Below are 61,420 nucleotides of genomic sequence, written 5' to 3'. Positions count from 1 at the left end.
TATGCAATATATACAATTATGTTTGTAATGCATTCATTTGTCACGACGCAAATACAACTGCAAGGTATATTGATTTATTTGAATAAACTTCTTAATTTGCATATATGTTGTTATTTAATATTTATTTATAATACATTAGCTGTGTTGTTCTGCTTTACGGAGCCCATAGACAACTATATATACATCTACAATAACGCATGCGCCATTTAGCACAGGGCCTATCTTGAATACCAACACATCACATTCTGGGCCCAGTTTTTCAAAAGTAATCCACTAGGATTTTGGATAACGGATTGGATCAAATCTTGAAAATGTGTTTTTCAAAAGAAAAAACGGATCACATAATCGGATTAGATCACGTAATCCAATCTTGGTTTTGATCCGGATCAAACCTTTAGTTTGGGTTTTTCTGAACTTTTTTGTAGGATTTGGATCACTTTGATCCAAAATATCTGGATTAAACTGATCCCATCAGAAGGGTGGATTCAGTGTGGATTTCATGCCTAAAATGTAATGAAAACTTAAAAAATGTATCAAATAATAGGCCTACTATATTTGGATCATGCAGTATCTTACAAGATATCCTATTAATTCATAAGGTTTTAATTGTATTTGTTCATCCGTCAGGCTACAGTGATTAAACCTATTCAACCTTTCAGTATAGGCCTAAAGCAAAGTAGAAAGAGTTTGGCCTCATAAAATAATTATCCAAACCAAAAACAATACATTTTATTCTGTCACTAATTGATATATATATATATATATATATATATATATTCATCACAATCGAAAATATTTTTGTTTTTAGAATATTTATTAGTGATGCATGTAAGGATTACAGAATAACCAAAAAAATGCAAAGAATGGCAATCACTGATTTTTGAAATCCAATACAAAACCAAATCAGAAATAGTGTCTAACTATTGTGTCCCTTGTTGCACGTCCTGTTTGCTCGTTCTGGCAGAGGAACAACTGACTCTGACCAAACTGCAGCAAACCAAGGCCAGACTTGAGATACGCCTCCTAAAGGCTACTCTCAGACAAGCTGGTCTCTCCACATCAGATGAGGAAGTCTGAAATTATTGTGGAGTATTTGACATTAAGTCTTTTTTTTTATATATCTATACTTGATGCTTGTTATAAATATCCTCAATGTACAGTGTTTGTGTTGTAGGTCTCAGATGAGCGGACTGCAGAAAGAGGATGGGGTGGGGTTTTTCTTGTTTTTAGTTTTTTTTTTAAATGTGTGTGTTTTCATTTTAAATAAAAATAAACTTATATTGACCCCACATTGGCTATTCCACTTGTTGCTCTTTACATATCTATAGTTCTACATTGTGATATCCTATCCTCTTTGAGCACTGGTTATCCAGCACTGGTTATCCAGATTTGGTGATCCTGAAAAGTTCCTGTCCGGATCAGATTGATCCAATTCGATGTTGCTTTAAAAAACTGGCTCCAAAAGTAAGATGGATTACGTGATCAAGGATCGCAAAAAAAGGATTACTAAATCCGGATCAATTTTATCCGGATTAAACCTTTTGAAAAACCGGGCCCTGGATATCCACCTTTTTCGCAATGCGCGAGATTACCCATTATGCCTTGCGAATGCGCTTAGAGCAGTGTCCACATTATCATAATCTAACGGGAAGATTTCGATTCCCACACCAGATATAAATAAACCTGATCGATCACATCGCGTTGGATCTTTTATAAAATAATGCAGTATTGCATTAAGTTGCAGTAAGTTCAACTGTGAAAATTCCAAACCTTACATGAGAAAAAAACTTTTAGCTAATCCCACAACCCCAATACTGTTTATTGCGGCATTGTAGTCAGCTTGGCATTATATTTTAAAACAGACCATACAGACTACACAACAGAATATTGATAGTATACAGAGTTATGTCATTAAAAAACATCAAGGAATGTAATCTCAAAATAGTATTATTCATGGAATAGTTATGCATGATAGAATACATAAGTGTGCATAGTTTAAACTATTATTTACTTGAACCTTTCATTGTGATTTTCCTGCCATTAGGGGGCAGTGTGGCTCAGCCGCATGACGTCAACAAATGCCGGTCCTTCTCTCGCCTCTGAGAGCTTTCAAGTGCACAGGTTAGTTTTGCAACGGGTTTATAGCGAAAGTAGTAGCAAAAGTCAAGGCGGGAAGATTTGAAACTGCAGTGACAGGTTTGCGTTCAACACCATTGACCACAGCACACTACATAGACTCAAAAATGATGTCGGTATTAAGGAAATAGCTTTGGAATGGCTTAGATCTTATTTATGTGACAGTTTTCAATATGTAGCAATAAACAATGAGGTGTCACACAAATCGCAAGTCCAGTACGGTGTACCACAGTGCTCAGTCTTAGGGCCTATGCTCTTCGCATTATACATGCTACCTCTAGGAGATATAATAAAGGGACAAGGAGTAAGCATTCACTGTTATGCTGATGAAAAATCTTGGCGTTTTATTCAATAGTACTCTGTTATTTGAGAACCAGGTCGCCAAAACCTGTAAAATTGCGTTTTTCCATCTTAAAAATATATCTAAACTACGTCATATGCTGTCACCATCAGATGCAGAGAAGTTAATTCATGCATTTATGACATCAAGACTAGATTACTGTAATGCTCTATTAGGTGGTTGCCTTGCAGGCCTATTACAAGAACTCCTACTGGTCCAAAATACGGCAGCTTGAGTTCTTACACGTACAAAAAAGTATGAGCATATTAGCCCGGTTCTGACAACCATGCACTGGTAACCTATAAAGCATCGCATTAGCTTATGCCTATAAAGCCCTGTATGGTTTAGCCCCTCACTACTTGAGTGAACTTCTTTTGTATTACAGTCCTTCACGTGCACTATGCTCTCATGCGTCAGGTCAGATGGTTATACCTAGAGTCTCAAAATCAAGTGCAGACGGCAGATCCTTTTCCTATTTAGCGCCTAAACTTTGGAATTGTCTTCCCCGTACTGTCCAGGAGGCAGACACACTCTGTCAGTTTAAATCTAGACTAAAGACGCATCTTTTTAATCTTGCATACACTACACCATCATAATATATATATTCAGAAGATTTAGGCTGCACTAGTTAGATCAACCAGAACCAGGAACACTTCCAATAACAACTGATGCATTTGTTGCATCAAAGAGTGCAGAACAGTTCTCTACTCTCAGCCAGCCTTGTCTCATTGTTCCAAGGTTACTAGAGCGTGCAGGACACATTCCAAGGTTACCAGAGCGGGCAGGGGGCAATCCATACCCAGACCTGACAAATGCTGTGATGATAGAGCTGGACATAGGACGTGGCGACGCTACAAAACTTCAGCCGCTATTAAATTATTAATGATAATCTTAAATCTAACTTTTTTTATTTTGACTTGTTGTTAGCTAATGTCAATAATTTATGCATACCTAAGTCACTTGCACTATTTTAGTCTAAATTATTATCTGTTCATATCCACCTGTACATTAATGCTCATAGTATATAGTCATCTGTATATATTGTTCATAGTTACTGTCATATTTTCATAGAACACACCTACTGCAAAATATTTTTATAGTCCATGCCCACTGTATTATATTTTTCATATTGTATTCTGTATTTATTCTAACTGTATATCCTGCACTTGCTAACTGCACTTCTGGTTAGACCTAAACTACGTTTCGTTACACTGTACTTGTATATGTGTAATGACAATAAAGTTGAATCTAATCTAATCTAATCTTGTGCAAGCACTGTCGAGCTTGTGCAGAGGCTGCAGCTTTTGCCAGAGGGGAACTGGAATCCCCTTGTCATGATTCTGCCGCATCATGTCATGTTTCTCTTGGTTTTGTGGCAGGATCATGACAGAACCTCACGTTTAATGTGGAGAGAGGCAATTATTGTTGTTATGGCCTTCCATACTATCTCTCCGGTCTCGTATCTGTTCCCATCCTCTCGTTACCTCGTTATTGATTAATGCCCTACACCTTTTCCCCTCTTGATTTGTGCTCTTATTTCATGTCTTCTGTCTTGTGCTGGTGCATTGTGGTTGTTGGGTGAGTTCCTGTGTTGTGTTAGTTTAGTCATATGTAGTTTTGTTGTTCATGTTTAAAGTTTATTTTAGTCTTGTTTAAGTGTAGTAAGTCTTAGTCCTGTCATGTTATTATAGTCCCATGTTTTGTTCTGCTACCCGCTCGTGGGTTTTGTTTTGTATTTATTTATTGAAAGATCTGTTAACCCCTTACCCGCTATAACAAACAAGGAACCTGGAAATATACATACAGGACCCTGAACGAGGGTACTTGAAACACTAAGTACAGGGCAAGAAACATGTACAACGAACGAGCACAAGACAATAGACAAGAGGGCATTAAATAGGGAAACTTACAAAGGAGATAACGATGGGCAGGTGTGGGAAATGAGACACAGGTGGAAAGCAATACTAGGAACAAGAGGGGAGGGGCCAATGACGAGACTGGAGAGAACGCATATTAAGTCCTGATTGACAATAACATGCTTCTCTCCACAAAAAACACGTGGGTCTGTCATGATTCTGCCCCAGACCAGAAAATGAAGACAAGGGAAGGCAGAATCATGACAGAGCCCCCCCTTAATGAACGCCCCCTGGGAGCAGACAAACAAGACAAGACTGACTGGGAAACAGACAACATCCAACAAAACATGGTATGCAAAATCAGGGGCAGACAATAAAACACATGGGTCCATGGGGGGGAAGTCCAAAGAGGTTGGGACAAGGGGGAAGAGTCTTAGACCAGGGTGGTGCTCGGGAGCGCGAAGTCCCAGGCGACTTCGGGGACAACCTGGGGGGAACTGCTGACTGGACAGTTGGCCTGACAAGAATGGGGACCGGCTGGAAGGACGGCTGAGTCACCGGCTGGACAGGACTGGACGCCTGCGGCTGGCAGGACTGGACACTTGACTGGATGCCTGTGGCTGGGCAGGACTGGACGCCGGTTGCTGCATGGGACTGGTCACGGGGCTGGACATAGGATTGGACATAGGACAGGAAACGGTACTGGACACAGCACTGGACATGGCACTGGACATGGGCAAAATGCCGGCTGCGTCACTGGACCTTTAAGCTCGTACGGATGTGACTGAACCAATCAGGAGAAGGCACCTTCAGAGGGAAAGTTAATTATCTTTGTCTTCCAGCATTTGTTTTGCATGTGGAATCTGATTGGATGTTCAGTAAGAAAACTTCTAAGAGTTTAATAAATGTAATATGAAAAGAGTTACCAAAACACAACAAACATTAACATTAAAGAAATGGGGTTGGATGGAAGTTGTGTCTGCTGCGGCGATACTGGCTTCATGTAGCATAGTGTGTGCCGATCTAACCAATATAGATATTATGCCTCAAAGCGACGATGTCACCGATCACTATCTTATAACAGGTACATTGCGCACAGCAGGAATCAGCCGTTTAACTCGCTATTGTTGTGGAAAATTGATCTTGTACACTGTTAGAAGTTTCCTGTAGAATTTACAGTAAATTACTGGCAGCAGTTTGCCAGTAATTTACTGTAAATTATACTTACAGTAAGAATACTGTATTAATGTTTACAGTAATAATTACCTTGCTGTAAAGTTATTCACAGTATTATTTAATTTGCTGTAAAGGTATTTACTGTAGAGTATTTTCTTACTGTAAAACCTAAAAAACATTTTTGGTAAAACTACACATTTTAAAAGACTGTATTTACTGTAACGTGTTTCAGTAAATAAAAATAAACAATGACAGAAAGTCACTTTTTAAAACTTTATTACTCAATTGCAACAGTTCTTTCCACAAACTTTTTTCTCTGTTTTCAAACATTTATACATAACAGTGTCGACAGAGTATTTTAAATAAATTCATAAACAATTTTAGTCTTAAAACCAATCTTCAAAACATACAAGTAAAAAAGACTCTCCTGAGTTTGCTTAACCGCAACTGTTGTTTCAAACCTGCTCTGAAAACTGCATTTGTACACAAACACAATAGAGATTTAAAATCAATTCATGACCAAATTCAGTCATAAGATCAATCTTCAAAAATTACATTTACGAATATGTTTATGAATTGATAAAAAACTGTTATAAGATCAATATAACCAATATAAGTGTTCTTCCTTTGCACCATCTTCTCACTTCGTTTGCTGACTTGGAACTTAGAGGAGCACTTGCTGTTGTTGGGGTTGATCCTCACAATTAACCTTTACATAAAACAAAACGGGTTCATTATCAGAACATGTTCATTTTTATCTATCCAGACAACCAAAGCATTTTAGCAGCAAATGCAGAAAGATGCTATGGATTGTGAGTTTAGCTGACACGAATGTACATCCTTCAACACTGCATCTATAATTGACATCATGTTATTCAGATCTGTTCGGTTTTTTTGCGGGCCGTCTATGTTTGCGGTACATGTGCGACTGAAGTGCAGAGGCGCTTTGAAACGTGCATGGGCATTCAGGAACTGCACACGAGAACTTAGTTCGCCATGTTTTTGTGCCGTTTCACATGATTATTAAACGTGTATAATGTCTCCTCAGAGATGCCACAGTGTTTACACACGAACATTGCGGGTTTTACGTAAATGTAAGAATTACATGAAGTAATCATTTAACAGCAAGCAATTATATGATTTACAGAACACAACTTCAAACCAAACCCACAATACTTCGCTTTATCAAACAATAGCTCGGTTTGACAGACAAACACTCACCTGCTCACAACTCGGTCAACCCCAAGAGACAGAGACCGGTTTATGTTTGTTCTTCAAGGTTTACATTTTCTACGGCAGAGTTTACTTTTCTTCAGTCCACAAACGAGTTTTCGCCTCAAAGCTCTCTACCTATCTGCGAGCTCGTCAAACTACATTATAAGCATGAGGTAATTTCACGACATGAAGTGACGCCCACTTTTTTAAATTAAATAACTAAACCCATAATATCAAATATGTTCATAAAACAGGAACATCTGTTGGTACCTTTGAACCTGTCAGATTCTTGCATCTGCTTTTGGTTGGTTTGCTTCTTTCTTCAGGCGGACACCCATGCCTTTCTGTGATTGGTCAAATTTCGCGCTCAAATACATTTACTGTATTTTACTGTACTTCAATGCCTCAAAGAAGATTGTTCCCACAATGCATCAGTAGCGTACAGTAACATTCTGTAAAACTGTTCTACAGTAAAATACTGTTCATATTACAGTTAAATACTGTGTTATTTACAGAAATCGCTAACAGTGTAGTTTCAAAAAATTGCTCAAACAAGAAGGTCCAGGTGTCAAAAAGTAAACTTTATTTGCGCATGCCAAACAAAGTGAGATCTTCCCAAAGCATCTCAAGTTACAGTGTTTTCAAGCCCATATTTATAGTGAAACTGATGCAACTGTCTTCCGTTACACCAATCGGGTAAATTCCTGTTATCTCTTATTTTTAATAACCAATAACCCTGCTTCTGCGAGGATTTCATAGACAAATATCTCATGTGCCCATATTTGGACACTTTTCCGGGGTCCGACTAAACATGATTTATCATTGGCTTTTATTAAAAATTAGCTCATGTTTGAGCACCCTAGTGAACTCATGTTCAGCTGGCGTCCTTGACTACATGCGATAAGGCTTCCTTGCTGCATGGGATAAGTTAAATTTAATTAAATTTGTCCACAAACGTATGTGTGGTGTATGTGCAGGTGTTCAAGTTTTCAAAAAGTGTGGATCATGCGTCTTTAGACAACCCTGAATTTTTAAAATGCTGTGCTCTGCTGTGCTCTTAAACCATAAGAATGAGCATATAATTAGTGTGAATAAAACAGTGCTGTGCTCTTATACATATAAAGTGTAAGTATTTATGTTTGATAAATGTAAATGAATGATACTTGATTATGGCTAAGTAAACTGATCATAGCCCTTAAATCATTGCATAATCAACTGCATAGTCTTAGTCATTTTTCTTTGGTTAAATGTGGTTTCTGATTATATTACTAACACTCCCACATATTCTAATGTGCCTATGAATACTTCTTAATACTAAAACAGGTAGATTATAACTGTGGTATATAATACTGCACTTTGCATGTGAAATAATGCACTTTGTATGTGAAAGCATCATCAAATCATCTCAAAACAACCCAGAAATTACACAATAAGATTTAACCGCAAATACACAGGCGGCGCTCCATGCAAAGAGTCTATTGAAAAGTGTTCTCTGGCTTTTTAATGTGTTGCTGTGGATGAATCATCTCCTCAGGGACTGGAACTAAACATGGAGCAATATTATGAGAGAATGTGTTTTTTTGAGTGTGGCCAAGAGACTATTTTAGATTAACCAAAAACAACAGCATTGTTTTTATGTCCCTTACTGCTATTTTGTAAAATAGTTGTCAAATGTGATAGCCTATCATTACACTCAGTAGATGTAAGCGGAACAAGCTTCTTACGTGTTTTAATTCATTTCTTCAGAAAAATTATTTATGCTATGTGCACTCGCTTGTGATTTCCACAAGATGGAGTGGAAAGGACTTTCCGAGAAGTGGTTTTTTATTTTATTTTATTTTATTTTTTAAATCCTTTATAATAATTAATGATAAACAACAGAAAAGCTAAATTAACATTCAATCTCCACAATCTGTAGTAAATTGTACATCATAAAATTCTACATATATTACAAACAACTGAAAACAAAAAGAAGATATATCTATAAGAACTTTCCGAGAAGTGTGACCTCCTTTCTTATCTCCGTGACACGCATTACCTTATCTATTTCCACGATCACGTTTATCTCATGACGATCTCATGTAGGCTTAACCTTTTAACTATATTGTTCATAATGATGTAGATTTAGACAGCCCATTCTTAATGCGTGTAATAAAAAATTGCTATCAAGGTAATAAACTTTATTCTAGAGAAATGTTTCTGTTACACGGAGATAATGATGCTGGTCGTTCTTGAGAGATCTGTATCAGCTGAGCAATGAAGTCTTGCTTTATGTAATTTGATTTTGCACCGTTGAGGTTTAACAATACGGGGATTCGTATAGTATGAATTGCTATTTAGAAGAACGCGCATACTTTAGATTAAAAAAGAGAAAATAGAAAAGAATATCCACTCTGAAAACAATTTGCAGTAATTACATGGCAAAGAATTGACACGGGAGCGAAATGTTTGTTCTAAAATGAGAAGAACAACGAGCCACGCCCACTATGTAACGAGTATAAGTACGAAGCGGTACTTCTAAATAGCTACCACAACTGATGTGAAGAATGGCAAGTAGCAGTGGGAACATACAGGACCATCCTACATGTGAGATGGACACGGCTGAAAATGACAACCAATCGGTATGTGCTTTGCTGGAGTTTTTGCAATCTACATGTTATTTTGTATTATTATTTTGATGTTACTATTTTAAAGATGCGTTGTAAACATTTCGATTTGTCAAAGAATAATAATTTGCTGTGTCGTGGCTGTCAAACTGTCCTAGAAAGCCCCAGGCATACCTTTATCCAGGAAACTGTGCTATGCCATTGGAGGAATGCCTTATCAAATGACATCAAACGCCAAGGGATTTTTCATGCAGATCTTTTTACTGGATGTTGTGGAGGTGGGTGAAAGGTTAGAGAATTGTGTGGTTTGAGCAGCAATTATGAAACCCAGTAAATAATCTTCATTTTGGGGAGGTTATACATTAAGGAAGTAGCCTACACTATCACAACCTTATATTTTATTTACATTTATTTAAATTAAGCTAAATGTTGTTAGCTTAAATGGTGTACACATATTCCACATGGTTATGGTGCGTATTAAACATACCTCAATAGCATATAAATATAAACATAAAACTGAGAGGCTTAGTTATTTCATATGCATTGATTTTCTTGTGTTAATTTACGTCTTACAAACTTACGGTTACAAGCCTCTTGCTTGCATCTGAGAGACAATCTCATAATTTCCGCTTCTTCAAATGTTCAACTTTGATATTTGTAAAACACCCAAGGCTGTTTTTCTTTACCGTAAGCACAGGAAGTACTATTTGTACTACAGGAAGCTGGCGCGTGAAAGAACTCTGTAACAGTTATAATTTAATGTGGCGGCTTGTGCTGCATAGCTTTCTCATTTTGAAGTGCAACTACATTTGATACAACACTACATTTGATACAACACAAAGAAGTTCACAAAAGATGAAAAGAATGAACTTCTGTATTTTGATCATCTTGTACATTTTCTTTGTTGTAGATGGGTGCCTCCTATGCGTCCATCATTCTCTTTCTTGGCCGAGCTTGGGATGCTGTTACTGATCCTTTGATTGGATATGCAGTGAGCAAGAGTCCCCGCACTAGAATTGGCAAACTTATTCCCTGGTGAGTGAACGGAGGGGAAATACATGACTGAGAGTTTAGCCGTTAATAGACTCCTGATGAATTATTTTGCGTGTGTCTGCATTATTTGTGTTTTTTTACACAGGATAGTATTCTCAATGCCATTTGGGGTCCTATCCTACATCATGCTTTGGTATACCCCACAGGACACCATGTCCCCTGGCTTCAGTTTCTGCTGGTACTTTGTGTGGTGTTGTCTGTTTGACACCTTCATGAGTGTAAGACCAGACAGTCACACTTGCCATTACTTAAACTATCTATTTATTGATGGCATTTCTGGTTGATGTATCACCATAAAAATGGCATAAAAATTATCGTAGAAAAGATAATAATGTTTTAATTTCAGTGGTTTGAGCATTTTTCATATTTTATCTATACCAACTGAGAACGTATTGTGATGTAGTCATAACATTTTTATTAATATTTATCTTTCATAATATTGGTTTCTCTCTCTCTCGCTCTCTCTCTCTGTGTCTCGATCGATCAGTGCTACCATGTGCCTTATTCTTCGCTAAATATGTTTCTTGGGGGAAATGACAGAGATCGAGATTCAGCCACTGGCTACAGTAAGAAACATCTATTACCAAAACTCACATAAATACTGTAGAATTCTCAATGAGCCCACACTGTAAAAAGGTTTTGGCAGGCACAAACAGTTCATATTAAAGGGAGTAATAAACAGGTTTTTCTCACACAATCTCAGGAATGGGAATGGAAGTATTAGCCACACTGGCTGGAGCTGCCATTCAAGGTCAGATAGTGGGAGTTTATCACGCCAAGAGGTTAAAAGTCTGCAGCATGCAGCAGAATGACACGGATGTGCTCGCTCACAAGCACACAGCCTTGCTGAATGACACAACAGTAAACCTTCAAAATACAGTAAGGCTTGGTCCTCTTTCCAGCACATGCACACGTATGACAGTTTATTGTTTTGAGATGGCCTCATTAATGAATACTTTCTCTTTTTTTATTTCGTGTCACAAGAGAATTCAGAGCCGGACTAATTTAAAGTAGATTTATAGTTTTAAATATCTCATATGTTCCTGAACTCAGCAAAAAAGTTGTTTCTATGTTGATCAGAAACAGTAATAAGACTCTGAACTTCACGGTTTAAAATGTCAACCATGACACAAGAAGTTATTTTACACAACATTAAACTTGAAGAAACCATCACTTCTCATTTTTATGGATGTTTTGGCTGAATTTACATCGTCATTTAAGTTAATTTTGTCTCTTAATTTCCTAGAGAAAGGCCTATGTGATCGCTGCATTAGTAATAGGATTTATTTACTTCATGTGTTGCCTTGTGTTTGTTCTTGGAGTGAAGGAGCAGTTGGGTATGTTAAAATCTGTTAATGCCAAAAATACCACAATACATTTTTCATAATTCATCTTTCAATTTACTGAACACAATGTAAGGTAATGTTAATTTAAAGTGTTTGGTACTTGTTTCTCGCCCCAGCCCCACTTAGTAAACTGGACCGCATAAATCTCCCTTACCTAACGGGTATGAAGATGGTGGTGTCTCACATTCCATACGTGAAGCTTGTATTTGGCTTCCTATTTGCTTCATTAGCCTTCCAGGTCAGAGAATTTAGAATTTTAAAATATCAAACTTACAGTACACAGGTTGCAAATATGTATTGTGTTTATTGCCCATGCACATGGCAGGTTATTTACAGTATGATCGTTTTAATATGACTGGTATTCACAGATTGGATTACAACCTGATGTAATATGGATGTTAAATAGATTTCACAAAACATGCCTGCAGTATAACAGCGATAAAACATTTTTCTTGCAGATGGCTCAGGGGAATTTTGCCCTCTTTTGTACTTATGCCGCAAATATGGGAGGATATTTCCAGCATCTTGTTATCATATTGTTGGTGAGGTATCCATTATTTTAAGGAGCTAGACTGGAAAACAATTACAGTAAATGTACTGGTGTTTAATGTTAAAACACAACGCAATGTAGCGCGACATTTTAAATACAGGTAACACAACTGTAAATTCCTTCCTATTTAAACACTATCGTATCTGTATCCCTAAGATACGACCTGTCAATTTTATTTGCAAATATGTATATTCGTCCTGTGATGGAACGGTCAAAATTCTGAACACAGAAGATAAAACTCTCTCATGCTATTTTAAATGATAAATATAAATATTAATAATAACAATGTAGGTAATATTAACAGTTTGTTTTCTAAATTTGGCTATGTCACAACAACGGAAACAAAAACTACCCAAGCCATAGTTTTAGCTATTTTTATTGCTTGAACAAATCATAGAAAGCGTATTAGGAAGGATATTTTAGGATATGTATTTACATTTACATGGTGTTGTTTTGCAGACAGCAGCCACGTTGTCCACTCCGATGTGGCAGACATTATTGGTCAAACTAGGAAAGAAGACCACCATATTTATCGGCTTATCAGTGAGTACCGTTTTTTGTTTATCCGAATGCATCCTATTAACATGCAACAGTAAAACTTGACTTTTTTACTCTTTTCCTCTTCTCTGCAGACGTATATTCCAGTTTTAATTGTAATATCCCTTTTGAGAAATAGTTTTCCCGCTTTCATTATTTTGTCCATGTTGGCTGGCGCCAGTCTGGCAGCACTCTATCTGCTCCCTTGGTAATTTAACCCTCAATTAATACAGTTTCTGAGATGAATGTCCTGTTTATTGTTTAAACATTCAATTCACTAACACACACCCCACCAGAGAAAAGGGATTCCTCTTGCATTACGCAAGCCCACATAAAGCTGGGACTGGGAGTTAGATGTATGATATGTTTGGCATCGCGGGAGGATTGCGATTAAATGATGTCATACTAAATGGGCCTCTTTTCTAGAAAATGATATTCTCCGAGGGAGTAATGCAAAAGGTTCATTTGATTAAATATTACTTAAGCAATAAAGATCACAATTAAGACCAAAACTAATAAACGCACGAATACACATTACTGTTTGCTTAAATAAACAACAATAATAGTCTAGCGACCATATGGACTTTTTTTAGGTCAATGTTGCCAGATGTTGTGGATGACTTTAAGGTTAAGAACCCATCTTGCCAGGATCTAGAACCGTTGTTCTATTCCTGTTATGTTTTCTTTAATAAATTCGGAGGAGGCATGGCTGTCGGAATCTCGACCTTGGTACTACAGTAAGAGTTTCTCCAGTCAACTTTTTTACAATTGCTAATATTAGGTTAAATCCAAAATGATTTACGACAAATAAGCTTCTTTCTGCTTCAATCTTCAGCTTTGCAGGATACAAGCCAGGTGCCTGTAAACACAATTCACAAGTCATATTCTCACTGCGGATGCTCTTTGCTCCTGTGCCCATCTGTCTGTTGCTGATCGGCATGGTGATGTTTTACTTCTATCCTATCACTGAAAAGCGACGGCAGGAAATCCAGACAGCACTGACGAAAGCAGCGTATGTTTTTATTTTATCTTAATATGTGTGAATAGGTCTAATGAGATTCATTCTTTATTACTGCTGGCAAAACAGGCACACATTTATGCTTTCCAGGTTTTATACGAGATAAAAAGAGAAGGAGGCTTAAACAACGTTCATATTTAAAGTTGCACAATCATGTGCTGACCATCTACTTTTTTCTGTGGTTTATACTTACTAATGTGTAGAAATCAACAGAAGGTCAAAGTTTATTGGTGTGGAAATGAAAGTCCATACACTTTTTTTCGACCGTGTCTTGATGGTTTTAATTTTAACAGTTGGCTGTGTTAACAGTGCTTTGTTTCTTGTCTTGGCATACACAGGGCAGAGAACACCCCAAAAGGAGAAGAACTTTGTCTATGAAATAACAACACACTATTTCACATGTGGTCTTCACTGCGGTTGTAACAATGAAGACTTCTGCATCTGTTAATCAGAAACATGCCTGTTTTGTAAAGCACTAATCTAATATGAACTCAACGGTTGAATGTCTTATTGTTCGGTCTAGCCCCCCCCAGACTCACACTACGGGTTGAGGTAGTGTTTCTGTATTGGGCCGGTCCAACAAAAAAGCAATATTGATTGTGACCCAGATCCACTGTAGTTATACGTTGTGTAGTATTTGATATACGTATTTTACTTAAAAAATGAAAACAGCAGCTTTAAGCTATACGCAGTTTTAATGAAACAGAGGTAATGATTATAATCGTGTACAAATAAAAAAACTATGCAAAACGTGTATTTCCCTTTTTTAGTGCAGAAACCATCACCAGACCAAAGTATAAACAAAACGCCGGTGGTTTGTTTTCAAAACAACGCAGCGTCCTCTTGTGGCAAGTCTCTTGAATAGTTAGTAACCATGCGTGCTATGTTTGTATTGTATTTTCACATTCTTGCACAAATTCCCTTCTTTTTTATGAATGCCAATAAACCAAGTATATCACACAGGCCGTGTTGCGTTTGTTACAAATAGGTACACAGGGGACGTGAGCGTTAACAGCATGTTATGCAATAGTCTACTTCACAGGGGGCTTTGGAAATCAGACAATACATGACGAATCCCTCCGACCACATCCTGTCTCTCATGTATGGTTAAGTTGTCTATCAAAACATCAGTTTTGCACATTTTCTTAAAACTTTTTAAACATTGAGAACATAAAGTGTAGCTGTTTAGTGTAATGCGCAAATGTATGTACTCAACGGTGGAAATGGCAAAATATGCAAAGGGACACATTCCACAGTTTCGCTCCTCCTACATGCTTGTGTTGCTGCGCATTCCGATCGGTGTATGTCGTCGGACTACCGCGAGAGTCAATCGAAGGCATCGCTCTCGCGGTACTTTGATGTCGAACGCCAATTAGATCTACGTAGCGACGCATGAGAAGCGCACTCACGGCGTCGCTGCGATCACGTGACTCAGCAGCATCCTTCCAAACAGCTGTGAGAGAGAACGCGCAGTCAGTCAGTTGTTTGGGAGAAACACAAGCGGGAGAAAAATGGGAGTGGAGATTGAGTCCATAACCCCCGGCGATGGTAAAGTGATACCAGCGTTTAAAACAAACGATGGCTTCTGCACTTTACACATTACAATAATTTGCTACCAGCGATTACCACGCAAAGTAATCTGTATTGAGTGTGGTTTACCAGCATTATAATGACGAATCTCTTGGTCCCATCATGATGCTTTTACAGGAAGGACTTATCCCAAAAAAGGACAGACATGTGTGGTGCATTACGTTGGTGAGTTGAATTTAGGACGTTTTCGCTGTTCGCAGATTGACAGTAAATATATAAACAAATAATCAAGAATGACTTTGAAGAGATTTGAAAGCGGTATTTTTTTTATTATTGCATGTATTATATATTTATTACTATCTCAATGCATATCTAACATGTCTAGCTTTTCGTAACATTCTCATGATGCTTAGCATCTTACAGTAAACACTTCTATACAAAAACTATATGCAAGAATGTGAGGTGACTGTGAACATGAGTCATAGTTCAGATGGGTTTTTATATTAATAATCAAACCATGCATCGGTGCTAAATAGCACCATGGCATGAACCAGATAGACTTCTTCCATAACACCTGGGGCCGGTTGCATAAACTGGTTTTAGATGTTAGTCATCTAATTTCTTTCTTCAAGACTGGTCACAACTTCTTTAAGTCAGTTACATAAAAAGAAAAATTGGGCTACTTGAAATATGGAAAGTAAGACTGATAAGTCCTAACTAATTCCTAGTCTGTGAGAATAGCTGTTAGGACGCAGTCTTAATTTAGCGGCGACGTTTATGCAACTGGGCCCTTGTATTTGTGGAGATTTTGTGTACTGCATATTATTTGTTTATGGACTGTACAATAATGTAATCTTATATCCCCTTTGTGTTGCATAATACAAGCTTTGGTGCTAAAGCATTCTTTTGTTTGTCAGTTCGCGTTGTTAGCCAAGATCTAAAAGAGGTACACGTCTCATATCCTGAAATTGACTGTTGGGTTAGAGAAAAAAACAAAATCTTCAGATTTATTGAATAGAATATAACACCAGCAATGTCAAATTAGACAATGTATCTGATGCTCTAAATCCATTTCCTGTTTTTCTGGCCTTGTCTCTTTCCTCTTCATTCTTCAGGCTCTCTGACAGATGGACGGAAATTTGACTCTTCCCGTGACCGTGACAAGCCATTTAAGTTCAAGGTCGGTAAACAGGAAGTTATCCGTGGCTGGGAGGAAGGTATTGTGCAGGTGTGTGAAACTCCGATTCATTTTAATTTCTGTTTTCGGACCCGTCTCCTGACTTGACTCTTCCATTGTATTTATGGGTAAATTATAGTTTTTTTTTCCCAAAAAGGCACGTTCGAAGTCTTATTGAAAAGGAATTTACAAACCCCACAGATTATAAAACATTATCATGACATGTCTTCCACTGTGGGCACCAGACAACATAGACGCTAATAATTCATCTAATATTATCCATCTGTAAGGACTGTCAAGTAGATATTATTCTTTAAATGTTCACAGTGCAAAGAATAGCCATGGGAAAGCATTTGAAATAATCCATTCCATACTATGTGTGTATATTTCAGATGAGTGTGGGCCAAAGAGCAAAGCTAACCTGTTCTCCCGATTTTGCCTATGGTAATAAAGGCCATCCTGGGATTATTCCTCCAAATGCAACCCTCATCTTTGATGTGGAGCTTCTCAGTTTGGAGTGATCCAATATACTTTACTGACTTGTCATGGTTTTGTACTTTGTTTTGTTTTACCATAAGGAAGCTACAGCAGTATTAACACTTGAATTCCTATCTGCCATATTTTTAGTCATTCTTGTCAGAAACGGCTGTATTCTGTTTATTCTGTACAGTTTCCTCCCTATTTTAGTTGCTAGAAAGATCAGTATTAAATAAACCTCCCACATTTGACCTTTTTCTATCATCGTTTTATGTATAAATGATTAAACTCCTCTCTTCATGCCTAGAGGATAGGATATCACAAGAATCCTTAATCTTGAACCTTTATACTTCCATTCTACTGTGACTCTTTCACACACTCTGATGTTTGTTGGCCTCAGTGAGAGCAAATACAGCTTTAATCTGTCATCAGAATAGAGCAAACATTTGGGGACATGTAGAAAATATCATATTTGGATTAATAAACCAGTAATATTTACATGACTTCAGTGGTTATATAGGGTTCACTAGCACAATGAATAAAATGGTTAAACAGTTCTTTTTATCTCTTCCGTGTTTGAATCCCACTCAAGTGCCACTGTTTTTTCTGGTTTTTATTTACAAAGCGGCCATATCAAAAGAAAGAAATGTGCAAAAATCATTAACTTATCAACTTCATATTTCAATTTAAGATAGCTCAGGCTGACTGATATAACATAAGATGATAGTATAGCTAATTTTGAGAACACTTTTCATTGGTATAATGTTAAGTAGTTGAAAGTTAACGCATACAGCACAGAAGCAATGCATGCCTTTCTTAATGCTTGTAAGGATTTGGAGCCATGTTAAGTTGTTGTTATCTTTCAAGCTCTTAACAAACAACCTAACCCACAGCACAGATGGGCACTCTGTGTGCTTTAAAATTGGAACTAGTTTTCATTGATAAAAGATTGTGGACTATTGTTTTAACTTAGCCTACCATATTTGTCTCACACTGTTTGCAAATGAAATATATATATAATTTGAGGTGCCTTTTTTGTTGTTGATACATTTCAAAGACCGCAGCAAAACTATTTAGTTTGGACATTATAATTACGATTTTACTAACAAACATTAACATACTTGAGGGCGATGCTGGCAATTAAGGTCTTTGCAAACGGACGAAAATATCGTAGGCAGTGTGTATGTGATTGACACAACGCGAGGTCGCATTTATTTTTTAACATGCAGAAATTTTGCACGCAAATTTCGGACTGAATGTGCAATGGCCTTTACAGTAACTCAAGCATCAAACATGTGACTTTAATATTTTTTCACTGCGCTGTATATTGATGTATTGTTATACAGAGGCAAAACAAATAAAGGAATCAAAAATCATTCATGCTTGTGTCATTTAGTTTTCCGCTGAATGAGTCCCCCAACTCTCTGAAAGTGGCTGCTGACTGTTTATGCACAGTTAGTTTACCAGCAATTCTATTTGTTTAAGGGACTTCTGTCAATACTCATCAGTCTTGTCTATTAATATGATACATGAACGCAGAGGAGGATACCTATCTCTTGCTGTAGCTTACAACAGTGAGATTCAAAAGTAGGTTTGAAGTCTATCGAACTGATGGTGAGCTAGAAAAATAAATAAAAGCATAAGCCAGATTGAACTTGTTTGCCGGTCAGGCTGTTTTGTGGTAAGATTTAGAGGGGGTTTGGGCACCAGTAAGCCACTAACCAGGCTGGAAAACCATCAACAACTTGACCAGCAGACCAGTTTAGACTGTCCCCCAACAGGGGTTGATACAATCCAAAACCTTTCTAGTTCAGTTATTTACAAAAGCTACTAACCATAGTTCTTGTAAATATGCTTTAGATACTTATTGCTATTACAATTAAGCAGTATTAGGTGGACACACCGGTTTCTTTAGAGAAAGAAATGTAAAGTTCATTATCAACAATAACCAGAAAAACTTTATTCTGGTCACCATACATGATGTCACTGAACCCAGCCATTAGACGTGTGCATTGTGCATTACGTTAATGAGTAATGAGAACACGTTATAAATAGAATATGATGTATTCATGTTTTATTGTTTCAGCCCATCCTCCAAGATCAATGAAGTAAGGTGGTGACTAGCGTCATGAAACAAGCCGAAGTTTATGAGTAGGAAGCGACTTGAACCGTTGTGACAGTACACCTCACCTCCGCTTCTCACTTCTGCTCCAACCAAAAGAGCAAAAGCGTCCCATCCACTGCGCTCGACTTGTTTACATTCCTTCCCATTTCACTTACCTGGTTTATTTCTGACGTCGCATCGCAAAAGCAAAAAAGGTAAGGACGCTGAAACTCGATGAGCTAAACGTGGTTGTCGCGATTTTATTTAGTCACGTAGCGTTATGCACGATCCGCTGGCTAACCGAAGCTAAACTTAACTGGCCAGTTGCTAACACCAGAAGAACAAAGGCATGTCTGTCTTTCTTTAGCTGTTCTCCCGGTGTAGTTATTTTTATATGTGGATAATATTTTGGGGCAGTATGGCCTGGTCGTTATTTTAAAGAGACATAACTTTGTTCGTGTAATTAGCATCTTTGTGTGTTTGCTAACGGAGTTAACGCGACTAGCTGGAGTGCTAAACGGATGAAGTTTAGTCAAGACTTTAAAATTAGCTAAGTAGATACGATGTAAAGTAAAAAAGGTAAACATATATTTAAACGATTGGTAACTGTCAAGTGCCTTTTTCAACCGGTGTCGACAGTTATTTGGTGATTTAAATCGTAAGTTAATGTATAATGAAGAGAACACGGAGATGGCTTCATACTGAAATGGATGAAACAATCAGTTATTTAGCTTTAAGCACAAGTTGATATGGTTTATCACTGCTGCATATATTGTCAATTGTTAACTATTATGGTGATAACGATGTTGTTATATTAAGAGTTTCACTGAAACGTATTTTCCGCCTGGTCAATAGTATATGAAACTACGTGCAGTTTCGGTTATCCTAAAAAACAACAGCTTTACTTTCGATTTATGTTTGTGCAACAAAACGTGACAACTTGGTTCACTGTATTATAGAGGACTGAAAAACAAACAAGAACTGTTCATGAAGTGTAAGTGTTGACTCCTAAGGGCAAATAACATCGTGTATTGTTTGCTTTTTGAATAAAAGGGACTTTCCACATTCCTCGTGCCCCGCGTCATGTATATCACGAGCTGACACAGGGATGGAAAGGTGAAGTAAAGGATAATCCACCAAGAGGCCAAGAACCACCCGACGCAAAAACTGTAGATCCCCACATGGATCCTTTGCTGGACTCGGTCAATAGACTTACAGACTGTTGCCACGGGAGAGTTGTTTATTATGCTCAGCACTCATTCAGCCTGCCTGAAAATGAGCTTTGCCCGATTCTCCCCCATACCAAAGGCCCCTCGACCGGACAGTTAACTTTAGTTTGCTTTAGAGATTTGTCGCAGTTCACATTGTAAGATGTCATCTAAACCTGAATGTAACATACGTTTATACAAGATTTTACGGATGACTTTGACACAAACTCTCATGTAGATTCCACTCTTAAGTAATAACAGGTGTGTATCCCAGATGCCAAATAACTTCAGTGATGAGATTGCCAGTTGTCCTGTATCCCGTCTTGATTCATGACCGCACTTCATGCCCAGTCGATTTAGTTGGCAATAGAGTCCTACAGATGGACTCCACGGAGCTCCAAACAATGAAGGCACACATGTCTGTAAAATGGATCGCTTACTGTCTTTCCTCAGAGACATCTCTACTTTATCGGAGTGCTCTTGACAGGGAATAGTGTCCCTTTTATGGGATGACAAACACTTATTCGATCGGTCGAGATATAATATTTGTGTTGTGTTTTTCTGAAATCGTCTTGGGAAAACACATGCCGGTCTGTATGCTTCCTCATATTAGAGTTTGTTTAAGAGGCCGTATGTGTGGGTTCGCATGAGCTGTTCTGTGTGTGTTAGTGTGGGAGTTTATTCATGAGGGTGTAGGCGAGTGTTTTTTGTTTTTTGGTCATGTTTGTCTGGGAGCGCTTCACAGATTTGTGCAATAGGTGAATGTGTTGGAGCAAGAAGTGCTCGCCTTACATTTACCTTACCTTGCTTTACACCCATCTGACATGGAATCGGGCATTAGCACCTACTACTTCCTGTTGCATTCGTTCATATCACATGATCTGGTCGTGTTAGTGTTACGCAATCTGTCCTGGTAGTTAAATATTTTGCAACATCTGATCATGTCTTCCAACATTCTTTTTGCTGTTACTCGGTATGTGCTACTTTAACGTGCATCGGCATGCCTATATATTATCCACATTTTGTATTCTTAATGGTATGGTGCTATACATTCATATTTAAGGTGTCATGATGATCGTACAGGATTTAAAGCCAGCCCTATTGTTGTCTGATATACACAGTATGCCATGTGACCAGTGTCATGTGATTTGTAACTGCGTCAACATCTATTACTCACATGTCTCCTTTATCACTTTTCTTGGCCTTTCCTCTACTTACTTCTAAGACTCATATTTTCCATTCTTATTCCTTCTTTTTAGCATCAAGTATGTTTTTTCTCTTTCATTTTCTCTCGCTCTCTCTCATTCTCTCTCACTCTCTCTCATTCTCGCTCGCTTGCCCTCGCTCTCACTCTCACAAGCAGTGAAGCTTTTTAATGTTTGTTAATGGAAAAATATAGACCCTGAAATATGATATCTGAAATAAATGAGGATGAATCATCTGACCATGTCTAATGTGCGATTTGTGAAAACGTCATTAGTGAAACTGCACAGTACAGGATATAAAGCATTTAAATCATTAAATCTTAACTAATAGTTAAATATTTAACTTTCGCGTATTTCCGCACGTTAAAAAATGAATACGACTTCACGTTGTGTCAATCACATATACACACTGCTTTCGATATGCTGAACATTTTCAGTGTTTTTTTGCATCCGTAAGAAACGTTTTTTTAGAGGCGTTTTAACAATTCAGAGACACCGTACAAACGAGCGTCAAATATGTAAACATTTATTTTTCCGTCATGGCACTTTACCACCGCGGTGGTGTGGATTTCAAAGCCACCGTCACAGCACTAATCTCGTGCTGCACGGAGAGACACGTCTGACTTTAAAACTGCAGTGTGTCAGTGAGTAACTGATCAGATGGCGCTATACAGATGGACTCGCAGGCGGACTGTTTCATAACGTAAATGCAACAGCGCAACAGGGTTTATGATGAATGTTGATGAATTCACAGTGTTCCATATTTTTTAAATCAGCAGTGTTGCCCCATATTCTCCCAATAGAGTCCTTTTTCTGCCTCCTCGGTAAGAAGTGTAGGTTTCCGTTCCTGATAGAGTCATGTGGTTGCTAGTCAGCTGAATAACAAAGGCATTGTGAACTCCCTTTAAGTGTGATTTCCTCGTATGTGTTGACACTTAAGACCCCTTTACAGCTTACGTCACGCATATGTCACGGCATTAGCCTGAGGCAAAACAAAGGGAAAACTGGAGCGGCCAATACAAAACAGCACAGATTCGGCTACATGAAGAGTTTAAAGTCTCATCTTGTTGTGTTGTTTAGTGCCACAATCGACAGAATACAGTCTCCTTTTTGATATTTTAACACATACCTGCTGCCATTGCCAAACAAACACACGTAGCGTTAACTTTTAGAGGGTATGTTATAGAGGTCGTTACTTTACTATGTGAACACCACGAGAGCATGCCGGAACCTGCTGTCCTGAGTGGCAAAACACTCAGCAAAATGACTGCTTACAATATCAGGAAATGCAATTCCACACAAAATTTCAGTGTCCAGGAACACCTGATTCCTTTGTAAGTCGTAGGGAATTTCAGCAAATAATTGCGTGTTTAAGTCCTGGTTTCTTTGTTTCTCCTATTCGCCATTTTGCTGCGTAGTTTTTGACACATGGGGACGTGTCCTGGTGCTCAAGGGGGGCGTTTTCACGTGGGAAGCTAATGCCAATGCATTAGGGCTGAAACTAACGATTACTTTTATTGTCGATTAATCAGTAGATTATTTTTTCCCGATTAGTCGACTAATCTACAAATTCCTTTTCCGATTAATCTTGTGCTTGTTGTTGTTTTACCATATTAATTATTTTGTAAACTTTCCAGTAAAATAATAAGTACAGCTTCTACCGTTAGTATTTTAAACTTCAAAAGTTTTATTAAATCATTTTCTAAAAACATACTTCTATTTAATTCAGTTTATTCAAACATAGATACTGCCTAACAGTGCAAAACAGCCTGAAAGGCATCATGTATATTAAAGGAGCAAAGTCCAAAAAACACATACAGTTTAAAGACGTTACTTCAAATATATATCCTGCCTAATACACTGCAAAATATCCTGAGAGGCAACATGTAGTTTCAAGTAAAATCAAACATAAATAATGCCCAACAAGAACAGTGCACAAAAATATTGGGGGACTGTGTCACAAATTTGAAGTAACTTCACAAAGTTCTAGTTACATTTAAAAAAGGGTAGTGCATGACAACAATAATTGTATTTTAGAAAGTGTAACATATTTATGTTTTTATTATGAAATGTATGAACCAAGAAAGCATGACAAAATGTAAAATGTATACAGTGAAGGTCTAACGAGGAAACGTGTAGTTTCCTTATTTTATTTGGCAATTGTGTTTCTTTCCAGGATGTCACTGTATCCATCCTTGGAGGACCTTAAAGTGGACAAGGCCATTAGGGTAAGTTGCCGACTGTCGCTCATCAAATGTTATGGAACGAATAGTTAAAGCAGATGTTTGTTATAGCCTTTTTTGTTTCTCCTCTAGGCACAATCCCAGTTTGCCACTGCCACCACCAGTACCCCTGCCATCACTCAGGGGTTCTACCAGCCCCAGCCTGCCACCCAGGGGATGCCAAGCTCAAGTGAGTCAAAGGATCGATTTGGCCTAGTAGCCGATATATCATTTTACTCTGTGTCGGTCTAGTCAATACTGTTGTCTCTGTAGCTGTCTGTATATCTATGCACCTCTGTTGCTGTCTGTCATGTCAGTGACAGTCACTATACATATCTTTCTGTCTGTCTGCGCAGTTCTTTAGTTTTTGTCTATTTACTAGTCTCTGTAGCTGTCTGTCTTCAAATATTTTCCATGCCAGGCCTGTCTCTCCATCTCCTCGTTCCATTCTCTCATTCATTTCTGGAGTCCTGTGTAAGAGCCGCTTTTAGAGAGATGAAAGGCTTGCCAATGTTTGGAGTAATTGTCAAACAGGAAATGAGGACATGCCCCAGGCATCTGAAACCAATTGAAAAGTGCAGCAGCTTTTGAGGAAAGAGAACCTCTGCTTCCTTTTATCTAATCTCAGTGACGAGTGCTCAGGTTGAACCCTTCTTATCCAGACTATGTCTTTCCACCTGTGTGCTTTAATTACGGCCCTTTGTGAGGCCTGCCAGGAAATGATGTAAGACATTTTCTAAAGGCGTTTTAAAGGACATCGCCGTAGCTTTACTGATGGATAGAATTGGATAGATTTCAGATTTGTATTAGGTGTACTTTGTTAAAAATCATCATGAAATTGCACTTTTATGGTAAAAGTATTGACATCCTTACTGTATGAGATGGATATCTTTCCAAATAAACTCAGATTTCATCTTATATTCTTCCTGGTGCAATATAAGATTAAAGTATCCAAGAATTAAAATAAGCATAATCTACTTTGCATAATGTTGAATTTTAGCCAGAACTTTTTGTGTCTGTGGGCTTTTTGTGAGATGAACTAGTCCCACTTGCATTAAGTCTGGTTTAGAAGTCCAGAGGTGAACTGCTGCTGTATTCCTCTGTTTGTGTAAGAACATGTTTCACAGACAGACATTTTCCTACCCGAGTGTTGAAAAATGGCCAGGCAAACACTAGCCATGACTCAACACAGAAAATCATTACTGCATGGAAACATTCACAGCCGGAATCTGAAACCAGTCACTGGGCGGCCGAGAGCAGACTGGACATTTACACTCCATTGTCTGCTTAAGACCTTTTTATAACATAAAGCAAATACTTAAATGATAAAAATATCCATTTAAAATAGACAGAATAGTCCAGAAATAAGACATTTGGGGCAATGGGTAGTGTTTCCTGTGCATGTTTAAATACACCGTCTCTCTCTCTATGACACTTAGGTCTTTATCCAAACCTTGAGGAGCTGGGAGATTACATGGGCCTCAGCCTGAACAGCGATGAGGTTCAGAGAAACCTTGCACTTGTCCCAGTGGCTGACAGTGTAAGTTTGTGGATATTTTTGTGTGTTGTTGTTTGTTTTTCCTGCTGTTTACAGAATTTAAAGATAGTTTTGTTCATTCCTGTTTCTAAACTGTTTTCACTAAAAGAGGGTTTCCATCACTTTGGTTTTATTCGCATGTGGAAGTTTCGCATCTGAAACGAGTGTGGAAATGCTAAATTTCGAATTAAAAACCCTTAATTCGCAAAACGTTTTTAAGCTCGCATGAGGTGGTTTTTCATTTTTGCGAAAAAAAGGGTTCATGCGAATAAATTCCTACAAAAACTGCACTATGAGATGGTGTAACCTGACTAACCAGAGCACTGATTTTGTTACACGGTATCAGAAATGTTATTATGGTTATTCTATAATGCCAGAGCAAAGTTGTCAAAGTATTTCTTTAATTGCCTCATAGAACTGTCGTAATAGTCTCTTTGCGCAAGTATTATTATATATAAATTATTATATTCAGTGGCTTCTCTTTTCTAACTGATATTTAGTGGCAGTTTATAAGGAAGCGACGGTTGACTAGTTGGATGGAAACAGTGATTATTCGCGAATGTTTTATGCGATATTCCAATTCTGCGCATAAGCTAAATTTCCAGCTTTGGATTTAAACCCGGTTTATGTAAGAATAGCAACTCAAAAGAAGTTTTGTTAGTTTACTTCTCATATTATTGCTAGCCTATGCAATGCTTTGTGCAATTAAAAGAATGGTGATCAATGGTTTTTAGAGTGCTGATGTGCTAAATAATAATATATTTTTATTAATAACTATAATAATAACTCTTTCATGTTTCCTTTAACTGATCGTGAAGGACCAATTTTCTAAAACAAAGAAACAACAAAAGATTTTTTGGTTTATATGCAAAACATGGTTTCATTTAGCCCAAATGCAGCACTGCTGTGGTAGTTTTATCACATTGTTTTTAACTTTGTTTTAAAGTTTGATCACTATGTATTATTTAATATTTACTGTTATATAGATGAAAATAGCAATGTGACATCTCTTGTGTACTACAGAAGAACAGAATAACAAAAACATAAGGTTAACGATAGCAAAATGCTGATTTTTTGGGGGTTTCTTACACACATTTTATGTCTCATTCTATCGTGGTTTTGTTTGCAGTACAGTCACTTGTTTTCCATCCTGCCACAAGGTTTTCTCTTTTAAAGCAGAAGCAGCCAAGAGCGATTTTGTAAGCTTTTGAAGGAAATTATGTGGTAGTTGTGTGTGTTTTGCCACAGGCTATCTCAGCATAGTGTTATTTTTCAGCCTGTCTTGGAAGCAGACTACAGGAATGACTCATGTACCATAGGGCCTGAATTGGATTATTGCTCATATAGGATTCTCTGTAGGAGCATCTTAAAAACAGTTTTAAATTCTCTTTTGTCCATACTATAGCTGTGAAAAACAAATGCCTGTGCAAATAATCAATACACTCACACATACAATAATTAATAAGTATATCTCTGTGTCCCAGCAGCAGGTGGCCGTGCCGTCAGGTGTGGGTGGTATGGTGCGCCCCGTGACTGGAGCTGACGTGGGAATCAGGAGGGCAGAGATTCGTCAAGGTCTGCGCGAGGTTATTCTCTGCAAAGACCAGGACAGAAAGGTCGGCCTGCGACTCAAAGATATTGATAACGTGAGTAACACTTTACCAAAAGATATGACATTAAACCACTTTTCTTAATCGAGACTCATGGTCCTGTAGCCTAGAGCAGGATTTAAAGTTTGATGTTAAACTCTTGATGTTATCAGTGCACAGTCACATCCCTGGTATTGTGACAACCTTATTGCTTTTATTGTTGGTTTGTTTTGTGTCTTGTTGTTTTGGTAGAGGAAACAGTATATAGGTTGGCCAACACACTCTTTCTCAACACGTGTGATATCATTGTCAGCAGTATCATCATCACCAAAAAATCTAAATGATCTTTCATTCATTAAAATTCTCACTTTCTGTCTGTAGGGATTGTTTGTCCAGCTGGTCCAGGCAAACTCTCCTTCAGCGCTGGCTGGTCTGAGGTTTGGAGATCAGGTTCTCCAGATTAATGGGCAGAACTGTGCTGGCTGGAGCTCAGACAAGGCCCACAAAGCTCTGAAAGCTGCAGGAGAACAGCGCATCGAGCTCATCGTCCGCGACAGGTCAGTTGCTTCTGTCTGTCTGTAAGACACATCAAATCCCTATGAAATCAAGATATGACTTGTGGCTTTATGTAGGTATCTTTAGGGTTGAGACTGTCTGTATGTTAGAAAATCAAAAGCTTTTATAGGCATATCCATATTAATGTTCAATCTATTCCTTTAAAAGTAAAATGTTACCTCCCTGTAACACCACCGGCCTCTAGCACGTTATGGTTTATGGCTGTGAGTAACAAATAATAGATGACTGGTTATTATAAACAATGGACACACCCCTCAATATGCCCTACTTATCTTATTTCAATGGAAAATATATCAACACTAAAAAGAAAAGGGCCATTTCACATGTGGTCTTTCATATTTGCCCACTTAGTTGTTAAGTAAAGGTAATAAATATATAGGAATATTTGAGAATATTAATACACAGTTTGAGAATCACACAAAATATACTTTATAATTCTCTTTCTGCAGCGGTTTGCTTCCACCTAGTGGTTATTTGCTTTCTTACATCAACTAAGTTGTTTCATGTACCTGAATAATGTTAAATTGACTTCCTCACTGTCAGAAGGCAAAAGTGGTTACAGATGTAGGACATCCCAAGCTCTTGTAACTGTAGTCAGTTATTTTTTTAGGGAGAATTGTAGGAATTGAACATCCTCACAGAACATAATTCCACCTCACCCTTTTTTGGGGGGAAATGCATTGTGTAAACTGATTGTTTCTCTTTTCCAGACCATTCCAAAGCACAGTCACCATGCACAAAGACAGCTCTGGCCACGTGGGCTTCATCTTCAAATCTGGACGCATCACATCTCTAGTTAAGGACAGTTCTGCTGCCCGCAACGGTCTGCTCACCGATCACTTCATCTGTGAGATCAACGGTCAGAATGTCATCGGACTCAAGGTGAGAAGTACTGCAGTGAGTTTGGGATGAGAAATGTAAAGAGAATATAAACTGAGATGTACATTTATTCATCATGTTTTGTTATTTTGGCCTGCAGGACTCTCAGATTAAGGATATCCTGACCACGTCTCCCACTGCCATGACCATCACCATCATGCCTAAATTCATCTACGAGCACATGATCAAGAAGTGAGATCCAGCTTCTTTCTTCTTCAAAATATATCTTGTATCCTGCTTGTAATAGAGCGGTTATACTTTTGATGCTGATGCTAAATAAATTAGACATCTGAACACAATAACCTTTGTATCTCAGGATGTCAAGCGGTCTGCTGAAGTCATCAATGGATCACTCTGTGCCTGAGGTCTGACCACAGGAGAATGGCCACACATACCCTTTCACAATGCCTACAATCGCTGTTCATTTATAACATGTCAAATTGGCCTTTTTTCTATTTCAGTTGTTGGATGTTATAGTTTTGCTTTGTAGTTCTTGTTTTTGCCCTCCATGTCTTTCTTGCCATTGTTCAATTGTTGTCATGTTACATGTTATATACTAATCCATTGTTGTTAAGTATCTTTATCTGTTTGGTTAACATGTAAATGTTAGTTGACTGGGGCCAAGGGGTTAAGAACCCAGCGAGAGCTTCCGTTTTTGAAAAGCGTTGGCGTTGACTCCAAGCATTTTAACTCCTCCCACTATGCACAAAATTCAGTCAAAACATCAATATGCCAAGACAGATGTTCTCTGCCAGAATGAATACGGTGTCAGAATTTTAAATACAAGTTACTTATTGATTTTCAACATTAGTTTTTTTAGGGGTTTAATCTTTCAGAATTCTCTCTCTTGTTATCATGTAAATGTTAGTTTCTCTACAATTTATATATGAATGTAGCCTCAAGACTGAAATTATTACAAAATAAATAATCATCCTGGTGATAAAAATGTGATATTGTGATGTTATTTGCAGGTTTAAAATGACACTAAACGTTATGCTGAATGCTTTAAGTATCTTCTGTAAATTCATATACTGTTCTTAAAATTCTTAGCAAAACAAATGTTTCTATTGTTTAAGATTCATTGTTTGAGTAATTGTACCTTATTACTGATTTGGGAAACAAAATAATCTACATTTCTAAGAGGGTCTTAATGACGAATATGCCAACCAATAACGAATTTTCCTCGTCATTATCATGGGAATATCATTTCCAAATATTTCTTTCTGGAGCTACAGTAAGACGTCATCAAGTTAATCATGATTGTTAGCATCTATAGAATCTGATGTGACTAGATTTTAAAATTTCAGGTAACATGTTTCAGGTTTTAAAAGTTTAGTACAGATTATGTCAATGTAACTTGAAAATCTATCACAAGTTTTGATTCAAAAATGAAGAAAAAGTGCAATTGAACTTCCAGCATCCATAAGTATAAATACTCCATACTATTCATACACCTATATAACACTTACTGAAGGAGCTTTCAAATACTTTATACTTATCAGAAGATGATGTATGCTTTGCACAAAGAATGGACACACTCAAAAGCGTCATTTGTTTACCATGCTGTTTAATACAGGTCATTTTACAGAGCGGTGAGAGTCAAAAGAGGTGCTGCATTGATGTCTGTACACATTATTACTTCCATTTAAATATCATTCTACACAAAATATAGACACTGATACATTTATACACTTGCTTTTACCTAGAGTGTTGATACTGACAGACAATACAAAGACAAACTGAAGTTCCAATTGAAAAAATGTAAATGTTTAAACTTCAACGTAAGAAAACATTACTTAAATAATTTACCCCACGAATTCTGATCTTATAGGCACATTGTCATGCAATCCTGATAACTGACAACTGAAGTCAGTTTCACTTTATAATTTACAGCACATATGCAGTATTGTGTTTTTTATTTAAAACATTGCATTGCCGTCTTTTGCTAAGTGCCAAGAGGTTTGATTTAGCTTAAGATCTATCCTTATAAACTAATGTGAGAATCTATTTGTTGGGAAACGTTTTGTGACTACATTTGGCATGAATGGAAGTCCAGGCCCACTTTACCATGAATGGCCATTTCCTAAATCTCCTTAAAATGCTATAAGAAATGCTTAATCTTTCCGGCAAAGCCTGTAGAACCAAAATGTTTCATTTACTAAATCTCTATTGGTAAACTATGTAAATTCAGAGCTCAAAATAAATCAAAACAGGCCAGGGTTACCATTCAAATGGAAAGAAGTGTCATGATAAAACAAAATTATGCGTCAACATTAATTCAGTTATACATTTCATAATTTAAATAGACACACGTACACACACACACAGGTCCCCTCTCTGCCAAAAGATGAGTACCGAATGCTGATTAAAAGTAAATATAATAACTATATGCAACATTACATAGAAATGTCATTACTCATATTTACCAGCATATAGGGCCAACAAATCTCTGCTTGTAATATGGCTTCAAGAAATCCAAGAAAATAAAGGCCTTATGTGTCTCTTCGACATGCTTTATAAAAGCATAAAACATCATTTGTCATCTGGCCAAATAGCCAATGTTATTCAAGAACTACAATTGCAATCTCTTTTTAATCGTAAAGACATTCTGATGGGCCAGAAGACAGAACAATATAACTAAAGCCACAGATTCAGTTTCAACAAACACAGGTCAATTTAAAAATAGCAGTTAGGAACATATACATCTTTATTTCTCCATCTATCGTAAAGTTATTTTAAAAAGTGCTGAGTTAGGGCAAAGACTTAAACACTTGGCACCACATAAAGCGCAAACAAAGATTGTCAAGCCATTGAAAGAAAACACACCAGAAAACCCTGCAGACCTGCCGCACACATTCTGTTAAAACTACAGAAAGCAGCAAACTATTAGGACAAGAAAATATTTTTTAAGACATCAATAGAAGACTATATCACTACATACACTAAACACAATGATAGAGGCAGGAGGTAACATGAGAGGCATCGGTTTTTCGTGATTTAAAGGGAATTAAAATAAGACAACACAGAAAACCTACTGGATGGTTCATTGGATTATGAAATGCACAACGTTCCTGCCAACCCGACTGTCAATGATCTAACGTGTTTTTGTAACTCAGTGATGATTCTTTAAAATGGTGCCTGTGAAATCTATAACCCTGAACCACAATCACATGTATACGTTTGCCTTTGGATACACAGAAATACACACTCAAGTATACTTCAAGTATTTGCTTATAAAGTGATTTATAGTGCAATCGAAATGTCAATAAATGCCACCCGTCTCCTTAATGTTGACTTGTATAAACATCATCAGGAACATACAGTTGTAGCCAAATGTTGGAATATTTTCATTTCAATATTAAGCCTTTTTGATTCATGTCATTTCATATAAAATAAATGCTAAAGTGTTTTTAATTAAATTCCACCCAACACTACTAGTACTTAAATAATTTGCATAAATAAGCAAGCAGGTTGTAATGCAGTGTTTCTTAACCAGGGGGCCTAAGATCACTGAACAATATTTAAATGAAGACAAAACAAGCATTCAATTAAGCTAACAACAACATATCAAGATATTTCTTAGTGTTTTAGTTATTTTTTATAACAAATATAATTTTTTCTAGTAATGCCAAGCTCTAGAACATTCAAATATTGTGGGAGGTCTTTAAAGTCAAAAGGTTTGAGATCCACTGCAGTAGCACAAAACTATACTTAATTGCCTCATTATACAACCAAAACATTGTTTGTTCTAACAAACGCTGGCTACGACTGTATTTCGAGATGGCTAGAAAGCCTGATAAACGGCCGACAGTAAAATCAGACATTTACAGCACATCAACAAGGGAAACAACATGAAACTCATTGGTGACAAAACATCTCAACCTGTTACAGTCCTTTAACTCTGATCATTGTCTAAATGCTGTATCTTTCTTAATATTATTATTACTTAATATGCGTTATCCACTTTCATAACTTAATGATGTAGCTGTACAGAACATTTCTAAATCATTCATATTTGCAAGACCTGATATTTCAGCGCAAGGAACATTGCTGGGAAATATATCTTGTTGGTCATGGAACAGCACTGCTGTCAAATAAATAATCCACTACTTACCTCTTTAATAATAGAGGTGGTCTACAATCCAACCAGAAAACTTTGTTTCATGACCAACAAGGATCCTGACCCAAGAACATCTGGAACTCTACGAAATCAGGTTTACCATCTTGCAATTTCCCACTACTGATTTCAGCCTTAAGTAAATTTCTCACAAACATTCCAGATGGACTATGTTTATCTAGGACACTAGTGGTATATGCAAAGCATAGAAATAGCTCAGCAGGCGCATGTCTGTCTCCTCAAGGGGAAGAATGGCGGCTCAGTGTCACACAGGCATAAGGAATGGGACATCTACCAATTCACTAACAGCTACGGCAATGATGGCTATTAGTTATCTGGGTACTTTGGCTGCACTGTACATGGACACAACACAAACACTCACTCAGATGTATTACATACGGTAGACACACCCTCCCCAGTGACTGCAAGAGGGAAATTCAAAAGACAAAACCCTCCTATCACAATGTGGCTGTTCACTTGTGACAAGGGTAATACAATCATTTCAGAGGATATCTTTCAGTGTCACCCACAAAACGGCATTGTGTCTCAGACCGTCATTCAAAATACTTAGCCTCCGTGTAGCAATTTTAGAGAAAGTCTCAAAGAAGAGCATTTTGTTATTGTGAATAAATGCTATCGAGTCCCCATTCCCATTCTCTATTCATTAGGCTCTGGAGAAGTGTATAGGTTACCACAGCGCCAAGAAACTGCAGTTATGACAGCACCAAGGTCCTATGTAAAGACACCACCCTTTCATTGGGTCTGCCTTAATTTATTCTACTAATTTCCAGGTGCACATCTCATAGAGGAACAGTGCTTTCAGTGGCTTCCCGAAAGTGTAAAGCTTGTCTCATATATTCATATTCCCTGGACCCCCTCCTCCTGCAGGGTAGTGGCGAAGACCTCCCCCTCGACGTAGAGAATGGAGGGCGACGGTGCAGCAACCACGCAGCAGGGAACCAAAATGATACATCGGCTGACCTTCATGGTACGGACCCCGGCACAACCAGGCCACAGTGGGCACCACTGGCACGACCACAGCGAGCAAATCCACTAGGAAATGACGGCTCCAGTAGTTCTTTACTGGCAACCCACAGCTGGATGAATTGGACTCATTGTCGGCAGCACTCTCATCCACTTCTTCGTCTTCTGGATGTATGTTTATAACATGATCTCCCGCAACCCCAGCATCTGAGAGTGTGCTACGAGGCTGGGTGGTTTGTGGGAGGAGCTCCTCTTCTTTTAAAACTAACAGCTGCTTAGAACAAGGAGAGTGGCCGGGACTTGGCAAAGGGTCTCTGGTAGGCTCGAGTGGAACAGAGTTGCTTACTAGGGATAGTGAGTTAGGTGGAGTCAGATCTGTTGTTAAAACTGGCTCATCTGGAAAGGGCTTTGATTCTGTGACAGAGTGTTCTGATGCAATCAGTGCCACAGATTCAAAGTCAGATTGCACAGAATTTTCCGGCGCTGGAGCAGATGTGGAAACAGGGTCCATGAGGATTGACGCTGTGGCAACTGTTGTCGTAACTACTGATTCTGTGGCTACGGACTCCAGATCATCTCCCTCATCAGACATCCAGATAGAGGTCGGACTGCAGGCTTGAGAGCGGAAAGTGCGCTCGGCAATAGTGTCCAGATCAGAATTAAATGATGTACAGTGTCCATGGGCAGGGGCAGAGTTGGGGGCGTGGTCGTAATCGGTTTGAATAGCCTGCTCTCTCAGATGGTAAAGGTATAAGTGATGATGGGATGGACAGGGATGACTTAAACTGACGCTGGCCCCCGTCCCCATCCCGCCGCAAGGGAGTGGAACTGATCTGGATTCGCTGTTGCACAGTCCCTCATAAGTGTAGGAGTGTGGCAGGTGGGAGTACGCATTGAGCAGCGAGGCTGTCTCTTGAGAAAGAAAAGCAGCCTCCAGGAGCAAGTCTGCCTTGGTGGCTCCTCTTCCACTCTCTCCGCAGCACACAAACCCGCTGTCCTGCGTGCCCTCACCTGACAAACACGGAACGTCGCATTCGTTTTCGTCAACGCAATGTTCCGGACCGCCCTGGTCACTCAACTTGGTGTAGGTAGAGCTGCGGGTTAGCGAGCGAGCCGGGGAGCCTTCGGACGACCCCGCCAGACCCTCGCTGACCTCCAGCCCTGCCCCCACCACTCCTCCATCCGCTTTGGCGGTCCCGATCTGAGCCAGCTCCATGCTCTGCAATAAATTCTCCAGCTTGTGGTTCTGAAGGTTTATGTCTTGGAAGCACTTCTGCACACCCGTGTCGGTGTCTCCCAGACTGGATCGGACAACGTCGACGACTTGTTTGAGCTGCTGGATCTCCCTACGAGCCTCTTTCAAAGCCAGCTGAGCCTCCACACGGTGGCACTCCTCCTCAATCCAGTCCTCCTGCATACGGGACAGCTGGGTACGCAACTCATCGATCTCGGTGTCCCTAAAGAAGGGGGAAAGGAAAAGTGGGAGAGAAAGAGAAGAAGTCAGAAGGAACATTACATGAATTCACCTGCATGAGAGGAAAACAAATGCCAAATTACAAGAAAAGACCAATTGCATCACAGACTGATAAGATCATGAGAGCCTCATACTACCTGTTCTGCAGTCTCTCAACAGACTCTTTGAGTCGTGCTCTCAGGTGTCTGATGCATACTTCTTTCTGCTGTAGAGGGGTTAGGTATTGCTCAGGTGGAGGGGGTCGGATACCATGATTATCATTGCAAGAGGTGTATTTTAAGTGACGCCTGAAATAGAGAAGTGAGAAGTCATACAAAACAAACGGTATATGTCTAGAAAGTAGAAACCATTGGACTCCGTGTCCCACCTATGGGTCGGGCTTCCATCGCTGCCCTTGCATGACCCCGAATTGCTACTGCTGCAGACAGAGACGTTTCCATAAGGATCACGGTTACTGACGGGTGCTGGGCTGCGTCTGTAAAATAAGAGAATAGCAAAGTCACTGTGTCGTCTTCGACACCGCTGAACGTTGGATGGGGTACAAATCAAAGACAGACTCAAACGCACAACAAAAATAATGGACGGAAAGTACAATAACACAAAATCCAAAACCAATAAAAATTACATAAATAACAAAACATGCCAATCAAAAATGACTACCATGCAACTACCTCTAAGGGGATGGAGAATTTATAAAATATTTATTAATATGAAACGTTATATGGGAAAATTACATCCAGGTCACTTCAAACTGCACAAACTGTGACTCAACATGAGCAGACACTTTATGAGGTAGCAAGGTAAGCCTGAAACAGCAGTGCTAAAGCCATTATGATGTTTAAATATTCACTTCAGTCATCAGGCTACACCTACAAACTATGACACGCACAGAAATTCTATAAAATAGAATTTTATAGGGACAGTGTTGAAGAGCTTACAAACATGACCAAAACAATGCCACACAGACAACAAAGAAAAGTAATTGAAGGAAAATTATGATTGCAAACACGAAGAAAAAAGCCAGAATTGAGATATGATGCAACGCTGACCGACAGTGACGTTCCGGGGACTTTGGTGTGATAAATCCTCTGCTCTGTCTCATAGAGACCATAATGCCTGACTCCATGGGTGTGTAGTCTAGCTCTATAAACCTGCAATAGTCAAAACTGACCCACAAACAAGAACGAATCATTAGGACTTGCACTTAAAGGCATAATTTCACCAAAAAACAAACTATCCCTTTAAAACTATTTACCTTTGAAAGGTTCCAAATATGAGCACAACAGGGCTAAGCTATTCTCAAGTGCATTTACAGCTATTCAAATTTGTGAACCTTACTTTATTATGACCTGACACTGTGCAGACAAATTTGTAGAATATTAAACATAATATTTGACTAAAAAAGAAAAATAGCTAAAGAGCAGAATTCTAATGATTCCTGTATGTGAGAAACAGTTACGTGCTGTTATATGTTGTACTGCTTATAATTATTTTGTTTTGTTCAACACAAAATAAGATATTTTGAAGAATGTAGGACAAGCAAACATTTCTGGGGCACTTTTGACTACCATTGATTTCAATGGGGTTAAAGAACATTCTTCCAAATATCTTTTTCTGTGTCATACCAAATGTATACAGGTTTGGCACAACTAGCGAGAGAGTAATTCGTGACAGAATTTTCATTTTGGGGTTAACTATCCCTTTAACCATCACTGATGGTAGATGTCTTTTTTGATAAAAGAAAGAAGTAATAAATATAGCCTTTCGCTGAACTGACTCATGCTGTGTTATTCAGGAAACTATACAGGACCCACACCGCCTACCCGTATTTAAAACAATAAAACAAAGCAGCGAGCAATCACCTGTCAAATTCCAGTAATGTATCATAGCATACCTCAGAGAATAATGACTCTTTAATTTCCCAGAAACATAATCGCTTGGGAAAATTTAATCTCGAGTTAGCAGTGCCGACTGAAAGCTTTTTCTTTTCAGGTGGTGCAGAGCGGTGCGCTTGAGGCAAGGGTTACAAGCATTGCTTTAAAAGCTTTAAACATCTCAAAGCAATATAAAAAAGACAGATCATACACTCAGCTACAATATATTGATATACATACATACAAACTTAACAATATATAAAGGTTTAAATGCATAAGTGAAAGTGATATTTTTCCCCAAAATTAAAATTCTGTCTTAAATTACTCATCCACTACAAACCTGTTTGACTTTCTTTCTTCTGCAGAACACAAAAGAAGATATTTTGACATTTCTTAAAATATATTATTTTGTGCTCTGCAGAAGAATAAAGTCCTACATGTTGGCAATGACACTAGGGTGAACAAACAATGCACAATATATTTAGGGTGAAATATACCTTTAAATTGGCAAAAGTATACGGAAAAGTATTGCTAATGTTTGGTTCCTCTGCAACACGGTCTAGCTCCAAAAATAATTGCGTCAATATTTAGTCGGCATTTCAAGAAATTTCATTCAACTCCCTCATGCAATTCATCATCTTAAAAAAAGACAATAACAAAATAAAAAAGGACATTTAAAGAGACAAGCCACCTTATCTACTGTCCACCAGAAACAATTGGTGGGCTAAAAGAGGTTTTGCTGTACTGCCCTAACCATGAAAGCAAGCCAAGATCATGGTTAAGGTGAGAGCAAAGCAGAGGGATAAAAAGCAGCCGAACATCAAAGCGTGCTTGAAGAGAGAGAAAATAAGATGGCACTCTGCTATCAATACTGATAGCAAGGAAAGAAGAGGGCAAGAGCAGCCGGTTCAGGTGTGTTCAGGTATGTCCATCATGAGTCTGAGATGAGCTAACTAAGTAAATGCAGTGAAGTGAATAATGTGCTATATTACGTGCACTGCATCACCATAGAAACAGACCTTTTAATGTCATACACACTCATATACACAGAATTAGTATCTGATTCCCATCTATTAGCACCTTGTCAAAAACCTGGCCTCATAGTTTTGGACATAAGCACCAGAATGTTTGTCTACATTCATGACCTACAGTACGATACTGAATCAGAATCTCACGCGGGGGATGCAGTGGGAGACGACAGCATTTGCTGAAAGCGTTGCTTAGGCTGTAGGGCTTTCAGCAGGTTGAATCTGAGGAAAGAGAGATGAGACAGAGGCACAGAGCTGGGCTCTATTGTATTATCACTATTACTGCTTACTGCCCTGTATGTACTGTACTGACCGCACTAACATGCACAGATAAAGCTACTAAAGTACAGTCAGCCAGTCTTCTGTGCACAGCAACAGAATCTCAACAGGAATCGAATCCTTGCCCTGGTATTGTAAACAACAACACTAATAGTCATTTTCTTCATGTAACTATTTCACTGTGATAATTCATAATTTTAAGTCTTCAATCTGTGGTATTAGACTTTATTCTAGAACTGGGCCTTTCAAACTTTACGATGCCAGGGACCCCAAAACTATGGACCTTTTGTGAGGGCCCCCTTCCCAAAATAAATTTCCATCTTAATATATTTATAGATCAAAGTGGTTCTGAATATAACTAATAAGTGTGTAAAAAATAAGTGTGATTATAAAGACAATATATTAAATAATTGATTATTCTTATAGTAATTAAACATTTTCATTTTCTGGGGACCCATTAAAAGCTTCTGGAAGCCCCCTGGTGGTCCCCGTCGAGTTATTTTTGTTTTGAAACTATATTAAGATTATTAATAGCTTAAATTAGCTGTTAGTTTTATGTTAATTTTATTTCAAGTTTTAACAATTTTGGACGTATGCTTTGGTCACTTATTATCTTATATCTTTATTTTTAATGTTGCTATTTAAGATTAATTAGCTTTTGTTTATTACTATTATTTTTGTGCTTTAAACTTATTAAAATTTATTTCTGAGGCAACATTTCAATTTTTCATTTAGTTTTATGGCGATATTTTATTTTAGTGCAATGAACAGAAACGTTTTCAAAGTTTTAATTTTAGTAAACTAAAGAACCCTTGGGTCACCAGACCCCATTTATAAAAATCCCCTATTCTACAAAACAATACTGCTGCTTAATATCCTTGTACCAAATGTGCTTATATAGCTTTCGAACCAGCCATCAGCAGTTTTACACAACCTGGCAGCTGAAGGGTGAAATAACTCTTGAAATAGACTAATTGAAAGAGCTAAAGAGCTGATGCAGTAATGATGAGGGCAGAATAGAGAGAGAGAGTAAGGATCATCAAAGCACCTGGAGCTCATAAGGTCAGTGAGCAGAAGCAAAGATCAGTTTAACAGAAGTTAGAAGAGTTAGATATTACACCGCCGGCACAGCTGACAGCTTAAAAGAACATCTGTTTTCATCAAGAGTGTCTTACTTGCGTGATCCAGAACCAGATCTTTTATTTGAAGGCGAAGACATGGAGTCAGTATCTGTCGGCCTCAGTTCTCCTTCTTCGGCTGGAGCTGTCTCTCTCTTCCCTCCTCTCAACACAGCTTGAAAAGAGCAGCTGCTGTCATCCTGAATGCAGCACAAGAAGACCATATTGTTTCATACATATAACTGCAATGTCATAGAAAGCTACATACCGAAAAACCAAAGTTATAATTCAATTTAATGCCGTAAAAAAATCTGTCATAAGTTTCAAATTCTCATTTTGTTCCATGAGCAGACACAAAAATAGTTTTTGTTTAATTCTTCTTCCGAACATTGCCAGGTTTTTATTTCTAAAGTGTGACAGATCAAGCTGTCAAATCGGAGTAGAAAGGAAACATAACAATCTGTCTGTCTTATCATATCTATCTGACCTCTCCACACTGAGCAGATCTGGCAACAGCACTTTTCCTTTAGCTGTAATATATTTAGCATTGTGCTGACACAAACTGACTGCTATCTGACTTTACACTGGTCCAAAGCCAGACAACAGACAATACATAAACTTTACGACTGCTCACCTAGAGTGTGTTCAGCGATCACAAATCATTTCTATATGTTCTCTTACATTTGCATTCCTTGTTCAGCTACACTATTGATATTGATAGAAGGACATAATAAAGACTATGAATGTAATTACTGCTACAGTGGGCATTTTGAGACAAATGATGAGGGAAAGAGGGGATTAATGATCTAAATAATTAAACACAGGATTTGGCACAGCTCAGTATTTGCAACCGTGCACTATGGTAGCATATGCTAGCCCTTGTCACCCAAAATAAGCAATTATTTTTTCCTTTATTACTATTAGTAAAATAAATGTTCAAATGCGCTCTCTTATCCCAGGTTAAGACAACTATACGCATTTTGAAGGTTCCCTGAAACTATAAACCCAGCAACTGAGTATGTTCAAAACATTGCTGTGTTTGTGTGGACATTCAAACAGCAAAGCTACATTATTTCAGTGAAGTATGAGCTTAGGGTGAAATATTTTTATCCAGACCATAGTGAGATGGAGTTAGTGGGGGTGCATGAGGGCCAAACTCTTTTTGCTGCAAATTTGCATCTGCTGAGTTAGTAGCTGGATAGTGTGAGTTATACGGCACTGCTGCTACACCTAAAATAAAAACACTATGGGGCGGTTTCCCGGACAGGGCCTAAAATGAGTCCTAGTCTAAAACAAATGTTAGAGCTGTCTAAAATTAAAATAGCTTACAATGACCTATTTTAAAACACAAAAGTGCCCTTGTTTTGTCTCAAAATGCACCAGTAAAGCTTTTTTGTAAGGCATGATTGTAAGGGGGCTTCCAGCTGTCTATTTACGTTTACATTTGTTAATTAAAGCTGTTTTATGTTTGCCGGTTCCCATCTCCTTCCTTCCTTTTATGGATCTGTGTGGTTTACGGATTACAATGATGCCGAAACCCGTGAGGAAACAGAGACATGCTGTCGAAGAGCCTTCGCCACCGAGTGGCCTTGCGTTTCCGGAGAGATCGGTCAGCGTGGACGATAGGCGGAGCGGAGGAGACCTCGTGATGGCTGCCTCCCGAGAGGGACCGGGGCGGATCGCCACCGTCCGCCAAAGTCCGGTGCCTGCTTCGTCGGCCCCAGTCCTAATTTAACTAAGGCTTAGTCCTGGTTTAGACTAATCCTTGTCTGGGAAACCGGACCCATATGTCTGAATACCGCAGTGATACAGAAGTGTAGAATAATAGTCTGAAATTGATCAGATAAATGGACAAACGAAAGCGTTGCTTATATTACTGATATAACTTTGTCCTGTTTTTGGTAAAACTCAGAGCAGGTAAAATAGACCAAACCAGAAAAGCATGTAACGGCTCCTTTAAATTTAAATTGTTTCACTACCAAAAACCTGCTGTGTCATGCTTCTACAGTAGCGCGATCAGCCCTGCATGACATCTGCTTTCTGTCAGTGTGCAAGAGCTGGAGAATGTATGACCCAACACTTCTCTCTTACAGTACATTACACATTCAGGTTATACGGGGTGTCACTGCTCATAAACATCAAATACCACACATTATTTCTTCATTGATTTCTTTAAACACATTATGATAATATAGCAAATCTTAAATTGGCAAAATATCTAATGGAGTTCTACTCTGGTTTAGCACTAGTTTGTTCCTAAGCGCTATAAAGCACAGCCGCACAGCAAATGAAACAGCAAACCACTGTGAGAGCAAATTTTATATCTGTATTTATAAATAGTGCCACATGCCTTTTTAGGGTGCTGTAAGAGAGTCTTGGGCTATTAATTCTAATATTTAATACATTTGTGATTCTTAATGGTTGACATTATTTGAAATGAATAAGGTATTAATAAGTTTCATTACTAAATTATGATTGAGATCAAAAATATATGGGACAAGTTTGTCAGTATAAGACTACAGTCAGAAAAAGGGGAAAAATGAAATCTTTATGACACACTTTAAGTCTAAACAATCACAAATAAAACCCTAATCAAGTCAATTTTTATATACAGTATATATACACTACTGATAATCAAATTTGTCAGCAAACAGTTTTATGGTTGTAAGGGTCAACGGGGTGAAATCAAATCTATTTTAATCACAGCTTTAAAAGTGATTAGAAATTATTCTTAAATCATCCATGAACTCATCCCTAAATCCTACAAAAGTTTTACTTCATCAATGAATATATCTAGCATTAGTAAATTTACATACAAAGAAAGCAGTAAATGATCAACACGGTGGCTCAAACGCTGTAGAAAGTAAAAAGAAAAAATTGAATAAATATAAATGTCATGGTTGAAACAATAAAAACATGGGGCCATAAAAATATAGAACATCTTTGACTGAAGCACATTTGACTGTCTTGTGAAACTGAGGAAATGCTTAGTAAGATTAGACTTTTGACTTTTAATACACGTCATTAAACCATCTGGAAACAAACACTACATAATACCCAAATCACATTGTGGTGTATTCAGGAGATATTAAAGGGGAAAAAAAGAAAAAAGAAAAAAAAAGAAAGGAGAGGGAAAACACCCCAAACATCACCAGTTAAACATAATTTCTCCATCCTCACAAAGGGACAGCAAAGCCAAAAAAAACATTTAACTCAAATTCAAACAAGTAATCCGTCATTTAAAAGAAATACATGCTCCACTCTTATTCTGGATTCCACCAAAGCAGAAAATAACTGAACAACATCTACGTCCGACCCTCAAGACTTCCTAATGGCTAGTTTGCTTTGTCCGATTATGAAAGTATCCTGTCTATGTGGTTTTGAATATTAGCATCCATAGACAAAAAGTGTCCTGTGGGAAACAAAACCCAATTCCCAGAGTAAGCTTCCAAGCAATGTAAATAAATGATCCAACACTCAGTAAAACATGAAAACCGGATTCTAATATAGAACATCTTTGGTATCCGAAGCACATTTGAAACCACTGTGGTAAGGAAATGCTTGGGAAGACCGGATGCTGAGAGGATGTGGAAGAGTCGCCATGGTGACAACATAAAACCACTATTCAAGAACGTGACGTACAAGTGGTGTGACGGGTGTTCCTTTTGCTCGTGTGTATGTTGTGAGACAGACGGCATGATGACATTACACAACCGCAAGGCAAGCATGCTGAACAGAAGGTCTGATGTGTAATACTGAGAATTCTGAGGAGTCACAAAAACTGATTACACCCGATCCACGAGATACATATCGATCCACCGTGAGATTTGCGCTTTACCTATATTAGTATTACTTGAATGCAGATTTGCTTGGTTGCGATAACGAGTTCAGGTTATGCTTTTTTCTATACCCTAACAAATGCTACTTTACGCACACTTCACATGTCCTTAGGAGTATGCAAGGTCATACTGCACCCTAGGCCGTACATCGCAAGCCACACTGTCCCTGTCACGACTCACAGCGCGAACGGGGTAATAAACCATATCAGACATTAATGTCGTTTCCCAGGGATAGGAAGCGACAAGGATGTTTACATGTATTAAAATTCAGCCATAGATTAATATTACACGAAGGAGCAAAGCAAAAACAAAACATCCACGCATGCTCGATGTGGGGAAACATCTGCTCTGCGCAAATAGACCGAAACGCCTAAAGCCACGATACGTGGCAGTGTTAAGCACAAAAAAACGTGCTAATTTTCTTTTTGCTCGGTCCCTTCAGATATCATATCCATTGTGCGGGTCACAGTCCTTGGTGTGTCCTACACGCGGGAAATGTACGTGAATGTTCCGCTACGAAGATGTACCGCGATTTGCACGTACGTTGCAATGCAAAAGCCTTTTCCTCACCTTGTTGCCGCCTTCCGGCTAAAGTCAAGTTGTCTTCATGAGTGTTTTGTCGGGTTTACCCTGGTGCTCGTCCCCGTCAAGGACTCCGCCACAGCGGTGCACCGCTGCTCTGGAGGGCGAGTCGACGGGGCGGGCGATGATGCAAGGAGATTCTGGCGCGTGAGGTTTGTTTGAGAACCTCGTCAGGGAAGACGAGATGAAACAGATGAGTAATATTGCGATGGCGCCCTTAAAGGGGACGGCAAACTAGAAGTTGTATGAACACGAAGGTGTATTTTGAATGCTCTACCGGCCCTACTTTCTGTACACTAATATTTTCAAGCTTTCTGAAAAAGCTCTTTTCAGTGTGTGCTTTTTATCAGATTTATTTGCGGAAAACGTTTGTTTATACCCTTGTAGTGGTACAGACCAAGGTATCTTTTACCCTCGAAATCTAATACCCCAAATCTAAAAATGCAAAGCACACATTTTCCTTGCATTCCTCCATTTTTGTGATGTTGAATCACATGCGAGAGAAATAGGTCTTTAGGGCCAGCACCATGGACAGCGCTGCTATCTCATCTCGATGTCTGGACACTCCACATCCGATAGATGGCGACAGAGCTTTGGTTATTTTTCTGAACTGACAGAACTCCGTTTTTCTGAAATTGGTTTGTTTTTATCTAGCCACAATGACTACAAAAATATAGCTAACTAACACAATAAATACATGATAACACAAAAAACATGATTTCTGAAATAAATAAAAAATCATATTTAAAGGACGTGCGTGACGTCAGTCACATGGCCAATAAAACTGCCAATGCAGGTATATTCAATTAATTTATAATATTTAAAACCGCGCGTGTTCCTCACACGTATATAACATTGGTATTCAAGGTAATGCGTAACGCAGCATTTCCCGCTTAAACATTTTGACTTTTCAAAGTTCGAGTTTTAAATCCGTTCGTTGCATTTTGTAATTCGTGTGGCGTTAAAAGGCCTAAAGAGGAAGTGCTTCCGGACCAGCGCTGAATTGTTTACGTCTTGCAAAATCGTCTTTAGTATTTTTGTCTTTGACTGTGACGTTTGGTGTGTTGTCCTCATAGTCGTCCCTGTTTTTTAAGATGGCGTTTGGGAGGGACAGAGGTCTCTAAGGGGAGTGACAGAGTCATTCTGCGAGGCCTCTTTATCCAACAGGTAGGCCTACTGTATTCTCACTTTGATGGATCAGTGTTTACACTGTAATCGATATTATTATAGGAAATGCAATTGATTGAAATTATTGTCTTGCTATATACTGTAGTACTTTGTCTAGCAGGTGGTAGTATAACATTAAAATATTTTGTTTTCATCGCAAATGTCAATGGCAAACAGATAAGACAGAATTTATTTGATATCAAATGATGTTCCTGTTACTGTAGTTGGCAAATTTATAGCATTACTTAAGCTGAGGTGGAAAAAAATGGCAATTTCGTTTGTCGTTGCTACAAGAAGTACATTTTATATCTTTATCTTTTGCATGATATGGTTGTGTCTCAGCACACTACTATATTCTAGTTATTATCTGTAATTGTCTTGAATGTGTCTCTATAGCACAATACTGGTTATCACTTCTGATGATTATTTCACTGGACCTTGAGCTTTTAAAACATACTTAACAGACTCTGGCGGCTTGATGTACTATACATAAATATATGGCAAGACCAGAGCTAATTGACACACTTTTTTATGATAAATAAAAAACTGAACATGACTGCAATGGAAGGAAAAGATCATGGCCCCAGTAGCAGGTCTTGATGGTTTTCATTGGTTGAAAATAAGCTGGCCAATATTTTCGTCTGATATTGAGGTTACTCAATATTAAGTGACAAAGCTGCATGTGCAATTTACCTGCTGGTATTCAGATAAACCGCTTGTGTGTTTAAGTGTTAAGGTTGTTTTTGAAGTAGCTGTTTGAGGGCACAATACAAATCTAGAGAAAACATTTGTGAAATTGGACTTTTGAGTTACTAAGATAAAGCCTTTCTCTGTTTGACAACCCTGTTCTTCCGATCCATGTCTTATATTTAAAGTTTTTTGGTGATAGGAAACACATATTAATCAGTACAGTCATAAAGAAGCCTTAATTGTAACCATGTGTCAATTTGGCCTAAAAAATTGGTACATTCAATTCAATTCAATTTTTATTTAATGTGAATATTCTGTCTGGGGGATTAGAAAGAAACCTGGCAAAATATAAAGTCACAGGGTATTTGTGCAGCGTGAAAATAATTTCAGATCAAAGGAACAATGTCTAGTGACATGCTGTACTTGTGTTTCAGACAAGTCATTTCAAGTTTGACATGCCCTACTATTGATTTAGGTCTTTTGAGTTCTGCCATGTCTCTGATGGCACGCCACAGGGGGAAATAATAAATGGAATAGAAAATCAAAATTATTGTTTTCACTGCTTTTGCACAGAGCCAATCACAGCTTTCCGATGCCACAAAATCAACTTCTCGATGTTAACTTTGTCTGGCTGGTTTACACATTTTGAGCTACACTAAAATGAAAGGTCTATTCCGAAGCCAAACAAGCCAAAACGTTCTGAATAACCTTTAAAACCCTTTAAAAGACTTGCAATATCCTATTTATGTACTTGAAATGTTGCTTCCAGTTCAAGTATACCTTGAAACCCATCTCTTATAATAGGGTTCCCTAGAGGAACTGTTCTGTGTTCTTGGAAGAGCTGAGTTTCTCAGATTATCTAGAGGTTTGTGGCATCTAAGAAACATCAAATTGTGCTTGAAGAGTCATTTCCTTTGAACTGTGAATTCAATTTGATGGATAACCCTATGGAACTCCAAACCAATCCTTAGTCTCTCTCCACAGCTTGCCTACTAGTATATTCCTTTCCTGAGTTTCGGCCATTTAAGGGCCCTAACGCAGACTATGATATTAGCTTGTTCAATTTCATGCCTGAAGGGACGAATGTGTGTTGATGTGATATTTGCAAACAGTTTCTGTCTCAATGTTTGTACAGAAGGAATCCCCCCTGTCACATGATGCAGCTCTTTCACGATGGTCTTTGTTCTGTTGACTGATGTATAGACTGCCTTCGGGCTCAAAAAGGAATTTGCTTTATTAGTGTGATTTTTGAAAACTCTTTGTATCGCTCTCCCAGGAGACGATCAGTAGTATCTTTTAACATTTCAGCCTATTTGCAGTATGCACAGAAAGTGTAATGTGGCACATATGCTTTTCATTTAAAATATTTCATAATGCTGTTGATATGAAATTAGTTTTTCCTCCTACCGTAGCTCAAGTTCGGGTCTGTGGCAGTGAGTGAATGTTGATTTAAAGCTCTGTGCCACAGCGTTCTCTGAGAATAGCCTCTCCACAGGGTGATTTTAAAACATGCGCTGAGAAGACCAACAGTGGAACTTCACTCTGTACACACCCCTGGGCATTTCACTCAATGTTTGGAAAATAACAAACGTTCTCAAAACTTTGAGAACATTGCATAGGGAACCCATTTTGTACAGTTGGCACAAAAATGGACTGTAGAGCATTTGGAGGATCTGACGTTAGGAGCCAAGGACATTAAATTTATAAAGCGGTGGATTGCTCCCAAGATCTTTTGAATGACAGAAGACCTGAATGTGTCCTGAATGTGTATATGAGCCTCTGAGACAAATGCTGTTTTGAGGCGTATTTGTCCGTGCTTGTGTTGTATATGCTGTAGTGTCAGGTCCATATTGTTATAAAACACTTAATTTAGCTCAGTGTTTCTCAAAGTGTGGGGCGGGCCCCACTGGTGGGGAATAGAGACATGACAAGTGGGGCGCGACAAATGGGTGGACATTATGTCATTTTTTTGCCTATATTAATTACTTTATTATTGACCATACACTCAAAACAAAACAATGACATTTAAATGTAAGCCTTACATTTATCTGCACCAGCAGAGAAAACCAAGACAGACAGTGGACCTAAAGTTTATTACCCTTTTGTTTTTGGCTATCAGGGACAGGTGGGGCTCGGACCCCTTCCCTACCTCCAAAGTGGGGAATGGCAGAAAAAGTTTTAGAAACACTGATTTAGCTAAATTGGAAATGTATCTAGATTATAGAATAGCAGGATGAAGTCTGATTTATAGAGTTACGTCAGTTACATCCATAGGCGTTCCAACATCTTTTTTCAGAAGCTTGTACAAGGTCGGCTCATGCTGCAGAGGCAAACACAAGGAAACCAGTCTAAAAACACTTCGACGCCAATAAAAATGAGCTAAAAGTATAACCTGCTGTATCCTTGAGTGATGGGCTGAAAAGCATTCCCACCGAGTCACCAAAAGAAAAGCCGGAAAAGTTGTTTTACGGAAGGAACAGAGCTGTAATGTAGTTAGGCAATGACTCATGAGCAACACATCAGTGTTTCAGGTTCACATTGTTCTTCACTCTTTCATCCAACTCCAGAGCTGACAGCAGATTGTAAGAATATCCACTTTGATCACCTGCATTGACAGAGGATTTCTCTCCATCTCTGGTTAATTGTGACTGTCTGATATCGTCCGTCATTGTCTTGCCAGGTCGTGCTATGAAAAGCTTCAGGAATTATAAGGATTAAGACTTGAATTGAAATGAAGGAGCGGGAACTCAAGAGTTACTCAATGTTAACTCTTTCAGACACAAGACAAAAGAGCAAAGGGCGTGTTTTAATGAAAATGTATTTTTAGTGACAAAGAAGTCCATAGAAACCATAGAGAGGCATATTAATGACACCCCTCTCTCACCTCCGGTTCACATCTTTTTCTACCTCACGTTTTCTTTTGATGTCAATTTTCTGTTTTTGTCACTCGTCTCTGTTTTGAACTGTGTCTTCATAGGCAGAGAAAAAGGAATACAAATCTAAAAATGCTTGTTTTATTATCAGCTGCCAGGGAAAGCATATCTGGAGGCCTTTTGAAGTTTTATAATCAAAATAATTTTGTGATGTGTCTTATCACACTTATGTACTATGTTGATTTTATTTCTTTTGGGGGTGTTTTAGTTTTGTGTGGGCTTAACTTTGCTCTTTATATTTTCAAGTGTCAACATGACAGTAAGCATAATATGCATTGCAATATTTTAAATTAGATTTCTATTAAACCCACATATCTCACCAATGAGCAATTCAATGACAACGCAACAGCACTCTAAATGAAAAAATAAACCATCGCTACAAACATTTTCTATTAAGTTTCCCTTCAAGCTCTCTGGTTTAAGAATGATTATTAATGTAATTATGACGACATCAATGATTTCCATTCTAAAGGTCTCACTGTGATGCACAGTGCATTTCTTTTTATATATCTGTCTTGGCATTTGTGGTTATCCTTAGGGAAAATGTCCTTCACAGCAGGTGAGAAAGAGTAAATCCATCCTGACTGCTGAATCCATTGCAGTTGCCATGATCAATTTTTCTTCTCATGTGTAACAGCTGGGCTCTTAAAACAGTTTATGACATACGTGTTTCCACCTGTGGCTCATGGTCCATGATGTTTTGAGGAACTGTCCACTGTGAAGTGGTTGTGTCCCAAACTGCACAATTGTTCCATAGAATAGAGAGAGGGAATTGTGTTATTGGTTCAAAAAGATTACAAATAATGATAAAAATACTACAGTATCGGCCAGGTGGTGACACAAATTCAGTCAGCAGGCAGGTGTGTTAAAACTAAAGGGCGCCTGCAATTTCAACGCGTCTTAAAGTTAAACCAGATGCTATGTACCATAAAACCAACTGCTACAGTATTTTTCTGTCAAAAGCGTACCTAAATTACATATCACATATTTTGCATTTAAAATTGTCTTGGTGGTCATTATAAGGATAATTACTTTCTCCTGTGGGACTGAGAAGTGGTTTTGTGTACATACAATGGAAGTCAATAGGGGCCATTGTTGAGCAGAAGGCTCATCTTTGGCTGAACAATCCCTTTTACCTACCCATTTTAAATTTATATAGCGCTTTTGACAATTGTCATTGCTACAAAGCAGCTGGTCAAGAAAACAGTGACTATAAGCAAAACATATAAGATTATGCAAGTCAAATATCAGACAGACTATAAATTCCTATATGCAGTGTTATAGTTTTTTTTAATTAAGTATTAGTATACACAATTTAGTATTTTCTCTTGAACAGGTAAGCCGTTATTCATTTATAAAGGATCAAACGCTGTATAATCCTGTGGGTATTGACCAATTTCAGTTTTTGTGTCATTACCTGATTTACACATTTACTTTTGTGAAATAACAGTGCTAAAACAATGTGCAAATATGTGCAAATAAATGCCATTGTCTGCATGATTCATTTTTTGTGAATTCCTCCCGTGTGTGTACAGTAGACCGGTGGGGTTTGTTCAAGAAGCTTTTATTCGGAAGTGCAACTCTTACGGCTCATCGCAACTTAACAAAATCGTCATGCTGCTCATAGGTTGTGTTACCGGAAGTAAAGGGTCACTGTGACTCGACATTTGATTATTTAGGGTTGTGAGCAGGAATTGAGTGTTTATTAAAGTAATTGCACATTGGAAGTAATGAGAAGTGTTTACAGCACAATGTCAATTAAGAGGCAGAAGTAGGTTATAATAAATTGAAAGATAATAATATTGCATTAGTCTGGACATGGTTTTATGTACTTATTGATGAGTGACCCATACACAAGCATTATTCTTCATTCCTTTGTTTTCTTTTGAGGTTACTTATATTTGGGTCCCAGAGACCCCAATTACCTAAATATATGAACATTTGTGATAACAGAATGTGACCCCTTTATCTTGGTACATAAAGGAAGTACATAAAGGAAGTACATAAAAATGGAAGTACATAAAAATGAAAATACAAACAAACACATGGCTACTTCTAAATGGAAAAACATCCTTTTTCAGCAGGGATTATATGTCAACCTGCTAACCTGTGAAACCTTCACCCCTTTTGGCTTCTCATTAAAATCATTCAATTTATGAGAGGCTGAATAAGATGGTTAAAAGATTACAATCCAGTTTCAGGTCTTCATATTTTTATGTGTCTTATTCAGTTTATCATCCTCTCTCAAGTGGTTGCCAACCTTGGATAAAATATTCATTTTTGGATTTATGAAAATGTTCTTATTTTCTAAATGTTAGTTGACGAATGAAATGTTCACCTGCTCTAAACACTGCATTGACAAACACAACACTACACTACACAAGTAATACGAATGAATTAACATGCACACATTTTACTATCAAATTTGACGTTTATGAAGTATTTGTGAATCCGGAGGAAAGTTTTCAGGAAGGTCTGTTTTACGCCAAAATTACTCATATATTTACGAATGTTTTATGAATGAGGCCCCATGATCACGATTATTTTGCTAAAAAAAATGTTCCCCGACTAATAAACACGATTATTTCGTCAGTTCATAACTTTGGTTTTCAATTCCACTTCGGCATGTTTATTATACTTTACAATCAATGAATTGTAGACAGAAGACAGAATCCACGTTTAACGTGGAACATTCAGATAATATTTTCCATTCTTATTTTCGCAAATACATGTTGCCCTTTCTTCCCTGACAAAGCGTTCTGCACAAGCAGCTGACATAAAAGGAAAAATCCTATCCAGTGAAGAAAGGAAAAATCCTATCCAGTGAAGTGTTTTCCGTGTTAACTTTTGCGATGTCCTAACAGCTGTGTAAAACAAACAGCGCGTCAATATCCGCTAATGTCTGATTCTTGACCTAAAGTTTTTTTTAAATCGATTCATTTTGTTGAGACCACTCATATGTTAAACACTAAACGAGACTCACTGACTGCACTCATCAAATCAGTCACGCAAAACACCTCAGAACACAAGACCCTTTAACAAGACTGTAAGATAAGTAAAAAATAATTAGTGACAATTTATATCAGACTACATATATCATATTTAGTCCTGAGTTACATTTTAGTTTTGAGCGAGCTAATTCAATTTTATTTAATGTGGTAAAAATAAAAGACTGATCTGGCAAGGTCTGGCAAATGAAGGCAAGTGGCAAAATTTCAGCTTTTTTCAAAGAGGATATCAAAGGAGGTGTCACGATCATCAACTGGAGTGCCCATGAACTACAGTAGAGGGCATTCCACTCAGGACTCTGGCATTTGTGTCGATTCCCACTTCCGACTCCATTTCCCATAATTCCAAGTTAATCACCCCCAGATGTTCCCCATTACCACTCCACTATATATATACTGTGTTTGGACTCTCAATGATTGATAAGTCTTGTTTAGCCTTTTTGACATTTCTGAGCGGTTTCCCTGTGGTTGTTCCTTCCGTGTTTTATCTTGGATTGTTTATATTGACTGTGATTCTCTGCTGCCTGCTCCGACGTCTGCTTGTTATTGTTTCTGATTTTGGATATCCCCTGACATACCTGACGCTGTTCTTTGATCTCTGCTTGTTGGACCATTCTTGATTCTTGTCTGTGTTTTTTTTAATTTCCTGTAAAGTTTAAAAGATACCAGCTTTCAGTCTGACAGCTATGATTTTTCTGACCGTATCGTGAGTTTTGTGCTTGCTTTTAATACATTAAATAACGATTATGCTTAATTAAAATTGTAAGCATCAATCGTTATCACGATTAAAATAAGATTACAAAACAATAGATATTTTAGAGCACTTAACCCCCCTACCCTTAACCTATTAAAAAACACGCAACAACCAAATAGAAGTCAGCCACAGGCATTTATTAAAAGTCTTTTCACAGCCCATACGGTGTAGTCTAAGTACATCATGTCAACAGCCAATCTGTCACTCATAAAGATGCCACATTACCCAGGTAAAGAAGTGTCCTTCATGTTTTTCAAATTCATGAATATGGTTTCATGTCACCCATAAATCCAGCCCAGACCGTTCCTGCCCCCTGCCTCTAAATGCCAGCAACCCAGAATAGACTGACGCTCAGAAAGTGCCCTGTAATTTTCTTTCTCCTCTTTGTTTTCAGTGGCAGTGAAAGGGCATATTTTCAAATCTCTAATTCCTCCGGGTAATTTGCGATATGTATTAATGTAGCTTGATCTGCGGATGCACTTTGATTAGATGTGGCGTTTTTGTGGCTCTTTTCACAGTGGGGTGATTAGACACAGCAAACGTGAAGTACCACTCTATGCTTTCTGCTGTAATTCCCTCCCTCCCCAGCTTTCTGCACTCACGCTTTAGAAGGGTCCATTGAGACCCTGCAGCAACAGTACCATCATAAACATGCCGTCTTTTCGGCAATGCGTGTATATGCGTGTACTTTTCTGGTCTAGGGTATTATGGAGGAAGGAGATAACAAACCGAGGTCGGGAGGCTTCGGGTCTCGATTGCATTGTGATATGAACGCTGCTGCAGTCGGTTATTGGTATTTGTCTCCGAGGTGTATGTAGCAACAGGGGGTCTGCTATCTTTTCTTCCAGTGTATCTGACCCTCTGTTGACCCTGGGGTGAGATTAGCATTTTAACATGTATATGTGTGGCAGTAATAGGATCTGTGGTGAACAAGGTCAAAATATCCATTGTGTTCGAGCCATAAATAACACGTTAGATAACATTGTTTTCTATATTATTATATTCTTTATATTAAGAGTGATTGTTATTTGATATACAGTTTGCACAGTTTGTGATACTTGTATCGCATATCTGGCTTTTCATAGGTCAATGTTAAGAACATACGTAATACATAAGTGTAAGTGGGGCTTGGTGTTAGACAATCTTTCGACCGTTATTTGAATCCATATTTAGTTCAGAACTATGGACACTTATTCAAGTTTTAAAGTTTGATTTTATTGTATCCTGACAAGCGAAAAGTATACTGTTATACTACAAGTTTATGGTTTTACGTGTCAAATCCTTTTTGCCTGTCCCCTATGGAAATGGCGGAGCAGTGGAACGGAATATACAGTAGATTGACAATTTACATTGCGTATGCATTTTTTTATTATAACTCAAGTCACACGTTTTATGATTTACAGAATGATGTCAAAGCTTTTAAAAGTGGTAGTGTGACATTTTTTAGATTTAGATTTTTTTATTTGATTTGGAACAGAAATTGTGGCACACTGCAGCTTTATGAGGGAAAACACAAGCTTTGTCAAGACTGATACCCTCAGTGTCACCAGGTGTTCTTCTCAGCAGTGGTTCAATAATAAATGATATCTCTGCAGGATAAGCCCAACTTCTTGGATTTTTTCATCTTTAAATCATGGCACTCAATGACCTCTTGTCGCCTCCAGTCTACTTTTTCAACATCTGACTTGACACTTGCACATCCATGTGCCATATACTCATCCGTCTCATCATGTTTCGCTGGCTTTCTTTTGCCAAGGCTCCTCTTGAAATTGTATGTAACTGTAATGCAGCATAGAGTCCTGACTAAATTATGCCTGCCTGCCCTTAAACATCTTTTCCAACCAGATCTCATGGGAATTCCTATCTATTTAGCAACACTCTTAAAAATAAAGGTGCTTCACAATTCTATAGAAGAAACGTTTTGGTCTAAATGGTTTCTTAAAGAATCTTTGACATCAGAAGAAAGGTTATTTGTGGCAAAAAGGGTTTTTTGTTTTATAAAAAGATACAGTAAGAAAGAGATGCTTCTTTAAATAAACTTTTCTTTTTGTCGTTCTTCTATGACATTGCTGTGAAGAACCTTTCAAGCACCTTTTTTTAAAGAGTGAAGGTGGTGTAGTGTATATTTTGACAGTTTGCTGTTAGTGATGAAACAAGGATATTACAAGGTTTTTTCTCTTAGCATGTTTGTAAACTGTAATTTCTGTTGACAAAACGTTCTTTGTCTTCTTTAGTGTTTAGGTTCCTTCTTCTTCAAACCAGTGTCATTGGACTTTATTATTTGTATGTTGTTTAATACTTGTCTACGTGTTTGGCGCATGATGTTGACGTTATGCAGAGATTGCTGATTTTAGCATTAATTAATAGCTGCTCTCCTCCGGTGGGATATAAATGAAAAGGGGTTGTTTCAGCAGCAGCGCGAAGGAAAACAAATAAAGTCTGTCTTAAAATATATTACTTACAAGTGTCAAAACACTGGTGTGAACAAAGCCCTCCTCAGGCTGAAAGAAACTCATCTATGCTTATATTCCTCCAGCCTGCATTAGTGGCATCTTCATTTTCATTTCCTTTTTCTGTTTTATCAGTTAAACACACAGGCTTTTCTTTCTCATATCTGTTTGAGATGACATTGGAAGTCTGGCTTGGGTTACTTATGGGTTTTCTCGTTGTTCTTGTTTTGGTGTCAAATTTGTTGTCTTGTTAGTTTGGTGAACATTTTTGTCAATGCCAAAAATCTGTCAAAACATCTGTTAAATTTTTATGCAATTGTCAACCTGTACTGTCAGATGTCAATATTTGGTTGTTTGAATTCCCATGTTAGGTCGAAGTTTTTAAAACATTTTTGTTTGTGTTAAGCTTAGTCAGGTAAGACAATTGTCATAACGGTCTATATTCCTCATAAATAGGCACATGAAAACTAAATAAAATAACAATTTAATGGTTTATAAAGAGGCATCCCTTCTCCATTTGTTAGGTATTATTGCTTCTGGTTTGTACATTTTAATTAACATTTTCTGAAAACATCAAAAAGTAATAAACACTCTTCTTGGCAGCTGAGGAAGTTTCTCACAGTCTATGCAGCAGTTGGGCATTCTGAAGAAGTGGATGAATTACATGGATATCAAACCAGAGCACATGGCAGATGTGCATTTCCCTGCTTTTTACACAGTTGCCTTGTGCTTCTTGAACACCAGCAATGTTCTTAAAGCGGTGCTTGAATTTGACTACCACCCTGTCACACCCTCAGGAGACATTTCCAAGAGTTTCAGTCAAATTTTTCTGTACCTCACTTCCTCTGACATTTGTAGATTATAGGGACCTTCATTCAGATGGTCAGTGATTTATGGCTGTTTACATCACAGAGTACTTTAAAGGTCACAAAACTCTTGCTTCATAAAAAAAACGCTGTTGCTTCTTTCTCTACAATTCAAGTACGACTGCCAGTTCATCTCATATCCTTGCCAAATTCAACAAATGGTTTTATCACACGATGCTTTACTATGGAATGCAAATTTGTACAGCAAAATATTTAAAAAATACAAGGATGTCTTCTCATTCAGATGGATTAAAAAGGCTAGTTTAATCCGTGAAGACCCCAGTTATCCCCATCACAGACTCCTTTAATTTATACCGTCTGGATAACAGCATTTACACATCCAATCAAAAACCAACAGATGGCAAAACATCTTCTAAAGCAAGCAAGGCCAAGCTGTTCATCCTGTTCAAGCTCAGTCAAGTTGTACTTATTTGATCTTATCTTTTATTCAACATCTACTTGTTTGTACACAAAGCGAATATATGGTCAGAAATCAACTTGATTGTAAAATAATATTTGTCACATTGCTTGTATTCAAGTGCTAACAATTATAATTGTACGGAACTGGGTAACATAGGGCACATTTTTGGAAGAGAAAGACAAAACTCGGTTGGCCTTGCTCCATTATCATTTTGCAAGATAATGACTCCATTAGAGTGTTTACAGACTAGCCCTGCTGTCGTCTTTTGGTGGAGAACTCTTTACACACTTCACATTTGCCCTAACAATGCTATCTTCAGCTTTGAGTGGGAAAATAATTTAGATTTAAAATACTTAGACATACAACAATCCACAATCCAATCCAAACTATGCAATCTATTTTCAATGCACTTGCTAGATTTGTCAAATGCAGTTGATCGAATGTCCTCTTCTGTGATCCACAAAGGGAACAACTGCATTATTTGAAACAGCATGAGGGTGAGTACATGACAGGATTGTTATTTTTGGGTAAATTGTTCTCTAAGGAGCTGTAAGAGCGGAAGTCTAGATGGACAAGCCAGTATTTGAGTGGCCAGCATGGAGCCCTGACCTCCAGATCACTCAAGCTGTGTGGGATTACTTTGACAGGGAAAAAAAACCTTTAAAAATGTAACCCAGTGTGGACTTAAATGCCTCTATTTTAAGGCTTTGAACAGTGAAACTTTTCGTGTTGAAGAACCGTCCATTCAGGACAACTGCAAAGAAATACAAAAATTCCATCAGGGGTTAGAAAACAATATAAACAGATGGTTCAGTATATGGCTAATAAATACATTCTCTGAGAACGTATATTTAAAGTTTTGACTAAAAATGTCACATCCATAACGCTGGACCTTTCCATTTCAATCTATCATATCTTTTTGTGTCACAGCACACATGCTCTTCAGAAATCAGTGAAAATGTAATTGTTGGGCTATATTTTAGTGATCTAAGCGCATGGTCTAAAGTGCAGGGTGCAAGTGCACTTGGGGTGTGTCCGAATCCACTTCTGCTTGTTTAAGGACGGGTCTAAAAGGGTTGTCCCTATTCTCTTAATGAGTCATGGGTGTGTTTTGGGCAAACGTGCAGTAAACAAATCAGAGTATCATCTCCCATTACCTTTAAGAGCCAGTTGCCTTCACGCCAATGCGGATTTGCTATTTACACAACGGAATTGGCAAGAGCAAAGACTGAACGCTTCGCCAGACAGGAAACGTGTGTGAGGTTAAATCGCTCAAGCAGACCATCTACAGGACAAGCCAGGTTTTTTATCTTCATGTACACAAAAATAATCTTTTACAATGTGATCCATTTATTTTTAATATTTGGCATGTTTATGTGTTCCTCCGTGTCCCTCTGTGTGTAATAAGCTGAATTTTCCCGAGTGTTCTATATATTACTATTAGTTATATTACTAAAGCATTCTTTAAATAACCAATAACTTATTGTGCCATTGACTTTAGACCATGTTTAAGTTGCTCAGTGGCGCAGTCATTTCAGTTTCCCTTAAAATGGCAACACGCCAACAATGCGCCTGAACACACCTCGATTACAGACCAGCAAAAATGGGCGCAAATACATTTCCTACTTAAATAACGTGGTGCAGGGTGTGAAATAAAAACTGCGTCGGGTTGAAATTACAAAAACACGTATTGGAATAACACACAAATAATTGTGAAAGAAAAAAGTACTGTGAGATGCTGCTTTACCCTCTCAACACACACACTGCAGTTTTATTTCCCATCAGAACATCAACATTAGTTTCCATTTGAGACTGTGTGTATTGATTTTAGCCTACTCGAGCATTTGGTAAAACAAGGATTTCCAGATCCAATTAGAGGACTGACCTCAACATGATACTCTTTTCAATAGTGGAACACTATTTATTATGGTCTGGCATTGTTGAGGATTGAATATGTTACAGATGGACACTTTCAGATTGGTTTACCAATAAAAAGAAGTATAGAGTTTTGTTGTGTGCTTGAATCAGAAGAACAGTCTTAAGTTGGCAATTACTGCAACGATTGGCGCACTTTAAAAACCTCTAGCTTATTCTCAACCCAGTGCTGGGTCACAAAGGGACAAACCCAACCGTTGGGTTATAAATATCTTATCTTGCGGTGTTTTAACCCATTGTTGGTTCAAATAAAAACAATTCTGGGTGAATTGGATCAGTTAAGTTTGTCTCTTGTTGACCAAACGCTGACCCAGGAAAAGACTTAATATATTATTTTCTAAAAAGTATTCCTTCCTAAATGCATGTTTTCCATTTTTTTAAACACACATAAATCAACATATCAACAAATCAACATCTGTTAACCACATTTCCATCTACGGCCACAAAAACACAGCTTGTACTTTTCTACCCAACTTTGGAACGTTATGATGAAAAGATTGTGCCGTAGTTTTCCTTGCCTTTGTTTCGAATAGAAACTTGCTGAAAAAATAATAAATGCACCCCACGGTGACACGAGTCCTCATGAGTATGTGTGCATTCAGGTTTAGGTCCCTACCGAGATATAAACCACACACACACACACACACACAAATGAACACAATGGAAATAATAAGAACAAGTGAGTTAAGCAGTGTGAGAGGGTCATTCATCTATCTATTTACCCAACCCTGGCAGAACTTTCTATATGACCTCACATAAAAACCCCGTAATGACCCCAAAATCACATACACTGTTAAAGATGACTAACCATTGTCATGTTGAGCATACATTCAAGTCTATATATCTTTGTCCATATTGCTTTAATGGCTCTCACAGTCATTGTTTACTATTTTGTTGATCCCAAACAGTATGAAGTTAATTCTTTAGTGGAACACACACACAAAAGATTAAAAACAATTTAAAGAACCTTTACATCAATTTTTCCATACAAGGTCAATTCAAAACAACAACTCAAGGATGATATAAACGACGCTGGTGCTGGTTCCCGTATACATGAATTATTTCAATCATAGAGTTGTTTGGATGGATTGAAACAGATACACAATCAGTGATGACAAGTGTACAAATGAGACATGGCTGATTATTTCATTATGATACAGATGACTGTCAGGATTACTGAACCGTTCTAGAGTCAGATGTCAAGACAAACTATATTAATACAGCTGATAGTTCAGTGCTTCCAAAAATAGGAATTTGTATTATTTGCATAACATAATCACTTGATCGAGAGAGGATGAAATGAGACAATTATTAGATTGTAGGTTCACTCATTTGGTCGGTGTTAAACAAATCATTCAATAAACATATTATGTCTGCTCACAAAAGCTCTGTCAATGCTTTATCCTTTTTTTGTAAAAAGAACCAGTGGTACTACACTCAAGTGAGACTAAGATGGACTTAATATAATATTTTTTGCTAGTTTGTGTGAAAAATATAAAGGATGCGAGTTGACCCTGTTATTGATAGATGAATTGTAATGCAGGTGAGAACATGTATCGATCTGAGCTCACAGATTGGGTCCTTGCATCTGCTGTGCATTCTGCACCCCTTAGAAGAAAAATATTGAATTCACACACACGCACACACATACACACAGACACAAGACACAGTAAAGATCATTCTTATGCCCCTTCAGATTGTTTTTGCCACGTCTGTTACTTCTTTTTGTTGTTTTTAATACATTTTTCCATGTCTTTTTATTGTATGTTTCATGGATGCCAGCTGGTGAGATGATGTGGTCAGGATTTACGTTCCCAATGGAAATTTGTGTTCAGGATAATCTGTGTACTGATTTGACTAATCCATTTCCAAAATGCCAAGGTTTATTTTGTGAACTTCAGCTCAGAGTAGGGTGAAAAAGCTTTTAAACATTTACACTGCCATTGCCCGGGGCTGCATTTCCCAAAAGAATCGTAAGCCTATGTTGATGACGTAGCTCCATTGGTGACAATGATACTAAGATCAATTTAAGGTTACGATGCTTTTGGGAAATGCAGCCCTGTACACAAATATACAGAAGTTAAGAGACCATTTCAGAGACCGTTTTTATTTGAAAATGTAATATTTATTGGTGTGTTTAGTTAAAATGATAATTTTTGTTTCATTCTGTCAAATGAAAACTGGAGAAATAACATATTCTTTATAATGCGGTCCGGTCAACCACATCTCTCACAACCTTCAAAAAACGACTTAAAACCCATCTCTTCTGTCCATACTTGACAGACAAATGAAAAAAACTAACCCTCTCTATTCTCTCAATAGGTAGTCGTCTAGCTTTTGTTGAAACTAGTAACTTTGTAATAACACCTATCTTACTATTGCTCTTTTATGACATATCGCTTATTGCTCCCTGAATTCTTAGTATGTCGCTTTGGATGAACGCGTCTGCTAAATGACTGAATTTAAATGACATTAAAAGATTCTCTGTATATCTTCAGACCTCAAATTAACACTGCAAAAGCATTTCATATTACCTTTAAGCAATAAAACAGTAATATTTGTATTCAGGAAAAGTAAAAAGAAAATGTTTTTAGTGACAGCCTATATTTTTTGGATGTGTCTTGGCATTCTGTCAGTCTTTCACATAGCTGTTGGAGGACTTTGTCACTCCTGAGGGTGGATTTTGTTGAAATACAACAGACACTGAACTGGAATGACCACAATACATCTAGAAATGCTGATTACGAATGAGAATTTGGCTGTATATACAGTTCATTAAAAAAACATTGATCTTACATCGGTATGTTGTCATACACATTTGAGAAGAATACAAGTTTCTATCTCAAAGACTCATGAAACCTTAAAATCAACCTTCACTAAACCTTATTCTTCTTTAAATGTGTGTGGTTTTATTTTGTTTACTTGTTGCCCAGTAGCTACGGCAAAAATTCAATATTGGAATTTTTGTTTGGAGGACAAAAAGCGAAATAACCTCTGCATGAGAAAGCCTGTCATTAGTGCATTTGCAATTTGCATGGTTATTGCAAATCTCTCCAGCCTCCGTCTACAGAGCATCTCATTGCCACCTTGCCTTCATGAAGCTGGAAGAGTCACAAGCTCATTGGCCTTACAGAATGAGTAATTAAGCTCGTGTGCAAGAGTAAAGAAATGATGATGATGTTCTCTCTGAGCGTGAACGCAGAAGGGAATTACTGTGGGCTGTGAATTATTGGCTGCTTACTCTTCTGAAACTACTCGGGAGATTAAAGAAACACAGCAGGCTTCTCAGATGTATTTAGTTGGTATTTATGCAGAGTGAAGCTTTGTGCTCTTATTCTTTCTATTCAGAGTTTTTTTGTTGTTGCAATTTTGTCGTTGTAGGAGGGTCATTACAGTGATGAACATGATTCTTGAATGCGCCACATTCACATAGAGGGAAAGATGTGTAAGGAGGAGTGGGTGTGCTGCATACAATTTTAAAAACAGACCTCTGAAAGTGATGATCTGTGGAGTCCAGAGTTTTTCCTCTCAACAATACAACTGTATGGGATGTTTCTATAGTAA

The 61,420-nt window shown here is 37.9% G+C and overlaps 4 protein-coding genes across 6 annotated transcripts; 3 read left to right on the top strand and 1 right to left on the bottom strand.

The window, feature by feature from the left end:
- Nucleotides 1-9,227: 9,227 nt before the first annotated feature.
- Nucleotides 9,228-14,793, top strand: LOC306906713 (sodium-dependent lysophosphatidylcholine symporter 1-like). Of its 2 annotated transcripts, none has more exons than XM_079478319.1 (14): nt 9,228-9,344; nt 9,488-9,607; nt 10,240-10,364; nt 10,468-10,600; nt 10,870-10,948; nt 11,086-11,261; nt 11,629-11,719; nt 11,845-11,966; nt 12,187-12,270; nt 12,738-12,821; nt 12,911-13,023; nt 13,409-13,552; nt 13,651-13,827; nt 14,172-14,793. In XM_079478319.1, exons 1-14 carry the CDS (start codon nt 9,270-9,272, stop codon nt 14,209-14,211), a joined length of 1,563 nt encoding a protein of 520 aa, XP_079334445.1. In that variant the 5' UTR covers nt 9,228-9,269; the 3' UTR covers nt 14,212-14,793. The 2 variants fall into 2 exon arrangements, with proteins under 2 accessions (XP_079334445.1, XP_079334446.1); XM_079478320.1 differs by having other exon boundaries at nt 9,263-9,344; nt 9,492-9,607.
- A 375-nt stretch (nt 14,794-15,168) lies between these two features.
- On the top strand, nt 15,169-18,393 carry fkbp1ab (FKBP prolyl isomerase 1Ab). The gene is made up of 4 exons (XM_079478065.1): nt 15,169-15,381; nt 15,541-15,588; nt 16,479-16,591; nt 16,933-18,393. Exons 1-4 carry the CDS (start codon nt 15,345-15,347, stop codon nt 17,059-17,061), a joined length of 327 nt encoding a protein of 108 aa, XP_079334191.1. The 5' UTR covers nt 15,169-15,344; the 3' UTR covers nt 17,062-18,393.
- A 594-nt stretch (nt 18,394-18,987) lies between these two features.
- Nucleotides 18,988-29,469, top strand: sdcbp2 (syndecan binding protein (syntenin) 2). Of its 2 annotated transcripts, none has more exons than XM_079477968.1 (9): nt 18,988-19,336; nt 23,711-23,762; nt 23,850-23,946; nt 25,196-25,296; nt 26,781-26,939; nt 27,264-27,439; nt 28,169-28,340; nt 28,438-28,529; nt 28,654-29,469. In XM_079477968.1, the coding sequence occupies exons 2-9, from the start codon at nt 23,712-23,714 to the stop codon at nt 28,706-28,708; spliced, it is 903 nt and encodes a 300-aa protein (XP_079334094.1). In that variant the 5' UTR covers nt 18,988-19,336; nt 23,711; the 3' UTR covers nt 28,709-29,469. The 2 variants fall into 2 exon arrangements, with proteins under 2 accessions (XP_079334094.1, XP_079334093.1); XM_079477967.1 differs by having other exon boundaries at nt 18,991-19,336; nt 26,778-26,939; nt 28,654-29,388.
- A 431-nt stretch (nt 29,470-29,900) lies between these two features.
- Nucleotides 29,901-43,731, bottom strand: snphb (syntaphilin b). Its single transcript, XM_079478359.1, has 7 exons — nt 43,621-43,731; nt 39,269-39,411; nt 37,962-38,036; nt 35,962-36,078; nt 35,280-35,387; nt 35,050-35,199; nt 29,901-34,895 (listed from the first exon to the last, which is right to left on the bottom strand). The coding sequence occupies exons 2-7, from the start codon at nt 39,310-39,312 to the stop codon at nt 33,305-33,307; spliced, it is 2,085 nt and encodes a 694-aa protein (XP_079334485.1). The 5' UTR covers nt 39,313-39,411; nt 43,621-43,731; the 3' UTR covers nt 29,901-33,304.
- Between the last annotated feature and the right edge of the window lie 17,689 nt (nt 43,732-61,420).

This window comes from Barbatula barbatula, assembly GCF_947034865.1.
Source record: "Barbatula barbatula genome assembly, chromosome: 17".
Taxonomy (NCBI): domain Eukaryota; kingdom Metazoa; phylum Chordata; class Actinopteri; order Cypriniformes; family Nemacheilidae; genus Barbatula; species Barbatula barbatula.
The sequence above is the reverse complement of the archived record's forward strand: the minus strand, read 5'-3'. Positions and strand labels throughout refer to the sequence as shown.

Coding starts and splice junctions, on each gene's coding strand:
- fkbp1ab (XM_079478065.1), top strand. CDS start 15,345: ATGGGAGTGGAGATTGAGTCCATAACCCCCGGCGATG. Junction 15,382..15,540: donor GTCCATAACCCCCGGCGATG/GTAAAGTGATAC, acceptor ATGCTTTTACAG/GAAGGACTTATCCCAAAAAA. Junction 15,589..16,478: donor ATGTGTGGTGCATTACGTTG/GTGAGTTGAATT, acceptor TTCATTCTTCAG/GCTCTCTGACAGATGGACGG.
- sdcbp2 (XM_079477967.1), top strand. CDS start 23,712: ATGTCACTGTATCCATCCTTGGAGGACCTTAAAGTGGACAAGGCCATT. Junction 23,947..25,195: donor CCAGGGGATGCCAAGCTCAA/GTGAGTCAAAGG, acceptor TATGACACTTAG/GTCTTTATCCAAACCTTGAG. Junction 28,341..28,437: donor AGAATGTCATCGGACTCAAG/GTGAGAAGTACT, acceptor TTTGGCCTGCAG/GACTCTCAGATTAAGGATAT.
- LOC306906713 (XM_079478319.1), top strand. CDS start 9,270: ATGGCAAGTAGCAGTGGGAACATACAGGACCATCCTACATGTGAGATG. Junction 12,822..12,910: donor CCATATTTATCGGCTTATCA/GTGAGTACCGTT, acceptor TCTTCTCTGCAG/ACGTATATTCCAGTTTTAAT. Junction 13,024..13,408: donor GCACTCTATCTGCTCCCTTG/GTAATTTAACCC, acceptor GACTTTTTTTAG/GTCAATGTTGCCAGATGTTG.
- snphb (XM_079478359.1), bottom strand. CDS start 39,312: ATGTCTTCGCCTTCAAATAAAAGATCTGGTTCTGGATCACGCAA. Junction 36,079..37,961: donor TCTCCCACTGCATCCCCCGC/GTGAGATTCTGA, acceptor TTTGTGGGTCAG/TTTTGACTATTGCAGGTTTA. Junction 35,388..35,961: donor TCCCCGGAACGTCACTGTCG/GTCAGCGTTGCA, acceptor CTTATTTTACAG/ACGCAGCCCAGCACCCGTCA.